The sequence below is a fragment of the Sander vitreus genome, chromosome 8 (genome assembly GCF_031162955.1).
Source record: "Sander vitreus isolate 19-12246 chromosome 8, sanVit1, whole genome shotgun sequence".
Classification (NCBI taxonomy): Eukaryota; Metazoa; Chordata; class Actinopteri; order Perciformes; family Percidae; genus Sander; species Sander vitreus.
Genome location: NC_135862.1, coordinates 34,546,478 through 34,618,566, shown reverse-complemented (window position 1 = coordinate 34,618,566; position 72,089 = coordinate 34,546,478). Strand labels below are relative to the sequence as shown.

The 72,089-nt window shown below is 41.2% G+C and overlaps 4 protein-coding genes and 1 non-coding gene across 5 annotated transcripts in view; 3 read left to right on the top strand and 2 right to left on the bottom strand.

The window, feature by feature from the left end:
• lrp5 (low density lipoprotein receptor-related protein 5) overlaps nucleotides 1-2,247 on the top strand; it is a 68,127-nt gene extending 65,880 nt beyond the window's left edge. Inside the window, exons 27-29 of the mRNA XM_078257928.1 lie at nucleotides 208-350; nucleotides 538-635; nucleotides 836-2,247. Coding sequence (XP_078114054.1) covers nucleotides 208-350; nucleotides 538-635; nucleotides 836-1,160 — 566 coding nt within the window. The 3' untranslated portion in view covers nucleotides 1,161-2,247. The remainder of the gene's footprint in view (nucleotides 1-207; nucleotides 351-537; nucleotides 636-835) is intronic.
• A 3,663-nt stretch (nucleotides 2,248-5,910) lies between these two features.
• On the bottom strand, nucleotides 5,911-5,982 carry trnap-ugg (transfer RNA proline (anticodon UGG)). The gene has a single exon. It is a non-coding gene; the product is annotated as a tRNA-Pro (tRNA).
• A 36,007-nt stretch (nucleotides 5,983-41,989) lies between these two features.
• On the top strand, nucleotides 41,990-52,470 carry LOC144522670 (G1/S-specific cyclin-D1-like). Its single transcript, XM_078257927.1, has 5 exons — nucleotides 41,990-42,579; nucleotides 45,636-45,851; nucleotides 47,031-47,190; nucleotides 48,542-48,690; nucleotides 49,428-52,470. Exons 1-5 carry the CDS (start codon nucleotides 42,376-42,378, stop codon nucleotides 49,587-49,589), a joined length of 891 nt encoding a protein of 296 aa, XP_078114053.1. The 5' UTR covers nucleotides 41,990-42,375; the 3' UTR covers nucleotides 49,590-52,470.
• Nucleotides 52,471-55,793: 3,323 nt separating this feature from the next.
• On the top strand, nucleotides 55,794-64,827 carry LOC144522669 (C-signal-like). Its single transcript, XM_078257926.1, has 7 exons — nucleotides 55,794-56,048; nucleotides 56,623-56,677; nucleotides 58,734-58,930; nucleotides 63,522-63,573; nucleotides 63,780-63,898; nucleotides 64,376-64,486; nucleotides 64,601-64,827. The coding sequence occupies exons 1-7, from the start codon at nucleotides 55,902-55,904 to the stop codon at nucleotides 64,712-64,714; spliced, it is 795 nt and encodes a 264-aa protein (XP_078114052.1). The 5' UTR covers nucleotides 55,794-55,901; the 3' UTR covers nucleotides 64,715-64,827.
• Nucleotides 64,828-67,763: 2,936 nt separating this feature from the next.
• The window catches only part of bcar1 (BCAR1 scaffold protein, Cas family member), a 47,158-nt gene continuing 42,832 nt past the window's right edge, over nucleotides 67,764-72,089 (bottom strand). Inside the window, exons 7-8 of the mRNA XM_078257925.1 lie at nucleotides 69,326-69,412; nucleotides 67,764-68,294 (exon numbers count right to left, since the gene is read on the bottom strand). Coding sequence (XP_078114051.1) covers nucleotides 67,764-68,294; nucleotides 69,326-69,412 — 618 coding nt within the window. The remainder of the gene's footprint in view (nucleotides 68,295-69,325; nucleotides 69,413-72,089) is intronic.

Here is a 72,089-nt window from a genome sequence, read left to right as displayed (position 1 = left end):
TGTTGGCGCACTCTGAAGAGGTTTATATATATATATATATATATATATATATATACACAGTATATAAATATATATGAAAATTACAAGGAAGTGTGTATTGTTTATACCATTGGCGCAGCGGGTCATGTGCTGTCTTTAGCTTTAGAGTGTCTTTGGCTATACTTATAGCATGACTCATATGATATGGTGTTTGTGAACTGTGTGCAGGTATCTCCTGTGGGAAGTCCATGATGAGTTCAGTGAGCCTGATGGGCAGCAGCAGCAGCGGAGCTCCTCTCTACGACAGGAACCATGTGACCGGAGCCTCGTCCAGCAGCTCCTCATCTACCAAGGGAGCCTTCTACCCTCAGGTACACACACACACACACATGCACACATACACACACACGCACACACACATACATATACACACACACATACACAAACACACGCACACACATACACAGACAAACACACACACACACACACACACACACACACACACAGTGTGCATGCTGTTTCCTGTCCACAGTGAAATAACACACATCTTTTCTGTAGATCCTGAACCCTCCTCCGTCCCCGGCTACTGACCGCTCTCTCTACAACACAGAGATCTTCTACTCCTCCAACAGTCCGTCCACCACCAGATCATACAGGTACACACACACACACACACACACACACACATCTCAGAGTCCATCTGTCCACTAATCGTCACTTAGTCGATAAGTCATTTTTGATGCTTTTTCATGCTGAATGATTTACTTCCAAGAAACTTCTGAGCACATCTCTGGTAAATGTGCTGCTTTTGCCTGATTCTAAACTAAACAAACTGTGTGTGTCTCCCCCCCATCAGACCCTACCACCCAGTCCGAGGCGCTGCCCCCCCCACCACCCCCTGCAGCACCGATGTCTGCGACAGCGACTACACCCCCCACCACCCGCCGGTTGGGCTGGTGTCATCGGCGGGCCGCTGGAAGGCCGCGGGCCACGCCGCTCACGGCAAACACAACAAGTACTACATGGACCTTAACTCGGACTCGGACCCCTACCCCCCGCCGCCCACCCCCCGCTCCCAGTACCTGTCGGCGGAGGAGAGCTGCCCCCCGTCCCCTTCCACCGAGCGCTCCTACTTCCACCTGTGCCCCCCGCCTCCCTCACCCTGCACCGACTCCTCGTGACCCCCCCATCAGCCCCGGAGCCCTGTGAGGAAGGACGCAGTTCACCTAATGCAGGAACTGGCTTCGTGTGGCCCATGGAACCAGGGAAAGAACTCCAAGGGCCAACTTCCAGCCCTGGGGGGCCCACACGTGTTGCGTTATATCAGCTGCTTAGGCTCAAGTGCCTTGCTCAAGGTGCCTACGTCCCACTTTGGTTATTTCATCATTCCAGTCATCTTAGAGCTGTCAGGGTGACCATCATGTGATCAGTCCTCAGTAGGGCTGGGTACCGAATTCAATACGTTGTAGGCACCGACTGAATGGCCTCCTTAATATCAAGTATCGGAAAATGCCTCGTCATTCAATGCCCAATTTCAATCCCTAAGGAGTAAATCTCATCAGCGTCAGTGAGCTAATCAGCACGCAGCATGCTTCTACCAAGATCTAACAATGTCTGTGAGTGGCTGCCTAACGTTCAACACGCAGGAAAAACTCTACGCTACACAGAGACGGTTCACGTAGTAGGAGCTGAGAAATCCATACAAAGACGTGTGACATAATGTTGTCATTTCTTTTTGTTTTATAAAATTGGTATCGAAAAAGTATCGTTTAGGAACTGGTATCGAAGTCACGGTATTGGTATCGGTACCGCTATCGGAAATTTGTCAACGATACCCAGCCCTAGTCCTCACTATGTCGCTCCGTGTGTCCCGCTCTCACACTCACCGCAGGGCGCAGCGAGGAGAAGACCAGCGCCCTCTTACATTTTCATCCCATCAAAAGAAGAAAAAGTTGCTTTGCCGGGCTACTTTTGTTCCATCTGTCCAAATATTCAGTGGGCCTAACTCCTCGTCTCACGCTGCCCCCCCAACACCCCCTCCCCCCCTCCTGAGAGAGTCACCAGTAGGCTCTGGCGTTGTGTGAAAGCTTCACTCCGCTTGTCTTCTCCCTCCCAGCGTCCTCGTTGGCAGACCAGCGGCAGGACTGTACATAGTGTTAAAATAATATGAACAAAAGTAAATCAGAGAGGAATTATTTTACTATTTTATTCACGCTGGCTGATCCACCGCTGCACACAAAACAAAGGACAGAAAGATGAGTGGATGGGTGGGTGGGTGGGTGACGGACGGCTGTGTGCATGAGCATGTGTGAATGTTTGGTGAATTTAGACTGAAATCATGGATGATGAATGAATGTATAGAAGTATGAGTGAATGAGTGGGTGGATGGGATAGGGCCAAGATCAAAGTGTGAAATCTTTTTTGTACGTTCTGAAAAGTGTGTCCCTCACATTTCAAACTGTGAGTTCTTTGTAGTTGAACGTGGCGGAGCTTTCCCCCTAATCAACCGAGAGACAAAGACTAATCTGCCAACAGTCCCTTCTTTATGCCATGAAATCGCCGTGTGACAACAACATACCAAATGATTATCAACATGTAAAGCTATTGTACATATGTGTAATGAAGTCAATGATTGAGTTGTGAGAAGCTAAAGCTTTTCATTGTGAATCTGAACCTCTTCCATCACATTTTCTTTATCCTCATCGTCCCGTTTACCAAAAGTATGTTTGCTGCTATTGTGTACATACTATATCAGTCACTACCACTTGTAATTACACACAAAGCCCGCATTTACCACTCGCATAATGACAGTAGATCATGAAGCTATTTTACAGTTAATAACAAATTATTCTTATAGCGACTTGTGTTATTCGTATTTCTGTTTGTGTGTAGATCGTTATGTACGTTTCTGTGTCTGCCACCATGTTTGGTTTGAAGGAGTCTTTTTTTGGAAATAGAAAAGCGAAAGAGTTCCAGCTGAGACATTTTATCCAGAGCTGTTCCAGGAATCAGCTGAAGGTCTCGGTATGCTTCAGATGCATAGAAAAAAAGAGAGAAAAAAAACGCTCCGGGTTGTTTGCATTTCTTTAAACCAATCACAATCGTCTTGGGTGGTGATGAGCTCTGGACTCAGCGACGGTGGCTCTGCTAAATAGTCTCAGGAAGGAACTTGTTTTGGTGGAACATTCGCACCCATAAAAGAAAAAGCCACATACAATATTAACTGAAGTTAAAGGGGCGCTATGCCATTTTGGCCATTTCTTCGCTGTTTTCTCTCTTTTTGCTGGCAGGTTTCTCTATAGAGCCCCCCCCTACAGCTTCAGAATAGATATTTGGCAGCTCCTATGTTTACTTGTGTCTGACTCCTCTCTCGATCAGTCTGCCGTTTCCTCTTTCTCTGTTCCTCCGACAATGCTTTCCTAGCTTTCTGCTTGTTTTTTGCTGACTCAGCCATGACGATAGTGTGAAAAACTCCATCTTTACCTTGTTAGCCAGTTCCTGAATGGGCATTATGTGTGCAGTGCTATGAAGCAATTATTACATCCTGAGACCTTATATCACGTAATACTTCCTGACACTGAGGCTGCCGGCTCACCGGGCGAAAGTTGCAAGGGTGGTTCTTCCGCTTACAGGCACTAGGGGGGAGCGAGACGACCACCATTCAACCCAAAAAGAGTCATATAACCATTCCAATGACTCCGAAGCTGTTCAGTTAAGGTAAATTAAGCTAAGAAAACTGCATATTGCCCCTTTAACTGTTTACACAATACAGTAACGTGAGTTATTTAAATGAGCTGATACATGGTTAAACCTCATTATCTCTTACCAGTGTATCTCTGTGTGTACTTTGTCCACAGCAGTCTCCACCACTCAGTCCCAAAACGTCCCAGTTAGAGAGGAAATGACCTAAACATGTTCTTTGTAAATCTTTACAATCATTCCCTGAAAGAACCGAGCAGGCCTGTCTTGTTGCACCATCCACATCTTCTTCACAACTTGATATTTTCAGCGTGTAGCTCGTTAGCTCGAAGGTTGTTGTTGTTTTCCCGAGGCGAAGGGATTTGAAGAACAGCAACACACAGAGAGAGGAAGGGGAGGGGCAAAGCCAGGTTGTCAGGCTTTATCCTGGAAATGTACCTCCGTTTATCCAGACTAGTGTTTGGGTGCTCTCGACACGATGACCCTGCCTTCCTCCACACCTTTACACACCTGGCCAATCACATTCAGTGGGCTTGAAAAGGGTTTTTTTGACGCTGTAACACAATCGGACAAGCACTTGGTTTGAAGCTTACTGAGGCCTTGAGTTGTGCAGTTGCTCACCTCCGGTACAGTGAACCTGGCAGTGAACCCTGCTGTGGAGTTTTTGAATGCTTCCCTACATCAGTAGCCTCGCCACTGCAAACCTAAAGGCAAAGGTTTGACTCACAGGATTAATACGGTTTGATCTTTGCCTCGTCCTAGGGGGATGAACACTTTTGATTTAAAAATAAAAAAGCAACCTAACACCCTGTTTTAGTCTGAGGCAATGTTGCAGCGTAGAGGACACAATGACTTGATTTTCTCTGGAAAAATACAGGGCTGCATTAACGACTACTTTAATTGTTGATTCATCTGTCGATTATTTTCTCGATGAATCGGTCAGTTGTTTGGTCTATAAAATGTCAGAAAATGATGAACTCCAAGTGGTTTCAATGTTTGTCTTAACAATATCAACTCTTGGGACAAACTTTACATTTGGTCCCACCAACATCTTCTGCATGTCTAAACCTTTGTATCATGGGGTGTACTGAACATCACAGCCTCTGGGGGGGCACTATGAGGGCTTTAGGTCTGCAGTGGTGCAGCGTGTTATTCCCCCTCCCCGCTCAGATAAAAGCACAGCGATTATCATTGTGTACTGTCGTGGTCTAGCTTTAGGCTTTGGACCGAATTATATTCAGCCGGCTATGTGGAGACAAACTGTGCTTTCAGGGGGCTTCCAGCACTTATTATTGTTATATTATAACATTATCAACACAGGACCTGCACTTACAAAAATAAAGGATATGTTATTATTTCCAAGGAAGTAAATGAAGAAGAAGGAAAATGTTTGGGCTGTGGACTTCTAGCAGTAGAAATCAACCCGAGATGGTTATAGTGTCAGAGAGAGTTATGACACAGTGTGCCATATAATCAGAAGAGAACACACCAAGCTTTCTGCCATCTTTGTATTACAGCTAAATGTAGCCTTTGTGCTAGAGAGCATTCTGTAGTTTACTGATAGAAAAGTATACCAGCACTTTGGGAGGTGGGGAACGTTTGGAACTCGCAGTAAGCTTGTTGCTGATGATGTAGCCGAGGTCTGGTGACTGGCTGGAGATTTCCAGAGAACACAGCTGCTGAATTTGCGTCTGTATGTGTCAGTGGGAACTCTGAGCTGCACAACTCTTTTATATTAATTAAGGGCTGTAGGCCCCGCCTCAAACCACTGTCAGTCAAACTCCTTAAAACCTGTATTTGTTGTCTCAGTTAAAAATGCTTTGTGGAATTTACACTTGTGACATTTTTTGTATCAAAAGCATTTTTATATAATAAAGGTTCTATTTTAAGGAATTTGGTTGTGTCTGTGTTACCTTTGAGTTGAAGGTCAATGAATTATATATATAATATGTGTGTATCACTTGCTGTCACCCTTCTCTCCAATTTATGTGAATATTTTATATAAAATTATAGAAAACTTAGTCCAGACCAAATACTGCTGAATAAAATACTGAATAAATAAATTGTGTTTTTGGTCAAATTATATTTTGCAAAAACATTCATTAGAATAGTATTTATATCAAAGTGGTACCGACGATAGAACCGGTCACACAGGAGCTGCATTCTCGGCTCACATGTACAAAGCGTTTTGTTGTCTCACTGCATCTAAAAGAGAAGACACAAAACAAAACTGGGCTCGTCCGGGATTTGAACCCGGGACCTCTCGCACCCAAAGCGAGAATCATACCCCTAGACCAACGAGCCACCATGACAAAGACCTAAACGAGTAGATAATTATACCTCTAAGAATGCCACTGTTCGATATGTTATGTAAGGCTGACATCTATTGGCGAAACAAGTAATTGCTAGTTCCTGTAATCCTTTTATATAGTTTGTTTTATTTTAATGCCATATTTTTCTTGTTTTTCTGTGTATGTGGCATAATGACAATAAAGATGAACCTTGAACGTGTAATATAATAATTTCAATGGGTAAATATCAAAAACAAGATTTTTTAAAGAGAATAGCTGAAATATTATCTTACGGAAAGGATTGCAAACGAAACAAAACAGGTTTTTGATCAAGATGTCGCCGTGCTATGCTCTCACTTGCTCTGTTATCGTGTACTGTATATTGTGTATGAAACTTTGTGTACATAGTCTATGGTCTGTAGTGTGTGTCCCTTCTGTTGAGGCAGACTGAACCAGAGCACAAGGATTTCATTGTGTTTCTAATACAAATGACAATAAAGTTGAACTTGAATTATGCACTTAAGGTTAACATTTTGCTGATTGGACACGCTGAAATGTCAAAACTTACCCCGCAACGCCATTTCTATCCACACATGACTTTCTAACCCTAATCCATGGCTGTATTAAGAGAACCTAACCGTGCTGTATGCTAGCTGGTACGTGTCATCTGCCCCCTGGTGGACTAATCATGCACTGCAGCCAGTAGAGCTCTGAAAACAACATCAAAGATGGCTGCCCTCATTCACCCACCTGCAGATGTTGTGCATGGAAATCTATGCTAATTTTGAAAATGTTATGGTAAGAATAGCATTTATATTGTTAATAATTCTTCAATATGAATATTTACTGGATTGAAGCAACTTATAATTACTTATCAAATGTGATAGGCCTACTGCAAGTTCTAGGCTACGTTCAGACTGCAGGCAAAAGTGGCCCAAATCTGATTTTTTTTGGGGTCCCGGGACCAGGTCAGATTTCTTCAGAAGTAGTGTGAACACTCAAATCTTGCCCAGATCTGATTTTTTCAAATCAGATTTAGATTTGTCACAATTATGCGCCGGTGGGAGTTAGCCCTAGACACAGACTGACAGAAAACTTGACTAGGCCTACACAATGGAGGACAGTGATGGAGCAAGTCAGTGGAGGGAGAGGGAGGTGTTAGACCTAATTAGTGTATGGGGCGATACAATCAATTCAATTCAATCACTCCTGGCTTCGTCTCTGATTCCACACAGACCTCTGTAGTGAATTTGCAGCCAAAAGGCCAAAATAGCCAACTTGTCTCTTGTCTCTTTCTCTTCATTCTCCTCCTCCTCAGCACCTGCTCATTAATGTTAAGGCTGTCATTACACAAACATTTTGAAATAAAAGTGAAAATGCTGACTTCCTCCATAACCTCCCTAACTGTAGTGCAGCAGCGTGCTGCGTCTGATGTCATTGGTATTGTTATTTTGGGCATGCGGGTCAGTTCAAAACCACAAACAGTTCACACTGGAATCTATATAGGCCACATTTTAAAAGGTAATGTGACCAGCCAAACAAAAAATTGGATCTGAGCAAAAAATCTGAATTAAGCATTAAGACTTGCGGTGTGAACGTAGCCTTAGAGTTGTGGGACCGCCAGTGAGCTCAGCCTTTTTTATTTATTTTTAATATCATTTTTTAAGCTAGCGCCAAGGGTTCTCTGGGTACACTGTACAACTCAGACTCCTGTAGATTCAATTCTCATTCCGGGGAAAAGGCCCTGAGCTACATCTGAAGTTTATAAAAAATCCTTTCCGGAGTTGGTCATATGTTGCACCATATGTCATGTTTCGCAACGATCGATGTCTATGTGTTTCCTTGGCTCATGAAGTGTCAATCTCACAGGAATCCATTAGAGCTTTTAATCCATGAGACGGCTGGCTCAAGGTTGGATACAGAGGACGTAACTTAAAGCTTTTAGTGCATAGCTTTTTAATATGAATTATATTACTAAATAATATTTAAATGAAAAGCCTTAAAAAAAGAAACTATACATGTTTTTTTTAAAGATTGACTTCTCCAGTAGGAACCAATGAGCCACAGTCAGAGTAGGGAAGTCAAAACCTTTGAAGACATGGAACACATCTATCTTTTACAGTTATTCTCAAACTCTTTGGCACATTTACTGAAACAAACTTACAATTGTCAAAACTCGAAGTACAATCCTCACACCAAGTGGTACATTCAGCACATCACTCTAAGTGACCTGCAAAAGGTGATCACTCCATCAAAAAATGAACTCTTGTTTCGAATGTAAATAAAATAAAAAATCCATCAACGAGTAAATAAATTTCATCAAAACAAAATGTTCCTTAGACCAAGACAGTCAAAATGCAAAGACACCTTGTTAAATGACAGTGGACTGAGAGTATGATAGTTACCCACTATGTAATATTGTCCAGTAATAATGTTGCTAACATTGTATATTTAGGCAGCTGAATAGTATTGATGTTAGCCATGGCACACACTATACTTGCTTAATGTGTTTACACACCAGCCAACCGCAAATACACAAAGGAAGCTTGTACATAAAAAGATATACAACAGCAACATTATCAGGAACTGCTGTACAAAATGTGCAAGAAAAAAAAAAAATGCTGCAAATGAATCAACCTCAAGGGTCATCCAATCTCCTCTCTGTCTGACCACAACATTTATCAACGTCACACCTGATCCCCCCCCACACAGCAATCTGCTGTGATATCCTCACCTGTCACCTGTTTGCATTTGGTTGCTCTAAATTGTGAGGAAATTGAATTGTTACTTTTACAAACAAAACCCCACAACTATTATGTATCTATATACAGTATGTGTAACAGGTTATTGTGATTGTTGGTTGCTTTATTTAGCATGTAGGGATTTACACAATGAACATGTGTATAATTTGCATTTGAGAAAAATGCAATTAAATAGCAAATGAATGCAAACTATTTTGATCTGCAAGGCTTACTCAATGCATTTTGTGCCAAAGCAATTCTAAATGTCATGTGAACAACTGACCTAATGTTCATGTACCAATTTATTGTACATTTTTTGAAAAGTTTTCAAAAATTGAAATGACTCAACATGAATCCAACAAAGTATTAGCTTATGTAAAGTAGCCTATTTGTGAGAAAAATTTTTTATGATAGTCTTACTGGCCCATAGGTAAGGTGGTCACTAAGGTAGCCATCCACAGATACAGGTAATCCTAATTCGATGTGCGTATGTATGTTTAACATTAAAAACATGATTTATAAAATCATGCCAACATTTATTATTTTAATAGCTTAGTATTCTATGCACTAAAAAGGTAATAAGGCTTTAGGTAGTCCTACATGTTATTGTAGGGCCCAGTTTAATATGCAATTTGATTTCATACAATATATGTAGTAGGGGGGTCCCTGCTCCGTTTCTCTTAGTTAAGGGTCATTGGCTTAAAAACTTTGAAGACCCCTGCCTTAGGTATTGAAATTGGGTATAAAATGAAGAGGCATTTTTCGATACTCGGTACTTTAGAGGCAATTCGGTCGGTGCCTAAAAAGTCTTGAATTGGGTGCCCAGCCCTAGTGAAGCTGTCCAGCTGGCAGACAGGTGCTGAGGGCTGAACAGAGGCAGGGAAGAGGTGGAGACCAGCCCTACAACTTCTACAACTTTTCCTTTTTGTCTTCCCCTTTATTCTCTCTGTGTGCCTGCCGCTCTGTAATTACACCAGCTGCCTGGAACCTGTGGCTCATTTTCTCTTTCTCTCTCTGCCTCCCCTGTCACCTCTGTTTCCCTCTCGTTGTCTCCTGAAATTCTTCTGTTTCCCTCTCCTCCCTCACCGCTGTAGGCAGATCACATGTGTCTCACAGAGTCGGGACATATGGTGGGAACTCTGGAAATATCTGAAACTGATCATTAGGACTTGTGAAAGTTGACGGGACAGAGGGCTGCTGGAGTTTACAGCACTCTCATGTTTCCCAGCTCACCACAGCAGCTCATTCTAGCATTCACACACTACATGCTCACGTTTCCAAAAGAAATGTTTCAATGGTAAAGAAAACCAGGGCAAATATTTTAACTTCAGTTAAAAGTACATTACTCTTAAATGTTAAACAGTAGCACAAAAAGCTGTGTGTATAGGCACAACAACTTTAAGGTAAGCCTGGATAAAGGAATGTACACTGCAAAAAAAATCCTAAATTTACGGAAAATAATTTTTACAGTAGTTTTCAGTTTTTTTAAATTGTGTACAAATACTGTATATAGTATAGAATTGTGGACATTATATGTAAATGAACAACCCAGCTGTTATTTTAAGTATTATGCCAAAACAAATCTGTAAAATAACAGTGTTTTGCTGCAAAATCTTAAATGAATATGACTGTATATATATTGTTTCAGACATTTATTTGAATTAGGGTGTTTTACAAAAATGTTCCAGTCTTTGTCAACTGTCATTTGACAGTTTTTTTTATAGTTTTTTTTTTTACACTGTAGAAACATACTAAATGCAGATGCTTCCATACACAGGGCCTGCTGACAAACAATTTAACATAGTGTACTTTTAAAGTAGCATTTAGTTTTCACTATTTCGACATGTCAAGATGTCATTTTGACAAGTTCAAATGTAAATTTAAGATATATATAAAACAATTTTGACATGTTGCAAATCTATTTTCACATGTAGAAATTACAATCCGACCAGTCAATACTGATTTACTGATATTCATTTGTCACTGGTAAGAATGGCGATAACAGATATCTAGTTAAATATTGACATGTTGAAAAAGGATTGTGACAAGTGGGAATGTAATTCCCTATTTCAGATACCAACAAATACATTTACGATATGTCCGACATAATAACAAACCATTTCAGATATGTGGCCGTCGTATCATTACTGTAAAGTAGCACAAAGCCATTGGTCGACTTTTAAATCACCATATTCATTTCTGATATATGTACGTATGTCATTGAAGATATCTGCAATGACAGTTTGACTAGTGAGAAATTAGAATTGCTACTACTACTACTACTACTACTACTACTACTACTACCATCTGCTGAGGGGGAGCATGAGATGCAGCTGAAAGCTAAGAAGTGGCGCTCGTGTTGAGGCGTTGAGACGTTTAGATGTGGAGCTGATCCTCACCGGTATCTGCCATCCACAGACTTCCCCTTCAGCTGATCCAGCTGCTGGTGACAATGTGAGGATGCATTATCAGCAGGTCGTTCATTATCAGGTGGCCTGTCTCAATTTACATTATATCACAGTATTTATAACAAAGAAATAAGAATGTGATCATATTCACTAGGGCTGGGACGATCTGCTTTTGTCCCGGTTTGATTCTTTCACGATACATGGGTGCTGATTGGATTTATATTGCGATTTTCATTTATTGTGAAGTATTGAGATTTGATAGTATATTGGGAGTTTTTTTCATTTAACAGAAACAAAACACTTCTAAGGCAAATATATCATGAGACATTTCTAAAAACTAATAGTTTTCTAAGAAGAAGTCAGTCAGTCTGACATTTATTTACTTTGTAAAGAACATAACATGGATTTTCTGCTTTTTCAGCTTTCCCTCTGTTCTACTGGAAACTGATATGATGTAGTCGTCGTCAGTGGTACCGTAGAAACATATTATATATATATATATAACATATTTAGCTCAATCATTGGTAAAAAGATAAATAAAAAATATTGATTCTAGCGAAAAGAATCGATTTTAAAAATTGTCGCAAACAAATCATACGATTTTCGATTATTTTCCCCCACCCCTAATATTCATGATGACAGAGTTGTGTTTTGTATAACAGGATGGGCCACTGTGTCAACCCTTAACGGTCCACAGAGAGCCGTCCTCTTCATGTCAGACATGGAGGACGAATCAACCTGCTGTGTGTGACATGAAGCCGTGACAGCAGACACCACTTCACCACTTCAGGGTTCAGGACTGAACCGAGGGGGGGGAGGGGGAGAAGGCTGGGATGTCAGATAACCCCCCGCCCTCAGTTCAGGCAACAGTAGACCAGGCCTCTGGCCTCATTCACACTGCCTGCATCGGCCGCCTGACGGTCCGGCAAAAACGCAGCTCCTTCCATTCATTTTTGTGACGTTTCCGTGTACAATCTGTTCATGGACAACTGACGTTTTGTTATTGACGGCGTTTATTTACTTGCGTACTCTGATGTAGACATTCAGGGGTGTCGGACTGGGGAGGGGAGAGGAATGAGTACCCAGGGCCCTCATGTGAGGAGGGCCCAAAAAGATGCTAGAATGAATAGCTGTGGATGTGGGGAGGGGCCCATAGAGAATGCCTTTCTACAGGGCCCAGAATGTTGTGCTACGCCCCTGTAGACATTCATACAGCGCATACATCGTACTACTTCTAAAACTAACCACCTACCGCGTTACTGCGCACGACTGCAGATGCGACACGTCACTGTTACACACAGGTGTTATACACAGTACACACTGTAAACACTACAATTTTGAATGGGGGGAGTGTGTGGGAGTCTACTTGTGCTACATTGGGCAGTTAAAGAACACAACAGGACGTCACACAAGTGGGCAGTTTAATTGACACTACACCCGACGCACAACCCTGGGAAAATCGCCGGATTGCTTTTTTTGGCCTGAATGCACCGTTGATAATAGACTTAAAGAGCAATCTCACACCCACAAACATCTTGAGAGGTCTCAGGCAACACGACCAAAAACTCTGTAATTTCCTATTCACTTGTGTATTCTCAGGTCAATGCATTATGTTCAAATGGCACTAAAATCATAAAGACAAACCAGGTCCTGAGGTTTAAGCCATTTCGATTTTCTTCAAATCATTGGTTCCTTGTGTTTTTCAAGACAGCCTGGGCTATCAGGGTATGTTAAAGAAAAAACTAAACGGAATTGAATCTTACAGAAATGTATTGAAATCACACAAAGAATAATAATGATACTTTTTGCTTTTGAAAATCGTTATCCCAAGTCTTGGCAGTCAGAGGAAACAGAAATAAACATTGTAACTTACATAAATAAAAAAAACTATTTAGATTATCTCCCAAAAAAGTCCAGATGCTTCTTTTTTTTTGGGCTGGATGTCTTTTTTGCCATTTTATTTTGCCTTTAAAGGCGGGAGAGAGAGGGGTGAGACATGCAGCAAAGGGCCGAAGGTCTGACTCGAACCCTGGGCCGCTGCGGGAAGGACTGAGCCTTGGTACATGCAGCACATGCTCTACCAGGTGAGCTACCAGGGTACCCTAAGTCCAGACGCCGCATTCCCTGTCTGCTACAAGACATCAGGGCCATGTTCAGCCCCCGACAAAACGTTGGCAACACGTTTAACTGAAACAAGGGTGTGTTTCTGCCTTTTTATTACTGCGAGTTCACAGACACGCCTCTGCTGATTGGGTATCACCTGTGACCCAGCCAATGAACGAGAGACACTCCCACCAAACCAGAGAAAACATATCTCAAAGCCGCTGCACACCGTTCCGAGGAAACGTTGTTCAACACGGAAACCGTAGCATAACTGTGCACACCATTTTGTGATTGAACGTGCCCCAGGAGGCCAGATCACACTCATTTCCACATCAGGGCTGCCTGAATGACCAGCTCAACAGCTCTGCTCTGAGAATATATGTATTATTTAATACATTTAAGCTGTTCTATTATTATTTTGGCTCATTCATTCCACGTTTCGTAAATGTAGCAGCGAAGTCACACAGTCAGGAGAGTGGCAGCATCTCTAACATTGTGGATGAAAACACCAAATAAGAAGAAGAGAGTCAGGAAGACAGCCTCTGATTGGTTGACACACTCACCTGACTACATTCTGGGAGTCAAGATGGGCGTGGCTACTAAACCAAACTATTGTGCAAAGTCTCCGAAAAGTCACTGCAGTTCCAGGCCGGATTACTAAACTTCTGGAAGGGTTAAGATCACACAGAAGATCTCTTTGGAAAGGCCAAGATGTTAGCCTTCATGCTAAATAAACAGAATGACACTAGCTTGAAGCGATGCGGTGATATCTTACATTATGTAACTTGAATTAATTATAGATTTATTGTAGGAAGACAATGTAAATTCCAGGCTGGATTAAAAAGCTTCTGTATGGACTACAATCCCATGGAGGACCTCGGTGAAACGGTGCATTTCAAAAGAGTAAGTCTCTGCCCTGTACTGTGGCTCTAGGCAAGACCACAAACAAGTGTTTCCCTCCCAACATGTTGAGGGTGGGAGAGAGCCAGAGACTGATACTGGATGTTAGGCTTTCAGAGATGTTAAGTGCCAAGACTAACTGGCTAACTCTGACTCTGCTGGATGTTCTGGAAAAGCTTTTTGATCTGAAGTGATGTGAAGAAGATATTTGCATTGGAATGCACAACATGCAGCGAAGTCACAGAGGTAGGAAAGTGGCAGCATCTCTAACATTGTGGATAAAAACACCAAAGAAGAAGAAGATAGTCAGGAAGACAGCCTCTGATTGGTCGACACACTCACCTGACAACATTCTGGGAGTCAAGATGGCCGTGGCTACTGAACTTTTGTAAACTTTATTGTGCAAAGTCTCTGAAAAGTAGTACAAATGACTTACAAGTTACTAGTACAAACAAACTAAATAAATATATATATTAACTAAATGTCCACTTACTAGCTTTTAATGGAACTTTCGACCACATCTCACAGAACGCAGTCAGAGTTTGTTAAAAAAAAAAAGTAAGTGGAACTTGAGTTAATTTTTAAATGTTTACACGTCTTGTCATGTCGTGAATGGTTGAATGATTATTTTCATTTTGTGGTGCATATTTTGAAGATGTTCATAGATAATATAGGTTTAAATACTAAAGCTGGCGCGACCTCTGGCTCACCCAGTAGAGTGTGTGCCCCACGTAGGGCTGTGCGATAATTCAATATGATAAATTATCGTCTTTCAGTGGAATCCTAACATGATGAAATCATATTTCGAGATATCGTGACACATAATTATGTCATCTCAATTGGTAATAACAAGCACATACTTACTAAAATTTCTAAGATAATCTAATGTCAAATATTTTAAGGGAAGATTACGGTTTTGTTTTTACCACTCAGTTAAATGTGATTAACAAACTGTGCGTTCTTAATTAAATTAGACAATCCTCAGTACTTTTTATTTGTCAAGAAGTATACAAAAAATAGGCTTTACCATGTGTTTATTGCATGTAGACTATTTATTAAATTACAAGAAAACATTCTATATCATGATATATATCGTTATTGATATATGAAATGACGTATATCAGGATAGGAGATTCAGGCCATATCACCCCACCCTAGCCCCATGTGGGCTGCAGTGGCCCGGGTTGTAATCCGACCTGCGGCCCTTTTCTGCGTGTCATCCACCCCCCCCCTCTCGCTCTCTCTCTCTCCCCCCCTTTCCTTTCCTGTCTATCCACTCTCACTATCGAATGAAGGGAAACAAGCCCCCCACCCAAAAAATAAATAAATCAGAAAGTACCCACTGAATACCTGTAAGAGCATGAACGTTTGACTACAGAGTACAACATGTTATCTACCGACAGACAGTATATAGCAGTACTGTACTGTATATTAGCACTTCTATCAACCTTCAAAGGCGCTGGTGCCAACATGCTCTGAAAACCTTTGAACCAGGCGGATGTCATACAGCTTTTTACAGTTTATGTAAGGTCACTTTGGGCAGCGGAATATCTGTGTGAGATTTTGCAGATGCATGCAGGTCGTTGAATACGTTTTCATTGAGGAAATGAACACAGGCTAACATGTTGTTGTTTTTTTCACACATGCAACAACAACATTAGCATTTAATTGGGGTCGTGTTTGTGTCCACCTGATGAATGATGGTGCCAGTGTGCCTCATACTCTGCATCTGCTCCTCTGTGAACTGTGGGAATGACCGGTGCTATACTGCTAAAACACCGCTGTTACTCTTTAACTCAGATAGGAGTTTAATGTCCACATCCAATCTCTTTTTATATTATATTGTATTATATTATTAAAGAGCGTTCATTATCTCTACACATTTGAAAATAAAAAATTATAAGGCCTCAGTGTTGCCATTTCTGTCACATGGAGAACATTTGACAGAGTACCTCTAATATAATTACAGTACAGTCCAGTAATATAATAACAAGACCAGGGAAGTGGAGAAAACAGCCAACGATGATGATGCATGCAATGCAATGATATTTGTCTGTGGTATTGTTGATTTTAAAATGATGATATTCTTACGAACTAATTACTGCCTGTCTCCGTTATGTCTTGTATGTGCTTTGAATGTGTCCTCTTGAGACTCTTCTCCTTTCTTTTGTCTCCTTCGTATTGTATTAACTGCATGGACTGATTTAATGCCATTGCCACTATCTGTGTTTGTCTGTTTGTCTGCCACTTTTCTGTATGTTTTAACCCTTTTTGCTTAGGCCTGCTGTTATTATAGATGTAATGTAACTTATTTTAACATGTTAATCATTGTATTTTAGGATGCCTATTGTCAGCTGGCCGTGGACTACAGCTGGAAATTAGCCATTGAGGCTAAAGTTGCTCCTTTTACTGTATAGTTCATTAAAGAGGACTGTTCACGACATTATAAACTAATAAACTAAACTAAACTGTAATATATATAAATAAATAAATATAACATGGGTACAATATTCCCAAGCCTTATCATAAAAGCAGATGGGCAAATAGCACAATATAGATCTCTATTGAGATGTAAAACAGGGAAAGATTTCCCCAATACATCCCACAATAAGCTGTCCTGGTTTAGTGAATGGAGCAGATGTCCACATGGCGCCCGGGGAGCAGCAGCTGCTTCACTGTGTCATCTTACTGTATCTGAAATACATAACGCAGCTGCATGTTTCCTCTTCCTCTATGGAGCACAGTAGTCATGCACACTTTATATCCCACACTAACTGAAGCAGGAACACAATGCAAAAGGGTCACACCGAAGAAACAACATACTGATGGTGTTGCTATGCTTCCACACTGACTCACATCGGTGGTAGTGAGTGTAGGGTGGCACTAGGGGAAATGGCATGGAGTCATTTAAAACGGGGCATTTATCGCATTGCTAGTATGAATGTGTCGGTATCTTATGTTTCTTGTGTATAGGTGGACATTTTAGTGAAGCTAGAAAAAGGGGAGATGTTCAAAATCATTGTCACTTTTCCTCTATTGCTATCATTGCTGGAAATAGTAATTTGTTACACATAGCATATCCCCTACCTGTATTTGCCCAGTTTTATCAGAGCTATCTCACTTGAAACAGCACACAGCAGTGATGAGAGGGGTCAGATGAACCAAACAATAAAGTTATGGCTGGAAAAATAAAAACCATGGGCTGAAAGAGAGACTAAATGTGTCATTGAGCTGAGGGAAACTGCAGACAAACATTGCACATTACACCTAGTAAAATAATCTCTTGTTGATATAAAACAATCAAATTAGTTTGTTTTAAGTGTTGTAGTAACACATTGTGATTGTTCTGGTGGGCCTTACCTTCTGCGGCTGCACCTCTGTGAGCTGTAGGAATGATAGGTGGTAATATCAAAAGTAAAAGTCTTTTCTTATCTTAGGGAAGTTCCTACGGTCATTCCCTCAAAAACGCCGCTGTTACTCTTTAACTCAGACAGGATGGCCACATCCAACCTTTGAATTATAAAAAAACCTGTCAACAGTCAGTGTCCCTGCCAGAGTTCATTATCTCTACATATTTTGAAAGGGCAAAGTGATGTTGCAGCTTACTGTAGAGCAGACGGATCCAGTCTACAAAAAATGGATGGTGTTTCTTTGACAAACAGGACATGAATAAATACAGCAGCTCCTCTTCCTCTCCGAGTGCCAGTTCTAAAAAGAAAACGTTCTCAAAACATGTAATTGTTAGTCTTATAGGCACAAAAGTGGTTGATCAACAACTGCTGGGGGATTTTTGTTACAATGATTTGATGCCACATTCAGATTCCTTGCCAATGCAAAGTGTTGCATGCTGTACTTCTCTGCAGATGAGGATGTTCCGTTGTGATGCAATCCCGCAAAATCCTTTGTGCCTTCTGTTTTCAGTACTAATCCAAAGATTATTATAAAAGTCTGAGGAGTGGTAATAAACACTATACTCACAATAATGACTCAGCGATCTGATATGACTCTGTTTCACCATCTAAGAGATAAAGCAAACTGAAATAGAAGTCTCTTTGAACTCTCTTCATATAACATCAAACAAAATGTAAATCCATCCATTAAACAACAGCTAACGACAGTGTCAGTGAGACAAGTTTAGCCTGATATTCTCCATTCTTTGTGAGTACAATCCATACCTAGCACTTATTTGTGAAGCATCATCCAACTGTCTGTTACTGTAAGTTGCTGAAATTGCAAATACATCAAAAGGTTAAAGGTTAGAAGATTTCAAAACTTTTTTGAAAACTCCCAACTTTGACGTCCAGCTGTAAATCAATTATTAGATCCATGATGTGTGAAATGCAAATAACTATAATCTGATGAACAAAGCATCATTTGACCTACTTCATTGCTCTGTGTGTGTGTGTGTGTGTGTGTGTGTGTGTGTGTGTGTGTGTGTGTGTGTGTGTATGTACACATTACACCATTGTTCAATGAAATTAGTCTGGCCTGTATTGTCCTTGTGTGATGGTATTGTTGCTGGTATTGTTTAAGCCAGTCAGTTTGTGTTGAGTTCCTGCGTATGTGGATGGCCTTTATGCTGCTGGAGGCCAGGCCATGTCAGATCGATCGAAGCGTAGGGGAAACAAAGAGACAGCACAGCTTGGCTTGAACCATGGGGTAATGGGCTGAGAAAAAAAGGAAGATGATGGGTATGAGAAAACCAGGATGCTTGAGCTGGATGGGTAGAGGCATCATAAGGGTGAGAAGTGACACAGAAAGAGAGCGCTGCTGTGACATGCTGAGGAACACAGAGACAGGATATTTAATAGGATACGCATTTTTTCATCCCCAGAAAAGAAACTAATTAGTGATTTCTAAAATGAAATACCAGCAATGAATGGAGGAAAATGGGGTTTGAAGCATGATGACTTGGATTGTAAGGATGTGTTGACGTATAAGCAACAGGTCGTCATACCGAAATGACAAAATAGATTATTTGTCAGTGCATTCTAAAATGATCCATATGGTGATCTGATGCCACTGGGGCGAGCACACACCAGTATTTGTTTTGCACACTTTTGTTAACGTTATAGGTAACAACATTTTTTTAACGTTTGTTGAAACAAATCAATTTTGTCTGTGAGTAGGAGAGGACCATCTTATCAATTTTGTATGTATGAGTCTCTCATTTAAAGACTTTATTTGTCACATGCACAACTATTACAGGGAAGCAGTCAGAAATTATCAGGCTCCCTCCAACAATGCTACAAAAAAGCATGCACCAAGTTAAAAAAAATCGAAGACATAAAACATAAAAAACTTCCGCTGTTATTTTGGTGAAAGTAACTCAAAAGTAATGCAAAAGTAGTGTAAAGCATAGTGTAATATAACTAACTCTCAAATTACAGTAACTAGTAATCTATAATGTATTACATTTTGGAAGTAACTTGCCCAATAAGAGTTTAAACGCTGTGGCAACATTTGTTTTTAAGATAGAACATATTAAAAAAAACATCCCAAAACACGTGTAATGTTTTGAATCTGCAGAAAGTTTTGAAAAATACAGCAGATTAATAAATAATAACAATATTTACATGAAAAAAAGACATTGGCATGCAGAGAAGGCACAAATTGAAATTTCACCAGAATGCAGGAAATGAAGCGTTTAATGTTCAAAATGTCCTGAGGGACGACCCAGACACCCCGCTTATAATTTATCCCCCCTAATGTTGAAACAAATGTTTTCGCTAGATAGGTTGAGAGCTCAATTAAAAAATATAGTTTTTCAGGCTTCCTCTGGCGTCCACATCTTTGGTCCCATAGAGCAGTGGTTCTCAAACTTTTTCAATATTGTACCCTCCTTTGAATTTTTTTAAGCCAAGTACCCCCTGACCTGCGCAAAACATTTTTGGTAGAACAGCCAATTAATCTGATTGGCTGTTCAAACTTGAACACGTGAGTGCAGAAAGTCTGTGTGGTGTGTTCCAGTGGTAATTTTTGACCAAGACAAAGGCAACGTCGCCACTAGTTCCTGGCTGTCAGCTTGGTGTGTCAGGGCCTTTAGAGCATGGAGCATCCCAGTCCTTCTCTGGCCGAGCCGATTAGAGACATTATCTGGCATGAAAATAATTGACTAATACAGCTCTTCTAGACTTTTTAAATGTTATTGAATTTTATTAAACCTAATAGGCTTAAATAGACGTGACCTGTCAAAGCAGTGTCAGAAGCACAGTAAACCATGTCAGTGTGACGATAAGTCAGTATGCAAAATACAAGTCGCAAATGCAAATCGCCCCACAGCCCAGATCTGTTCCTGAAGGCTTGGTCAAGACACGTTGCTACTTGTTAATGGCACAACTTTTTAAATTTTACCAAGATCAAGTCTATGAGAAAGTTGACTAATCCTATGCAATGCTGATCCACTGATCATTGATATGAATTGATTTTGCTCCAAAATGCTGGTGTGACATGGTTTTTAAAACCCATTGCTATTTAATGTAAACATTTCAATCAGTTTAAACGAATGACTATTGCTGTTGTCTTTCTGTGAGATGCGATGATGACGATGAACATGATGATGAGGATGGTGGTGGCGGTGGCAGTGGAGGGTTGCAGCCTCATCAGAAGGAGAAGTGTCTATGAGAGGGAGAAGGGAGCGCTTGGCGTTAGAGGATGCTGCAGCCTGTTGAGTCTCAGCGGGTGGCATGGCCTGCTTCATAATCAGATGATTAATGTCATATAAAATGAATGTGTCTTATCAAGCATGTGCGCCGGCATTGTGATGGAATGCCGACACACACACACACACACACACACACAAAGTCCTCCACTCAAATTTACAAGAAGGACTGAACCTGATGCTAGTTAGGTAACGTCTTCAGTACCCACCCCCATTCCATTCTTTTCTGCAGTACTCACACAGTCACATTAAAACTGTCCACTGTGTGTGTATATATATACATATATATATATATATATATATATATATATATATATATATATATATATATATATATTTACCACCAAAACAAGTTCCTTCCCAAGTCTATTTTGCAGAGGCACCGTTGCTCCGTCCGGCAATACGAGACTAATACAAGACAGACATTGTCAAGAAGTTTTGATGCACCCAAGATAGGTTGATCCTTTGAGTTATCTGGGTGTGCATTACAATACACACACAAACACACACACACACACACACACACACACACGCACACACACACACACACACAAAACATACTGTATATATATATATACAGTATGTTTTGTGTGTGTGTCTATTTTGTTATGTGTGTGTGTGTGTGTACGGAGCAACAGTGCCTCTGCAAAATAGCCTCAGGAAGGAACTTGTTTTGGTGGAACATGTGTACATTCAAAAGTAGTTTTAGTCGTGCAACAGAAAACTCAGATTGGACAGATAGTCTAGCTAGCTGTCTGGATTTACCCTGCAGAGATCTGAGGAGCAGTTAACCATAGTCCTCACAAATCCACCAGAGGTTAGAACGCCAACACAAAGAAAGAGGAAAGTAACGGACATCCGGCTGAAATGAGGGACATCCGGCGGAATTTCCGTTAGCAACAGAGCAATTAAACATGGTCGATATAGACTAGTCTTGGAGAGACTGTGGTAAGGTCAGGGGAGGTGACTGGCTCCAGTGAATGCAGACTCTGTCCCTCAAATGTGTGCTGTTTCTGTGGTCAGTGACTGTGAGGATCTGACCCTACAGAGTTCAGCATATGGCTTGACTCAAAAGAGCAGTACATCATTACACAGAAACAGGCAGAACATAATTGAACAGACTGCCACAGAGTTATATTCATAGATACAGCCATAGACAAACACACAGGGTGAGGTTGATGAGGCTATGGGTCTACTGTATGGGATCTGTGATGGTGAGACAAAGGCAGCACCTGCTGTGGGATGGATGGACGGATGGTCACTTCCCTTATTATCAGCCCAATGACAAGTTTTCTCTCTGTGTTAACAAAAGTCTCTACTTGTATCTGTTGAAAACAGAAAAATGCCTAAATGTGCTGTGTGATGGGACCAACAATGTAAAAAAAAAAAAAACATAACTAAGTTTTTATAAGCCGAATAAAAAAACTGAGCTTTTATGAAGACAAAAGTGGATGCAGACTATGACGTGAGGAATCAGCAGGAGGAATGGGAAGATGCGCTAGTGTTATGCCCAACGTTAGGTGTGCAGCAAACATTTTGTCACCAAGTCAAATATCCAAATGTCAGTTTTAGGCTAAACTATTTTGACAGTATTTAATGTGTGTTATAGTGGAATGTGGATAAATCAGAAAGCCATGCAGTGTTATGTTTGCAAGTGCCTTAGCTTGCTAAAACATGGCTAACATTAGCTTACTAACAGCTAACTTGTCCTCTCTTTAGACATAGGTTGCTAAAATAATCCCTTGACATGCTAAAATCTGATGTTTTTAGCTAGCTACACGCACTTACAGGCTACAGGCAACCTTACACCAAACGACTTTTCAAGCGATTCCTTTGTCTCCGACTAATTTCCAATATCAGAATTAGTCGTTTTGTGTAAGGTGGTCATAAAACTCAGCCCCATTCAGTCTTCTTCCCGTCTTGACGTTCTGCCAAATTTAAACGTGTTTGATATTATCCTGAGTTTTAAGTCTTGGTAGTGAAGTTAAATCATGTGAACATTGTCAACAACCGACAAAGAGGGAAAGTTGCCGATGTTCAACCCTTCTGAAGCGATTCATCCAGCAGGATTTTTACCGGCGAATAAACGCAGACCTCCGGGTACTGGAGACATTCATCTTAAACTTAAACTTAACTCAAACTTAACAAAGGGAAAAGCAGGCTACAGCTAAATTAAGACTTTACAGTAATAACAATAAAGACAAGTATTGAGTGATCGTATTTTAAATGAGCACACACAAAGTAGAACTGACGTAACAGCAACGGTTATTTTCAGGTTTTATTTTGAGGGTCTTTTAAAGTTATTACATGCTGTCTCAGCTAGCGGTTTGCCGAATTAGCTGTTAGCTAAACTAATGTTAGCTTGCCTGTTGAAGCTAATGGCAGACCGCCACAATCAGCTAGCGGTTAGCCGGATTAGCTGTTAGCTAAACTAACGTTAGCTTGCCTGTGGAGGCTAACGGCAGACCGCGACAACTACGACCCGAAGCGTAGAACAGATCGTGCAGCGTCGTAAATCCTCTTACAACAGCGCATGCGCGAACATCTTGCGCAATCGCAGAACGGATCGTGCAGGCAGCACGGATCGTGTACCGACAGAGATCTTAAATAGATAAGACACACAAGCAGAGCTTCCTGTATTACAGTAGGTTGTATTTTTCAGTAACCAATTTCTTTCATAAGATTCATGTTTAATATCATCTGTCAGACGCTTATTAATCCAATCAGACAGGTTGTTCAGAACATCAACATATACATACACTCACACTGGCATCAACACGCCACACGCACACACACACGCACGCACGCACGCACGCACGCACGCACGCACGCACACACGCACGCACACACACACACACACACAAACACACACTATTAAACAGGCAGTGAGCCTCCTGTCCAGCTATGGTTCAGTGGACAACTATAAAACTTCTCCTCCTCCAAATTACATGCCACAAGCCAGGCTGGTTGCCAGGCAGGCAGCTGGCATCAGCTGGCATCAGCTGGCATCATTGTGTTTGGCTGTGGTGAGAGGAGAAGGCTTGATAGGCTCTTTCTTCACTGTCCTCTCAGCATTCAGCTGCTCCACGAGCCCACACGTCTGTGTTAGCACAACAAAGAGCTGAGAGTGGGGCACACACAGGGGAACACTTAGACTGAAAAAAACACTACATTCATTAGCTACTGAGCCGCTCCACAGAGACTATACAGTATGGCCGAGTGACTTGCTTAAAAGGACAATTCTGCCAAAACAGTGACATAATGTGCATACCTCTTATACACAGCCAACTAGCCTTGCTTGGCTATAAAACTTAATAATAATAATAATAATAATGATAAACACCCAGGTCAACTTACATTTAATAAAAACATGATAAAACAGCAAGACAAAAAACAAGAGACACATGTGACACTAGTTAATACAACTTATAAACTGTTTATGCAAAATATGTAAGAACTTGCTTCAGTGTTAACAGTTTTTGAAAAGTTAACATGGACATAACATAATGCTCCTGTATGCTAGGAAGGGTAGGATGTTTGGATTTTATGGGGTCCGCAACCTTCAATAAGAGGAGAGTAACTGCCACTTTCCAGATTTTGAGGATGGAATTCTGGAGTTTTAATCACTCACTGCTGAGCTCTTCTCTCCCGAGCCGAATGTTTCCAGTCAGGATGCTTTCTATTGCTCCTCTGTAAAAGTTAACAAGAACTTGGGGGTCTGGGGTCTGTTTGTGTGTGCAATCAGTTTCATGGGAGAATTGTATTGAATGCTCAGCTGAAATGAACAAACAGCATTCTGATGTAGGTGTGTTGTTATTTTCAAGGTGTGTGAGGGCTGAGTGGAGGGCAGTGGACATGGCATCGTCCGTGGATCTGTTGGCTCTGTATGCAAACTGGTGAAGGTCCAGGCTGGCTGGGATGTTTTGTGTCATGTGCTGTTGAACCAGTTTCTCAAAGCACTTCATCAGAATGAGGGTGAGTGCCACAGGGCGGTAGGTTCAGGTAGTTCCACGTAAAAGTGTAACTGGCTATCAATGAAGAAACAAAAGCAGCATTCCACATTTTAACAAGCACAACTCACTTTACATGAGCTATGAAGCTGGTTGTGCATGATAACATTCATGAATACAGACCCATGCTTTACAATCTCAGGACATGTTTTCTCTTAAGAGCACACTCATTTGAGGCCTATAGCATCCACGTTTTATACATTGTTTGATTGTATTGTATCCAACTATATTAAGTTATAAATATGGAAGCACCTGCATTCGGTATGTTTCTACACTCATTTATCCAGGTGTCTCCTTTATTTTGTCACCTGTCTGACATGCCAACGCTGTGTGAGGTTAAACTGTGACTCTATATTTGTTGACTTAAATATGCACACACACTGTAGAGCATAAAGTATTTATATTTATTATTAATACAAAAGTGAAATAAACTTAGGGATTCCAAGCCACAATGACAAGAACAAAGTCAGCTACTGTATGTTAGAGTATGGTTTCACTTTACATTTTTCTCACATACTTTACAGAACATTAACTGTTCAGGCATTGAGTCAAAGCAGGTTAATGAACCGACTGGCTGTAGGCGAGGCCCACTTCTCCAGAACACATACTTCCACACCCTTCTCAAATCCTCCCCACATATCTGTGAACCTGATTGTGTACACAGATAAAAACTTCAACACTCCTGCAAGCATGTGTGTGTATGTCTCTAATTGTAAGACATGATACAGCTTGAATAAAAAATGTAAGTATTCACCGGAAAATACAGCAAGTGCATGGCAGGGTTTTATCTTCTATCATGGCAGATTTTTTGTTTTTTGTTTTAATGTGATTTCATATTTCAAAAATCCTTTACCAAGTGTGCTTGTGAATGGAAGGTTGTTGGTTTGATCCCCATATTAGAACTTAGAGCTAATTTCACAAATGTGTCTTGCAATAAATAGCACATACTCTAGTTTGGCTCTAGGGATGGCAAGGTCAGTGCATTTATAGATTTCCATTCAATTTAGTTTAGACACAATTATCCTAATAAGGCTGATCCTGCGATTTGACATTACAATTAGCATCAACATTAGCATATTGACATTATGGGTGTAATGAGCATTGCAGCTTCTAGGGGCTGCTAGCAGGTTTGTGGTGTGTCTTGTGATTGCACATATCATTTCATCCCACTTATATTGGAGTGCAAGTATTAGTTAAACCATTATAGTACTTTATGTAAGCATTCGCAGTATGATGCTAAATGTTTGTTTCCTGTCTTTAACGTTAACTAACGTTCACTGAGTATACAGTCAAGAAGAGATGATTTGTGTGCATAAAAAAAACCCGAAAAGAAATGTAAAGGAACTCCATATATGGGCTTCCTGCTACTTAAACTGTCTATCACACAAACACACCCTAGCTCTTGTGATCCAAGTGAAACAGTGCTGTTTTATGTATGGAGATTATTTCCAGTGACCTGATAACATGAGATAACACAAGTTCAGACGATACACGCCGACAGTGTTCCTGTGTGACTCATACCATCATTCTCTCAACCTTGCTTTTATCTCTGTGACTCATGGCTTATTTATTTCCAGACACATTTAACTGTGAAATTCATTAAGAAATGATTTACAGTGCAAAACAGGCCACATTCAAATCTCATTTTAATTACATTACGTTAAGAAAAACAGCATACACTAGACAGGGATAACAACAACAGATGTTACCTTTGTACTCAATTGCACTCAAATTGTACAGTAAGCTTTGTCGCACAGAATTGCGCTAGCTAACTCACTGGTTCCCAAACTTTTTCATGTGAAGGACCCGTAAACAGACATAAATTAGACCATGGACACTGCAGGTTCACAGGTTCTTATGCATGAAATTGTAGTGAAAACTTTAGTGAAAAAATGATTCCCCTTTTTGCTCAAGGACCCCCGGATCCTTTGGGAACCACTGATCTAACTAGCCGCACTAGAGACAAAGGAAAGCTGTGTATTTATTTGAAAACATTGAAGGATAGTTCCATTTTGTATCTGGGAGCACAACAACATTGCTAAAGTGAAGTCTGACAGGTTTCAGGATTTTGTGAACTGGCGCAAGCGGGAGATTGGATTAGGACCATGGTGAACACACACACACAGACAGGTTAAAGACAGGTTTGTCTTGAATTTCCAGACCTTCCTTCACAGTGCTGCGGAGCAAGGTCTGGCTAGTCCACACAGCATTCCTGGATAGGAGAAAAACGTGCCCTGGTTTATTGCCATTTCTTTAAACCAATCACAATCGTCTTGGGACAGAGCCACGGTTCCTCTGCAAAATAGTCTCAGGATGGAACTTGTTTTGGTGGAACATGTGTACGTTCAAAAGTAGTTTTAGTCGTGCAACAGAAAACTCAGATTGGACAGATAGTCTAGCTAGCTGTCTGGATTTACCCTGCAGAGATCTGAGGAGCAGTTAACCATAGTCCTCACAAATCCACCCGAGTTTAGAACGCCAACACAAAGTAAGAGGAAGGTAAGGGACATCCGGCGGAATTTCCTGGATAATGAAATGTCGTTGATATAGACTTGGACCAGGGTGAACACACGGAACACACACGTGAATGTTCCCATTCATACACCTCTAGGGACTACGAATGTCTCCTGCAAAGTTTGGGGGAATTCAGCCATTACTTTTCTAGATAACTTCAATGTCATCGTCAAAGTGTTGGTGAAGAAGAGATTTTGGCCTAATGGTGGTATTAGAGGACAGATCAAATGCTCACTAAAACATTTGGACCATTATTATCTACAGACAATTATGACAGCATCGTTATTTCTTCCTCCCTCCCTCGCCTGAGCTCCTAAGTTCGCCCCCCATCTCTGCCCGTCTTCTGCCTCCCAGCCCCCTTCATCCAACACTCCAGGTTCGCCCTCTCTTCCCACAGTCTTGTGTATGTGACCTTTAGTCCACCTATTGTTGTATAAGTGGGCCAAGAGGAACCAGTCATCTGCTTATTGAACCAGTGTTCAGGAAAATGGGGCCCTGCTTAATACCAGTTATAGACTCTGTGTGTGTGTGTGTGTGTGTGTGTGTGTGTGTGTGTGTGTGTGTGCAGGATATGAAGCATATGTTGTTCAGTGTTAATCCCATAAGGACATCCTGTTGTTTATTTGCATATGCACATGGACTGTTGCATAATGGTTTATGTAATGACATAACTACACAGTAATCTCTTATTCAACATTTAAGAACACCTGCCATCTTGAATAGGTGTCACTAGTCACTGCCAGTGCTCATTATTTATTTGGGATGAATACTGAAAATATGAACACACTGAGGGCAGTTTCCCATTGATTGATTGAGCGGCCCAGGTGAGGAGTCGGAGGGAATGTCGGGGTGCAGTGTAATGTGTTTCACTGAGACATACACGGGGCGAACGGCTAGTGAACTGCTACCATTTAGGTCTATGATCGTTTCTGTCCACAGTCTTGTAACTTTGCCTTTCTTTCTGTTTTTAAAATGTTCTTTTGCGCCAAATCAAATATTTTATGGTCATGATTAATCTTGTAGCAGGTTGGCTTGGTTCCAGGCTTAAAAGTCTTTATTTTAGCATTTAATGAAACGTCAATGGAGGTATTGAATGGTAAAAATTCCATTGCTTCGGTGCCGCTGGAAATTCTTCCAAATGTCCCTCATTTTTGTCCAGATGTCCGTCCCCTTCCTCTTTCTTAGTTGTTGGCGTTCTAACCTCTGGTGGATTTGTGAGGACTATGGTTAACTGCTCCTCAGATCTCTGCAGGGTAAATCCAGACAGCTAGCTAGACTATCTGTCCAATCTGAGTTTTCTGTTGCACGACTAAAACTACTTTTGAACGTAAGCATGTTCCACCAAAACAACTTCCTTCCTGAGACTATTTTGCAGAGGCGCCGTGGCTCCGTCCGGCGCTTAGCAGCGCTCAAGACAATTGTGATTGGTTTAAAGAAATGCCAATAAACCAGAGCATGTTTTCCTCTCATCCAGGAATGTCTATCTATCATCTTTCCAGGGAGTTTTCTCCTGCCATTGTTGTCGCTGTTTACATTCCTCCCTCGGCCGATGCGACGTAGGCTTGTGATGTCATCCACTCCATCAATGACAACCTACAGACACAACACCCTAATGCCTTTATTGGGATCTGTGGAGACATTTACCGAATGACTCTTGCCAACACCCTGACCAACATCACACAGTTTGTTGAGTGCTTTACCAGAACCAATAAAACACTGGATGATCAAGATTAAGGAGAGCAAGGACTTTGACGAGATGAAGGCCAGACTGCAGCAGAATAACACCAGAGAAGTGTGGAAATGCATGAAGAACATCACTGGATATAACCAACCAAGGAGCCAGGAGCTGGGAGTTTTCCAACCAGTTTGACACATGGGTCCCCTCACACCAGACCCCCACACTCACCCTGCAACCACCCTCCACTCCTAGCACCAGCCTTCACCCCCAAACACTGGAGTCCAATACACAATACTCACACAGCCATCTGGCCCCCCCACACCCCCAAGCATCACAACTGGCCAGGTGAGAAGAGCCCTTGACAGACTCCACTCAGGAAAGGTGTTTGTACGTCATTAAAAGTGTTTTGGTTTTGCAGTAGAAAAGACAAGGATAAGAACAAAGTGGTTGGTTTGGCATCTGGTAAACTTCCTCACCTCTGATAGAACAGAGCATAGTGGCTTCCCTAAATCCACCGGGGACTGTCTCCCACACAGTTGATAATTATGAGAAGGCCTCAAATTGATTTGAGTCCTCCTGTGGACAGAAGAAAACAAAAAGCAGGGCCCATTCACTAGGAGTGAATGGCTTGAACAGAAACTCTGTGATCAACAGAAGAGAGAAAATCTACACATGGTTATGTTAGATAAGTTCCTAAGTGCAATTGGTTCCATCAATGGGAAATGAATGTAAAAAATGAGAGGAAATGAATACATTCTTACATTGTTTGCATGTCCATACTGAGCAACCAGTCTATGTGGACTGCTTAGAGACGTCACTAACAACCCAGCAACCTCTAAGGCAGAATTACAGAGCTCTGCTGGATGGACAGTAGGCCTGTTTCACCCCTGTTTGCGATTTAATTTTTTAATGATTTCGATTTCTTATTTTTTTCATCTTCAAGGAGTCCAGATAGAGCCTGTATCAGGGCCATATGTAGTTCAATGTGTTATATGTCACTATTTTTGGTAGCCTACTGTACTTAAATGGCCAGTATGTACTTTATTTTCTTTATTCATTGAAGCCTCTATATTTACAGGCTTGTGGTGATGTGCAATGTGCTATAGGTGCCAAAAAGATCTATGTTTGATACTGCCAACTTGTTTTGTTTTGTCATGGTTCATGTGTGCAATAAACATTACACTTCGTGAGAAAAAAATCGTGGCAGAGAATGGTGATATAAATTCTAAGCTAAAAAAATCGTGATGTGCTGTTACAGGGCAAAGTTATAAAGGGAGGAACCTAACTGTTTGGCCCAGAGGGCAAAGGGGTTTTGATGGTTGTGGTGCATTGGCACGTTTGTTTGACGTGCTGTTTTACAGTCTTTTTTACCGCTGAAAACTAAGAAGAAATTGACATTTTCATGCTGCACAATGAAAGCAAATAAACATATTCTGCAACAGAAGAACAACCTGCAGCTTCTTGAACACAACACACAGCAAGGTGACATCAAGGCACCGCGTGAGCCAGGTCAGTAGCTTACAGTACTAGACGGAGCTCCTTTAATAATTACCTAACACAGTTGTTTCACGTTTGTCTGCGCTCTGTAAAGTAATACATTCCTGGAAATATACGTGCTTGGCCCACAATCCTATAAAGTCCGATGAGATCAATGATGTCTGATTGATATCAGTTTCTGTGCATCCAGAAGAGAGATGGGGCTAGCCTAGTTTAGCACAAGGACTGGAAGCATGGTGCAACTGCTAGCCTAGCTTAGCTGTCAAAAGTGGACAATTACAAGGTACAGCAACTCCAAAGCAGTTCTATTTTACATGTCCTATCTTGTTGTCCAGTGGTAGTCACCAAACCGATAATCAGTCACAGTGTACTCTTGATTTAAAGGAGTTAAATTAAATATCTTAGTGTCCCCTACGGCCTAAACAGCTGTGAACACTAAAGAGAATGAAGTTTCAGTAGATTTATACAGGAATCACATTTTCATTTCTTCATAGCCCCAGTGCTGTCAAACTCTACCACACATTCCAACCAGGAGAAAGACATGGAGAGATAGGGGAGAGGGAAAATGGAAGTGATGGGTCATGGGAGGGTGGGGAGAAGCAGAAAGAGGAAGGAGAGGAGTAAAGAGAGTGCCGTGCAGGGCTGCATGCATCTCTCTCAACTCCTAGATTCATGGCTGTCAAGGATTAGACGGAGAGAGGCAACAGGTCAGAGGTCGCCCCCCCTCCTGTTCTGACCTCCCATTTGCTGCTGGGTGGAACTGCAGCGAGGGAGAGGAAAGATTCCTTCACACACTTTATCAAAAACATCAAACCCAGGGGGAAAAACATATAACAGACACTGACAAATGAAAATCTCCAGGTTAAATATTTGCAACAACAGATGATCTACACATTAGCCTGCCTGAACATCAACACACTGATTATCAGCGTGGTCCCTATTTTACATTATCTCATGGATATACAGTACATACACTTTAAGAAATATCTGTGTATTAACAGTTGTATGACTGTATATTTGAACATAAATTATCCAGTAGAACGTGAGTCACAGTTGTATTTTAGTTTTTTACATTTGACAACTTTTGTCGGCCACACAGGGTTTTGGGAGATTTTAGAAGTCCATGTTGTCCCTTTTTTTTGACCTTTTCAAAGCTTTTTCTGAGATTTTTTGTGACTTTTTCAACATCTTTGAAGATTTTTCCGATATATTTGTTGCTTCTTTTAACTTTTGTCACTTTTCTTTCCGACATTTGGGAAGTTTTCTTTAACATTTTCAGAAGTTCATAACTGAGCAACTTTGTCTGAGAGAATTTTAAAAAACAGAAAATGTTGTGTAACTGTAGCTACACACGAAATTTCTGTTTTTAATTACGGGCAAAGTCCAGGTAATGAGCTGCCAGAACTTTTTCTGTTATTTTACGGATTCATTTCTTAGAGTGTAGGCCTGTAACAGTTATTACATAATTTGTCTAATTGTCCATTTCTTTAGATAATTGCGGTGTCTTTGTTTAACCACAATTAATTGCTAACATTAGCTAAGGTCTTAAGGCGTATGAATGGTACTTGTTGATTTTGTTTAGATGTGCCAAATTGTAATTATATAAGTGATTATTGATCAGACTATATATCTTTATTATTATTTAAATTGTTAGTTGTTGGCACTTGACCCTATACACGTTCATAGCAACAAAAATGACAAGGGATATATAGTATATGACAATAAAGATTGTGTTATTACATCATCTGGGTCACATAACTAATATAAAACCAAAAGATGTATCCTGGAATTCATTCAACAAATAAATGAATGTTTTTAAATCGTCCTTAAAGAGATAAGTAGGGTTTTCCTACCATTCAGTAAAAACTGAAGTAGTCTCTCAGATGAGAGACAAAACGTCTTTGGAGCGTGTGAATTTAACCTTTCCTTAGATAAATGTGACTTAAATGAGTGAGAAGCTTCACAGATATAATCTACTACAGTATACAATAATAGACCCACAGAGCAGACACAGAGCAGCATGATTATTTATTTGGAGTCTACTTTGTGTTTGTGACCATCTGATGAATCTCAGTCCAATAGTCACTCTCTTCTAACTCTGGTTTGGTCTCCACCAACTCCTGAGAGAAAAACTGGTCTCTTTAGCCGCTAAATGCTCTACTATGTTCAGCCCATGTGTCTGTCTGCTGTTTGCTGCTGAGCAGGTAGCGTACAGTGGCTTCATCAGAGCTTTCTCACTCGCACTAAGTTAGGAAACGCTCCTATGGGTCATATTACAGGGTAGAAATAAACAACCTATATGGTTGTTTATTTATCAGGACATGTGTTAAACATTATTAACTCATATCGGTCTCAAATGCTACTTAATGTAACATTAAGAGCATAACATTAATTCATTCTTTCTTTAACTGCCATATTTAGTCTCAAAAATCTGTCTTCAATACGTAGATCAATTTGGTGTGAAACTACAGTGTTTTTCAATGTTTAGTCTCTGAAGAGCAACGAGGTGGCGATAGAAGGAATGTGACAGGAATGTGTGGTCGACCTTCCTGAGAATCCAGTGACAGTATCTTCCCTTCTTCTGCAGGAGGAATGTAATTTGATACATAACACACACACACACACACACACACACACACACACACACACACACACACACACACACACACACACACACACACACACACACACACACATTTGGTCGACAGGAAGCACTTTTGGTTTGGTCTGAGAAAGAATTCTGTAACTGGGAAAGAACTAAAAGGAGGGGAAGGCAATTACATTTGAACTACCGGTAGTCTATAGATCAAACATTTCTCTCACTCGGTACAGAATCTGCAGTTACTGCAACTACTTCATTGTAATCATATTTTTCATGTGCATGTAAACAGGACAGCGTGTTGATGACTTTACATTAAATTGAAACAGGAAAGCATGACATATGTATGTCTATTTGATTTTCTTTTCCAAATGTATTTGACTTACCTGGAGATTTGTTTGTTCTCGTTGTCTTACAACCCAGTTCAAAAGCTCTGCCACATATTGGGCCTTTAAGATGCATATAATGGCAGTTAGTGGGTGTTGTACTAGACTGCATTATATTGAAATGTGTTTTCTAATATGATTCCCCCTCATGTTTGTAAATGGCCTGGATAAAACATTAGAAACACCTCCAGTTCAAGACCACTGCAAACTACTGCCTCAATTATGAATGAATAATAAAAGGTACAATATGTAACATTTCTGCTTGAAATGTCTAAAATGACTATACCTATGTAATATATTTAGTTAAGTTATGTAATTACATTCTCCCAAATGTTTCCAATGATGTTCAAACCTAGTGAAATCTGTCATTTTAACCAATGACACGGTGCATGTCGATGGTCGCCTGTCAGTGGTGTCATATCCCCTTTATATAACCTTTGACCCCTCTTACTTCCACTAAAACACAGGAAACACCACATGATACATCAGAGAGTAAATCATACAATGTCAAAGAATTATACTCAGTAACAGTAATACAGCAGTTTTTCATTCGTTACATGCCACTTTGCGACACATTAATACAGTAGAGACTTAATTTATTGATATTATACTTAAATATCAATAGATCCAGCTTACTACAATGTGCTATCTTGACAAGTGGCTCATGCTAATGATTGATGGCTAAACCGCACCGTAATGTTATCAGGTTACAACAACGTTATTTTAAGTATGATTGTTTTGACCACGGTTAACAGCGCCGGGCTACACTGTAAAACTTTTCACCGTAAATTGACAGTAATATACTGGCAGCAGCTTCGCCAGTAAACTACTGTTTATTTACAGTAAGCATACTGTATTTAAATGTTACGGTATTTTATTGTATTTTTCTTTATTTTCCCAAAATGCATTGGTATTAACAGTAAATACCTGTAATCTGTAACGTTTGCAGATAGTGCTGTAATATTATGATTTTGTCCCAGAATGCATTGCCATTTACAGTATGATCCTGTATAACATTAAAACAGTAAGATACTGTGAGAATTTAGCTGTAAATTTACATCAGAGGTTTACAGTGCACGATAAAATTCACCACGTAACGTTAGCTGTATGGGTTGACTGATCTAATGCGTGGATAACGTAACGGGAATTAAACATTAATACATTAACTCGTCCGTGAGCAGATTTTCATTTGCATCGGCAATGGTGTTTAACGATGAAGACAACAACTCCCACGATCCCACGCAACATCACAACGTCGTCAAAAAATCTGTTTTGATTGAGAGATGCCTAGCTGCAGAAAATGACATATTATATGTTTAAATGAATGCCTCTCTGACATTGTCTGTCAAAAGTGAACACCAATATCTTTGTAAAGGCAGAATTTATGGGCTGTTGCAGTGGATTGCAATAGATTTTACAGGTACGTTTGAATCACACTGTGACGTGTTGAACATATAAATAGGTTAATCGATGAAACTGGATCACGATAGACTTCTGATAGACCACACTGACTGCAGCAGATCAGGAGTAAGTACAGACTGGTATCCTGGCATCCAAACTCTACTTCTATATGCCTTGGGGGAGACAGAGTGGGGGCACCCATTGAGGAGTGTATTGTCTTGGGGGTTTCCTCTTGTTAGCACCCTTGGCCTCTCAGTGTGCTGTATCACACACACTCACACACACACACACACCGCCGGCCACTCCACCCCCTCCCTGGCCTGTCTTTTCGGATCACTTAACAGGACAATTACTCTATCCATCTTTTCATCATGGGCCATTGTGTTTGTACCCTCGGTTTGGAAAGCTTTTATGGGGAAAGCATCTCTTTCTCTTCTTTCAACTCTTTCTTCTTGGCTACATTCACTTTGTACCATTTATAACAGTGATGCTACTGATTTAGGTTCAGGGTCAGCAGCAGACTTGTCAAGATTTAGAGGTGTGTTAAAGGCTTGATTTAAGGATCCCTTATCTGCCATAATGTTAGCATGCATTTTGATAAAGCAGTTATTGCAGCTAAGAATATGCTGAGAAGTGCCCTTTGGTTTTCAGTTGGATGTGGTAGCAATGCGAAATGAAATTAACAAAGTCAGATTAGATATGTATTCTATCCTATTTATTATTTCGTGTATATTTTGTATGTATGCTGTGTGTCTGATATTTTTCTGCTGTAGCACTGAAATTTCCCAATTTGGGTTCAATAAAGTCAATCTAATCTAATCTAGAAGATGAATAGCAACATGTTTAGCCAAACTTAAAAACGGAGAGACACTGAAAATATATATATATATATATATATATATATATATATATATATATATATTTTATAAAAAATAAATAAAAAAAGACTGTGGGCGAAAGGGTAGACTGCGGTTAGCTCCACATTAGAAAAATAAAGAGATCTCCAACACAGTTTGAATCTTGTTTTGTAGAAATGGAATGGTTTTAGGCATAGTTAGCGCTGCAGTTACTTTGTCGACCAACAACTGTTGGGTGCAGTGACGTCTTCATACATCATCTCAAAAAACAGTTTGCTAACAAGACAAAAGGTGTTAATGTATCAAAGTCTACAGTTGAATAGAGCCCAAAAAGGAGTCTGTGTGAAAACCCTTAATTATTAGCTATACACTTGCTAACTGCTAACAACATAACCTTTTAACTCTCGCATTGCCAGACCCTCCTCCACAGCGCCGCAGATGAGGGTCTGGCTAGTCCACACAGCATTCCAGGATGGGAGAAAAAAGTGCTCTGGTTTATTGGGATTTCTTTAAACCAATCACAATCGTCTTGGGTGGCGCTAAGCACCGGACGGAGCCTCAGGAAGGAACATGTTTATGGGACAGCATTGTTGACAGCGACAACAATGGCAGGTGAAAACTCCCTGTAAAGATGATAGATAGTCTCGCATTGCCAGACCCTCCACAGCGCTGCGGAGGAAGGTCTGGCTAGTCCACACAGCATTCTGGGATAGGAGAAAAAATGTGCTCTGGTTCATTGGCATTTCTTTAAACCAATCACAATCGTCTTGGGCGGTGCTAAGCGGCGGACAGAGCCACGGTGCCTCTGCTAAATAGCCTCAGGAAGGAACTTGTTTTGGTGGAACATGTGTACGTTCAAAAGTAGTTTTAGTCGTGCAACAGAAAACTCAGATTGGACAGATAGTCTAGCTAGCTGTCTGGATTTACCCTGCAGAGATCTGAGGAGCAGTTAACCACAGTCCTCACAAATCCCCAATGTTGAATTCACCGTGTGTTACAAGTAAAGAGGAAAAAGCTAAAGTTGTTAGATAATGATTTAGCATAAAGTCAGTGTAGACTCCGTCATGAGGTTTATAAGAGCTAGGTCTTTAGATTCTTGAGGATGTTTCACCCTCTCATCGAAAAGGACAGTCAGTTCAGAGGAATCTGAGTCCAACTGCCTTTGACTTACACTAAAAAGTGTATATTTACTGGGTGATATAAGTTTTACAACACACATTTTTACCACCAATAACAATACAGTGATCACACCTCCTTAAATTAATTCACAAAACACTTGTAAAAGCACCCCTTTCTTTCACTGCTATCAATTGTTTCCTAACATGTTGCATTGAATTCTTGTTTTAAGCCCAGTGGAAACACAGCACAGTACCATCCCCCCCAGTTAAGAAAGGAGTTGGGTGCTGGTGGGGGGCTGGTTGGGGCTGATGGGGGCTGGTTTAGGGAGGGGGGGGGAGATCAGATTCTTTGAGAAGAAGCCTTGGTCCGTTCTCTGTGCTGGTGTCCAGGTTTGATAGCCGTGATACCAGGCCATTCAAGGACTTAAAAGGCACTGACGCACTTGAGAGCCACTGGGAGCGTCCTTCCTTCCCACACACACACACACACACACACACACACACACACACACACACTTTGTAGCGTGTCTGTTGTGTAGCATGTCTACTTCATTAGCAGTTAATTCTATGAACATAATGCTACTAACTGCTCTGGTCATATCAGAACGTGTATGCTTGGCCATTTCTACAGAACCTATGTGTTGATACAGTATGTTGCAGTTGTCCGTTGCAAAACAGATGTCCTCCAAATGAAATGTTAGAATACATCCTTTGTTACTGCCTTTAAAAAAGACTCCTATGAGCATTTTCTGGTCTGGCGCCCCGATCAGCAGGACGACATTATTGGTCTGTGCCTTTCCAAAACTCTTAAAATCAAGAAAGAGCAGAAAGCTAGAGGAAACTGGAATCGAACCACAAAGAGCAATGTTTTATGCATCCATCCTTCCTTTGTGACTCTATAATAACGTTACTTGACTTCCTCCTTTGCTCCAGTCATTATTAAAATGGAGGCCAGAGGGCTAGTTGAACGTAAAGATATATAATTTTGGGCCGCTTGTATTGCTGAAATTACTTATTTCATAATTTGTTTTGGGAGGACTGTCACCATTTACATGTTTCAAGTTCCCATCAGCTCTTGTTTCTTGTTGCTGTACTCTGTTCACTTTTATACCTATGCAAACAATTCTTATCAAGGAAACGTAAGACCTCCGTCTACCCAGAAGAAAACACGAGATGTTATAATCTATGATCTTCGTTTTGTTTCCAGAAACTACATGGTTATGGTCGGTCACCTTTGAGAGTAGACTTTAAATGAACTTTTAGTAGGTTGTAGGAGGCACAGTGAATATTTGTCATTGTTTGCATGTAAATCATGTAAATTTGACGACAATGGTTATTTGCACACACAACAAAAACATGTTTGTTGACAGCTTGAATTCAAAAGACCCAGCAGCAGAGGCCAAGTAACTGCTATTTTCTACCATTACTCTCCCTTTCTGTCTCTGTGAAGTCATTCTGTCAGGTCCATTTCTTTTCATTTATCTCCAGTGAAGGATGGTAAGGTTAGATTCCTCAGCACGGAGACCTCTGTGTGCTCCCTGTATAGCTGCCTCCACATTCATCTTCAGCATTAGAACCGGGTTCACACACTCCTCAGCTTTGTCTCTTTCAATCTCCACCTGCTCTGATCTTAGTTAGCATCTTTGTGAAGCTGTGAATGTATGTTTATTTAGACCATCGGTGGAATGGGATACAGAACATTTAGATGCATAGGATCAAAAGCAATCTACATTTTAAAAAGGGAAAATGAAATGTGTAAATCAGTGAAAACAACACAGAGCAGCTACAGTCAGTGGTGGAATGTAACTAAGTACATTTACTCCAGTACTGTACTTCAGTCCAAATGTTGAGGTACTTCACTTGAGTCTTTTCTTTTCATGCCACTTTCTACTTCTACATCTTGGGGGTTTTCTCCACTACATTCATCTGTCACAGCTTTAGTTACTTTACACATTAAGATTCCTGCACACAAAATACATGTAGTTTATAAAATCTGATGTTTTATTCTAAAGTAAACTAGCCAACAATATAACGGCTACAAGTCCAGCTGAGATGATCAGACCATTAAACACACAACTGGTTCCTTTACACTTTGTGAAATGGGAGGATTCTTCTTTACTTTTAATACTACTGAGTAACATTTTCACTGCAGGACTTTTACTTGTAACAGAGTATTTTTTACAGTGTGGTATTAGTACAGTCAACTGCAGACTATCAAGTAAGTAAAGATGTTTAAAAAACAAGACATAAAGTAGTGCAGAAGATAAAATGTATATCCACAAGCAAAGAATATGGTTTGTGTTTAAATATATATATATATATATATTAGGGCTGTCAAACTTTTTTTAATCACGATTAATCACTGAAGTTCTATAGTTAATCACAATTAATCAAAATTAATTAAAATTCTATTATTTTGCATTTCAAACAGTTTTTAAGTACATATTAACAATCGAAAGCCATTCTTACCAGTGGATCTTGATTGGGAATCAAATGAATGCAAAGAAAGTTACTTTATGAACTTGATTTTAAGATTTATAATTATTTATGCTGTAAACAAAAGAAAAATGTGTGAATCTGTCATTATTGCACAATTCCTCCAAGTACCTAACTAAAAAACTAAAAATCCCTGTCCTTACTAGAGTCAATCTAGTGTTTAGTAACTCCTAAATAATGTTGATAACTCACTGACGTCCAGTGATCACCGGTTAATGAGACAGCGTTTGCCATAAATAATAAGCTCCATTAAGAAAATAAAAAGCTCCATTCAGACTTATTGCTGCTGTCTTTCTCCATCATGCTGCAGCCTGCAGCAGCAGGATGTGTTAGGAGGAAGTGGCAGCTTGATTATAAGTAACGGTGCTGCAAAGGGTCAAAATAGGAGCCTGTTAGGCACGACGCAAAGCCCAGTGAAGTGTAAAATAAATTAATAAATGCCGGCATGCGATTAATAAAAATTAATCGCGTCGCGTCGGCCCTTAATCGCATCGCGATTAACACGTTAACGCTGACAGCCCTAATATATATATATATATATATATATATATATATATATATATATATATATATATATATATATATATATAAATACTAGCGGGGCTGCACTCAGCACGTCATGATATCACAACTACCCTTTGGTTGATTCTATGTTTTAAAAAACTAATACATGGCATCAGCACTCAATCATGCTCTGTTGAAAAGTAGTAGATGTATATGCATGGAAAAAATATAAAAAAATTAGAGCTGTAACAATACAGGAAATTTCCGACAGTAATATACCGTTCTTCGTAAATGTAGTTGAATAAATGGATGCCTTAATGCAAATTATTAAAAGCAACTACTGTAAAATCTTACGATAGCTCACATGTGACATTATTTTGATGTAACAATTGCATTTAAAATCATGTCAGCAAGTGTGCAGTCAGTGTGCAAGTGGTGTCTATTCCTTGATGCTTATTGCCTATAATGAACACTATTGGAACCATTATAACGCACGTGCACATAATGCACGCAGTTCTGCAGGCCAAAGCCCGCCCAGCAGCATTATTGGTCGACATGGCAGAAGGCTAGCGAAGTTGATCACTAAAGATCAGTCCCTATTGTCAGAGGGATCAATCACGATGAATCAATAGAATCTATAGACTGCTATTGTGTGCGGTGTCCAGGGTATGACCCTGGACCCGGCCACCCTGAGAAACTGAGGTTAAAGGTTGCACACACAGACAGAGAGAGACATGGCTACATAGATCTCTGTCTCCGTCTCCCCTTTCCAAGATCTATGGAAGTCAGTTCATTTGTGCTCTACAGAGTGTAGATCTAATAATGAAGATAATCATTGGTTAGCTCAACCAGCTCAAACAGTACAATCCTGCTTTTACATGAATGCATGAGTAATAACAATTTAATGATAGAATATACAATAGTACAACAGTCACAGGGCACATTTGAGAACTTTTACTTTAACTACATGTCCGTGATTATACGTAGACTTACATACTTTCACTTACATTTCAATGCAGGACTTTTACTTGTAATTGAGTACGTTTACAGTGTGATAATAGTACTTTTACTGAAGTAAAGGATCTGAATACTTCCACCACCAGTGAATGTGGGTGAAAATAACCTTTTAAATAAAGTGTATTGATGTGATCTTCAATGATTGATGAAAACTGAAAATGTGCTCTTTTTTTTCAAATTCTTTGTAAGTGCAATGACAAATAACAATAGACCTACCAGCGGTTAAATGGTAAATAAATTAAAATAATAATAACTGAATAATAATAATAACAAACAAAGAAAAAAGAATTCAGCAGCTCAGGCAATTAAAAAAATAAAATGTACATACTGTATATCAAGAGTCTTTAAGGCAGGGGTGTCAAACTCAATTTCACTACGGGCCACACTGGTAATGACGATCACAATATGGGCCAGACATGTTGACTTTATTGACATGCTTTTATTTAACAAAAAAAAAAAGTCAATTAACTTTGTATTATTGTATGTCTCATATAGCGTTCTCCCATACAGTTTGGTTGACAGAAAACCCTAAAAAAGTCAGCAAAAAAGTTTGTTAGCCATCGTAGAATTTAGCAAGTCATAAAAAACAAACATTACATTTTTAAAAGCAGCTCCTACCCAGCCGCCTCACCACAACCTGTTTCACAGCCTGAATATTAAAAAGCTCTGCTTCTGCGGGGAATTCTGAGTCTCAAAGTCTGCACGTTCTGCACGGCAGTGTCGCATAATTACAGTATGAAAAACAGTTTCCTCATGTTTTTGGTGTGATGCACAACTAGTCGGGCCAAACTTTGCTGTGAACCTAAATTGATATGCTGGCCGGATCAAAATTTGCAAGGGGCCGGATTTGGCCCCTGGGCCTTGAGTTTGACACATGTGCTTTAAGGCTTTGGGGGTTGTAGAGTGCTGAATAGTCTGTATGTACAAAAACTTTAAATAAAGGTTTTCTGTTACCGAATTTAATTTTGTGAATGTGGAATTTAGATAAAATGATAAAATGCATTTAACACAATACTGTTTTTGTACAAAAAAACAAACAGCACACCTTTGTTGTGCTCTTTTACTTTGACATTTCTGGCCGGATGTGTTGTCATGATATGCTAATTGGTGACGCGGTCCAGTGATAAAGCGGCGCAGCGACAGGGGGATGTAGGTAAACTTGTTCCACATGGCCGGTGGAAGTTAGTCCGGTAGTTGTGTCCTGTTCAACAAAGGAAAGCTGCTCAGAGTCCGTCGGACTAGGAATAAACTAACCCAGTGACACAACGGAGACAAACGAGGACACCTTTCATTTACTACATTTTACATAACCATTCCTACCTGTAACTAAAGGTGGTAATGGTCTCCCACGAGTAAAAATAAAGGTGGAAGACGGTTTTGTCTACAAAATGTGGAGCGGCTAATCATGTGTTATTGTTAGCTAAATCGAAGCTAGTTTGAAGGTTTGTCACCACAGTGGCAAGAAGCCTATAGCTGAAACAGACACAGAGTGCTGCAGGCAGCCGGGTAACGTTAAATGGATCCCCAGTTGTGGTGCTGTGAGGGGGACAGGCCTGCCATCCGGAGGGCCTACCGGGACTCCAACCTGTTGAATGAGCGGGTCCTGCACGCTCTGTTGCGGGCAGAAGACAAGTACCTCCCCTCTCCCAACTACTTCAAATGCGTCCAGAGAGAAGTAGCTCCGTACATGAGGCGGATAGTGGCTACCTGGATGTTGGAGGTGAGTTAAAGCCATGCAGTAAATGATGTTACTTGTTGTACGCAGAGAATCGCGTTCACAAAACTGACATTTTCAAAGTTGCTCAGCTTATCTGCAAAGTTAACTTATGTGCTTGGTACAGGAAGGTCTTGGTCAGTTATTTAGAGCCGCTGAACTCGGCTTCCAAGCTGCATTATATATTGTAACTTCTCCAACTTGAGGAGCAGATTCAGACTGCTCACTGCTCACCTACTGTATGTATGTATGTATGTATGTTTTCTTTAAAGGGGGACGGAATTGATGTCGAATTAGTTACAGGTTACTGTAGTGCAGTCTTGTCGATAAGCAGTATTTTAGTTTTTTTCAGTGGTGAGGTTTTTAAATGTTGTTAAACTGGAGAGTTGCTATCAAATACATAATAATGGTTCACTATGGCCATGGTACTGGTTCACAATGTATATTTTCTAAGTACGTGTAGCCTGTTTAAAAAGGCCCACATAACGCTGCCGTGTGTCGATGCTAACTTTACATCAGTTAATGGAGTTGAAACGTAATCATGGCTCCAAAAAACGCCTCTTCACTTTACTAGTGTTAAAGTCATGCGCTCACATGTCAGTTTAATTAACCGCGTGGAAAGAAAAGTCCCAATCCACAGAGAATACATACCAGTCCATACAAGTCATGGTTAAACGACTTAAAAATATTACATTTAGGAAAAATGTCGCGAGCTGCAATCTATGCAGACCACGCGATGCCTTTGTGTTGGTTTGAGGAACTTTCGAGTTCTGAAGTTGTCTTAAGGCTCCCTGTCCTTTACATAGACCTACATTTCTTCACCTGTAGATCATACAGGTACTGGGACACCTTCTGTACTATGAGCGTAACTATTTTGTTAATTGCAGTTTTTCTTGTGTTTGTTAATGAAGTTTGAGCCTAGGTGGTGATGCAATGACAAAACCAGACCACTAATCTGAGATAACACTGTTTATCGTGCTTCTGACTTTGTTCATTTCGTTTTCATTGCTACCACATAGGGCTGCACGATATGAGGGAAATATCTAATTGCAATTATTTTGACTGATATTGCGATTGCAATATGATTCAAGATATTGAAGGGAATGATCATGTTTGTATCATTATTCTCATTTTCATTGACTAATATTAAATCGTAAAAAATTAAAATGATTATAGTGTGGGTTTTTTTAATTTATTTTTTTTTTTTTGCGAGGATCTGTACCAAACAAAGATGTTTTCTGTAGGTTAGGATGTGTAGGCCAGGACGTCTCTTCTTAGCATATGCTTAGCTTCAGCAACTGCTTTTATCAAAATACATGTTAACATTTTGGCAAATAAGGGATACCATTTTTCCCCTCATAGCCTAAGTTGGGAAGTGCCTGGTAGAAAACAAGTCGCATTTCAAATCCATAAAGCAAGCCTTTAACACCCCTTTAAGTCTGGAGTCTGCTGCTCACCCTGAATAAAAACATCTGTTTGGGTTTATCTTAAGTTAGTCTCCTCACCAGTGTTTTTGCTGAAATATTTTCAGTTCATAACATGAACCCAAGAAAAGAAACATATCCTCATATTAGTGAAACTTCAGCCAGCGATGTTTGGTTGGAGTTGGTAATCGGTAATATCTTTTTGATTAATAATTTTCTTTCAGTCAAGGAAATAGTTATGGTAATTTAGTTTCAAATTTCTTAATGTCGTGGCATAAATAACAAACTATGCCGTATTCTGCCCAGTTAACATCAGTGTTTACTGCTGACACCACGTCTTATGATTCACGATCCTTGCCACTACATTCTATTTTTTTTTTTTTTTTTTTTAAACAGATATCCGTGGATATAAAATGGATTTTTAATTTTTGCAGTATACTAATAGAAACTGAATCCTTACGACAGGATTCCTTAAATGTTGTGACCTCTTCTGCATGCAGTATGTGCAGTAAACATGGATTACAGTATATACACAGTGATGCACAGAGCCTGAGCTAGAGCTGGGCCATATGGAGAAAATCAAATATCACCATATTTTGGACCAAATGCATCGATATTGTTGGGTTGACTATTGGTGCTTTCACAAAATGATATCTAGTCTCATATATTGATATCGGGGTTTCTCCCAGAAAAGTTGTTCAGCCCGGTTCCAATGACGTCCCGGCTGGTGCCAGTCCCAGACTGATGGCAGCGTTAATGTAGAGCCCAATACTTTCTGGATAACAGAATCATGGACGGAATCATAAAATTGAGGATTTAAAAAAGCTATAAGACAGCTTTCATAGGGCCCTACATTAAGTCGCTAAAAGCGAACTGGAGAACTACAGTAACGCCCTGCTGTTACTGTAGTTTTAAAACCTCTTACAAACAAACCTCATTACAAATAATTCTCATTTGCTTAGGCCCGGTGGGGGGCAACTTAGGCCCGGTGGGCCCCCAGGCTTGCAATACACTGGGGGAACCCATTGCCCACCCCTAGCCTGAGCACTGTGCCTGTGTTTCTGCCGAAACAGATACTAGAGATGTCCAGATACAGGTACCAGTATCGTAAAAGCCTCAGATTCTGCCTAAAATGCTGGTATCGGTGAGTACAGGAGTTTATGCACCGATCTGGTATCGCATAATTCAGCCCTGAAGAAAATCTACTTTTGAAGTAGTTTATTTCTGTTCTTTCTCCATTTTGACTTGCTGTCAATCTGGATAATAAGAGTGGTGTTCATGTTTAACAACCACGATAGAAATAATATCACATCCATACAGGGTTAGTAGTATACAGTTGTTAAAACATAATCAAAATATATGACCCACTGGTATCAGATCGGTACTCGGTATCGGCCGATACGCAAGTTCAGGTATCGCAATCAGGAAGCAAATAAGGGTATCTGCCATCTCTAACTGATACCAGGGCTTTTTTCTTCAGATTTCAAATCTGTATACTTCACTTATTGGCATGGTTTCATAGGGTAAGGTGACTTTTGGCCAGGGATTGCTGTGGCACTGACCTGGTGGTGGCAACTTATATTGATATTGAAACGGTATTTAATGGCAGTGTTGTCGTCGTCTGGTGTGTCTGTGCAGGTGTGTGAGGAGCAGAAATGTGAGGAGGAAGTGTTCCCTCTGGCTATGAACTACATAGACCGCTTCCTGTCGGTGGAACCCACCAAGAAGAGCCACCTGCAGGTCCTGGGAGCCGCCTGCATGTTCCTGGCTTCCAAACTGAAGGAAACGATCCCGCTCACCGCTGAGAAGCTCTGCATCTACACCGACAACTCCATCACCCCGACTCAGCTGCTGGTAGGTCGCCGTCGCGTTACAACACTGTTAGTCTTACGTCTGGCCCTCACTGAGAGACTTCTCCAACCGAGACCCCTCGCATAACCACATGCATTAATACATTTAACAGTGTTGCACCACACGGTAGGAAACTCTTGCAAGATTATCTTTTAGAACCATCACCACCTAGAGCTGGAACACTTCCACATGTTGCTGTACAATTAACTGTCTCAGAAATAATTGCGATTAACAATATAATTATCTCTTTCAGTCAAATAAAAAAAAAAAATTTACTTTTTTAAACAAATTAAAGTTTTGAATGAATTCCAGGATACATCTTTTGGTTATATATCACTGTTATGTGACCCTGATGATGTAACTGAAACACACAGCCTATGAAGTAAACCACGCCTCTTTATTATCATAACTCTTTATTATCATAGAACATTTTTTTTAACATAATACATTTCTATGTCATTTTTGTTGCTATGAACGTGTATAGGATCAAGTGCCAACAACTAACAATTTAAATAATATAAAAATACGGTTCGACCAGTAATCACTTATGTAATTACAATTTGGCACATCTAAACAAAATCAATAATTACCAGTCATACGCCTTAAGACATTTGCTAATGTTAGCAAATAATTGCGGTTAAACAAAGAAACGGCGGTTATGTAAAAAATGTACAATTGTGTAATAAATGTTCCAGGCCTATCACCACCATGTCAAACCATTTGTGCATTAGTGGGGATACAAAAATCCAAGGTCATCATTATAAAACATTTTTGCCCAAGTATGGCAATGGCCTGCATTTTTGTCTGTCTGCACGCTTTTGTTCAGATCAAGATATCTGGGCAGATTGGTTTGGATTTTATGGTCCCCAGAGGATGACTTTTAATAGTGTTGGTAACCTCTGGGCCGTGTCTTGTAGCCCCAACACAAGGTCTACAACACTTGGCCAGGTCTAAGTATCTTGGAAAAAATGGTGCCATTGTCATGACGTTCACTGTGGACAGTCATGGTCCCCAGAAGAGGATTCCTAATGGTTCTGATGATCCTTTGACCTTTCCTGCAGGGCCACATTAAAGCCACAAATCCCCACAAGCAGACAAAAAGCCTTTGTTAATCCCTGCATCTGTCTGTTTAGATCCCCCTTGAACCTGTCCTTCTGTCCCCCTCTCTCTCTGTCCACACAGCAAATGGAGCTGGTGATTCTGAACAAGCTGAAGTGGGACCTGGCTTCAGTTACTGCTTTGGACTTCATTGAGCACTTCCTGTCGCAGCTGCCGGTTGTGAGAGATCACCGGCCCATCCTCAGGAAGCACGCTCAGACCTTTGTGGCTCTGTGTGCCACAGGTATGCATGCAACTACATTAAAGCTAAAGTCTCTTTATACAAGAGGGGGGGGTTCACAAAGACAGTGACTCTTCAACTGAGGCCATCCTGATGTGTTGTGCAGTATGCTGCACACTGTAGCAGTCTGACACATCAGCACCAACAGAGTTAGTTAAAACATTAAATATGAGGACACGTGGAATAATTAAATCATTTTCTATTTGCTTCAGATTGACATAATGAAGTTGTCATTCATAGTTGAACGTTGGAGGATGGCAGTACAGACATGGCATTTAATCAGCACTCATTTTGTTATTTCAAATGTATCTCCATTTATCTAATCTATTTAAAATGTAACACTTATTGATGTCGATTGATTTAGCATTTTCACAATTTGCAACGTTATGCTCATGTACAAAATATGTTCTATTTTCATTGAACAAATAGAACATGGATATAAGAGGCACCACTAAAAAAAAGAATGGTAGTTACATTTTTAAAAATGCAGTTTTCTGCTGAGATCTAGAGAGAGAGAGAGAGAGAGTCGTGATATGTGGCAGCCTTTTGCAGTGTGTTCATTGCTCCAGTTGATATTGGGCTGACGATAAAAACACTATATATTGTGCAGCCCTACTTCTATGGCTGGGTGATATGGAGAAAATCTGATGTCACAATATTCTCGAATTAATGAATCATTGCATCGCGGTGTGGACGGTTCTGCATTGATGCAGTGAAAGTCAATCGATTATTACCTAATGATGTTACTTGGTGATTTTGTGTTTGCTGCTCTTTTTAGTTTCTGCCTTTTGTCTGCTGTGTTCAGACTTCATATATATCTGACTGCTTGAATTGTTTTGATGAAAACCATGTGAGAAATGTATATTAAATTTGAGGAGATGGCGCATCGGGATTTCGAATCGTATGGAATCGCCGACAGGATAGTCGTAATCAAATTGAATCGTGAGACCAGTGAAGATTCACAACCCTACCGATTACCTCAATGTCAATATTGTAGGGTTGACAATTGGTGCTTTAACAATATATTTTCACTATTAGATTTGAGAGAAGTCTGGTAGTTACATCACTTCACTGTAATGCAGCCTTTAAAACCACGAAAAGACAACACTAAAGCCATATTACAATATCCAAAATCTAAGACGATATCTAGTCTCATATCACGATATTGATATAATACCGATCTATTGCCCAGCCCTACTGTCGGTGGATCATGTTGTAGTCATACAGAGGGGGACAGTACAGGGACATTTCAGCAGTGTGAGTGTTTTGGTTGTAATTTGATTCTCTTTTTATTGTCACTCGCTGTTTTGAAACGTGCCATATTAACATGAAGTTCCGTTGTGATGCTGTGCAGATGTTAAATTCATCGCCAGCCCTCCGTCCATGGTGGCAGCAGGCAGCATGGTGGCGGCGGTGGAGGGCCTGCAGATGAGAATGGTGGGCACGACCATGATGTCTAAGAAACTGACGGAGCAGCTGGCCCAGATCATCAGGAGCGACCCGGTGGGTACATCTGGCCAGGACATGATTAATGCACACACAAGGAGTACGTTTACATGCACGTAATATTCTGGTTCTTGCCCTTATTCCAAAAGAGACAGTACTCCGGCTAAGCTGTTTCCATAGCTTATGAAAATGAATAGTCCACTAATATTCCTGTTAAGGTGTAGCCGTGGAAGTTTTCCACCGGTGGCAGACCTTTTTTTAACCGTGCGTACACAGCCTCCCTAATTCATTCCTTCAACCAGCTTCTTGAAAAGGTCGGCGTTGCGATGTTTGCGCATATCCAAAAACCTGTTGATATCCAAGTCTTTCATAATGTTCAAAAGTAGCTGTGTTTCTTTTCTTTTGAGCATGCATCTCTACTGCAGCCGGACTCACTTGAACTGTTGGCTGGCTGGTTTGTGTTCAGCAACCATAGCAACACACAGCGATGACTCAAGCCATATACTGTTGCGTACATAGAAATAAAGTTGATTGATTTTATTTCTATGGATGCATATTCCGAATGCGCTGTATACATCGCCAAAGAATATCTCTAAATGCCGAAGTACTCCGGCATATCCCACACGTCTTAATCGGAAAATACTCAATTCAGAAAAAGGCATTATTTGGAATATGCTGACCTGAATCAAATTCGGAATATTAGTGTGCATGTAAACAAACTCACTGACACTCTCTTAACTAAGATCCTCTGATTCTCTCTCTCTCTCTCTCTCTCTCTCTCTCTCTCTCTCTAGGACTGTCTGAGGGCGTGTCAGGAACAAATCGAGTCGCTGCTGGAAACCAGTCTCCGACAGGCACAACAACCGCAACACTCGGTTACCATGGAGACTAAGAGCATCAGTGAGGAGCAGGACGTCTCGACGACGCCCACAGATGTCCGGGACATAAACATCTGACAGTTGCCAGTCGCGCTGCTGGAGGAGGACAAGAGAAGCACCCACGTGGACGCTCGTCTTTGACCAGTACAGAGGCACACGTGTGGTGTGTACTCTGGAGCGCTCACGAGAATCTGGACCCAACAACGTGTCCGGACTGTTCATATGAAGTCCAGGCTGAACTGTGGCTGGGGACACCGTCACGTCCAGAACGTTGACAACCTTTTTAAAACTGTTAAGTGTTGCTTCTTATTGGTGAGCAGCAGTTGGATGCACCCACCAACGAGTTGTTTCAAGGCCTAGAAGGCCCGTCTGAACCCACCCCTCCTCCCAAAATTGAAACTGTAGGCCCAGAGACTCGGTGGCGGTTCTAGACCATTTGAAATGGAGGGGCCAGGCTGGGGCACAAGGGTTGCATACATAATAATACACAACAATAAACACAAGAACACTCATTCAGTGTTAACCTACATTTTATTTATCACTGCACATGAACAATATCCTCTTTTTGGGTTAAAGATGTATGAAAATATTTGCTATAGTTAGGCTTAATATTAAATGGGCACTGCCCCCCCCCCCCCTCCCCCCCAGAACCGCCACTGCAGAGACTGAAACTGGTGTGTTTAGATGTTCCTGTACCTGTATTTATCAAACGTCCCAATTGCACCAAATTGTAGTAGTCGTTTGCTAAAAGTGAACAATGAGATTTATCAAGTGGCCCACTTCTTCTGAAGTGTTGGAGTGGACTTGAACACTTCAAACTGATCAAATGGAAAAATGTGGAAAAAAAAAAAAAGCTCCTTTTTAAAGGAGCAGTGCAGGATTTAGCATCTAGTGGTGAGGTCGCAGATGTCAACCAGCCCTTCGCTCCCTTTGAAAGCGCGAGGGATATGCTAAAATGTAGTTACCGCACGAGTCTGGTCGCATCTCGATACTAAGGGTTGCAACGCATCACTGAACTCATGGTTAGGATCGGATCACGGTTTTCAGTTGTAGATCGCATCAATTTTTTTTTTTTTTTTTTTTTTAAAATGCATGGCTTTTCCAGTTCTTCCGCTACTCCAGTAGACATCAGCTGCTTTTAATATGCTCCGTTCACATGAACAGAAAATTGCGTTGCCTGCATCTTTTCTCGGCAACCCTCCATATAGATGTATCAGCCTACTTTAAGTAACGGCGACAGCACACATGTATTTCACACTATTATGGTTTAACTTTGCAATTAATCTGCGGTTCACATGCATTCTGAACCGTGAGTGTTGAACCGTATGGACCACGGATCAACTATGGTCTGTTACACCACTACTCGTTACCTATAAAGCGAGTCGTGTAATTGGCCTCATATTTAGTCACTACACCGTCTCGTAGCAGGCTTCAGAGAACCGCCTGTGTTGAGTTTTAGCCTCTGCCACCTACGGCACCTTCAGGTTACGGTGTTTGGTTTGTAGAAACATGGCGGGCTCATTCTAAGCTAACAAACACAATTCAGGTGGTTGGTTATACACTAATGACAACATAATTATGAATATTGTATTCCATTTCTGCCAATGGACTCCTCCCAATCCTACACACTGTTCTTATATATGTGCATCAGTCTATGTTTTACCTTCACATTACATATTACCCTTTACTGCATTATACAGTCATTTTAAAAACCTGACAGAAGGTGTGTGCCCAGTTTAAGAGCCCTTTCTTGATTGAGCATTTTAGAGTCTTAATATGATATATAATGTAGCTAGTATTCTTAAGTTTGAAATTTAGGAGTAAAAGTGAAGGAGATTTTCATTTTTGACTTTTATCAGTTTGCTAAACACAGGGCCTGCTCAATATGTAAACTAAGAACACCGATACACAAAATGGTAAAAAAAAAAAAACCCGTAATACTGGGTTTACAGTATGAGCTGTAATGTTTTGCTTTAAGATGTGATGGACTTGGAACTGTCAAAACGGAACAGTGGTATCCACATATCATTATCTGTGAGGTTCCTGAATTTGGAGCCAACACAGGATTTGGCTCATATATACCTTTAGTACTGTATATGGAAACCAACCGTCATGAGATCTAATCACTTAACGCAGCGTGATCGTCTGATGTGATGCATTGTAGTGCACGTCTTACACCACTAGAGGGAAGTCAGTTACTTGGGATGTTGTAGCCACCAAACAACCGTCTCAATTTTTGGATCATCTACGGAGCTAACCGGCGTCCAACTGCAGTATCGTCAGATCGAGAGCAAGGGTCTCTGACAGGAATTTCATTACCGGTGTGCATCAGAAGCAAAAGAGCCACAGTAACTATCTAAAGCAATACAATGGATTTTACAGGTTTGAGAGTTATGGAAGACTGTAATGATAGAAACTTTTTTCATTCCACTTTAAGCAAAAAGTCAAAAAAATGCAACAATGTTTCTGTATCTTTTATCAGCGTCTTGTCTCTAGTCACTAGATCAGTGCTGACCCGTTGTCAGACTGGTAAAAACAACTTCTACACACGCAGAAAGTCTTAAAAGGAAAAAGGGATCATGCTGAAGATTATATGAGGTGTTCCACTTTATTCTACTCCTTTTTTATATTTATTATTTCATGTCACTTGACTTTACCGCTAAAAGTTGAGTTTTTCTAAAACAGAGTCTGTTTCTGGATTCAGCTGCTCTTTTAACATTACCAGCAATGGTCTTTGAAGGTACTAAAATTTTGCTTTTTGAAGAGATAAGCCACAACAAATTGATGTACCTACATAGTGGTATGATGAACTTTTTATTTTAATTTTTAGGGTATTGCCCTCAGGACATAAGCTTGTATCAGGTTAAGCCCTAACTTGGTGTTTCAGCTGCTGTCTTAGGATGGAGTGTAACAATATGTATTAAAGGAAAATGATATTAAAGTCTATTGGTGATGTTTCTATCATTTCAAATTCATTTCAAACATTGTGCATCAGTGTCTGCCTGCTGAGCGAGCACTTCGCCAGGTCAAATGTAAGAAAAGGTAAAGTTTGGGGTGCCTGGGTAGCTCACCTGGTAGAGTGTGCCCCATGTACAGGGGTAAAGTCCTTCTCCCTTTTCGTGTCTAAGCTGTCCTGTCAATAAAGGCCTAAAATGGCAACAAAAAAATCAGAAAAGACGATTAAACTCGACTGAGCCAGCAGGATATCAGCGCAGGCTTGAATTTTTCCTTCAATCGGGCTTCAACAGGAGTAAATGAGACAGAACAATAGCAGGGCTGGGTTAATCTGGCACAAAGTGAGAAGAATTGAGCACCCTGGAAGCACTGGATGACGAGAAATCAATGTACCATATACAACCCACTGAAATTTAAATATGATCAAACTTAATTTTTTAAATTCAGATCAGTCATCTGGAAAGGCGCTGTCTTAGCCAATCAAATATAACCCTCTTCTGCCCACCTCAGGGTCCTGGAGGCATAAGAAAAGTCAGAGTATAGTATGTTGAAAAATATTGATAAAGTCATAGTATGTCAAAAAAAGCAAAATAAGTCAGTATATTGTGTCGATAAAAGTTATTGTATAGTATGTCGAAAAAAGCGAAATAAAAATCATAGTATAGCATCGAAAAAATTCATAGTATAGTATGTCGAAAAAATCATGGTATAGTAGCTCAAAAAAGTGAAATAAAAGTCATAATATAGTAAGTCAACAATATAATAATAATATAGTAAGTCAACAAAAGCAAAATAAAAGTCATAGTATGTCGAAAAAGTCATAGTATAGTATGTCGAAAAAAGTCATATAATATCTCAAAAAAAGCGAAATAAAAGTCATAATATAGTATGTTGACAAAAGTCTATGTATAGTATGGTGGAATAAGTCATAAAAACTCATAGTATAGTATGTGGGAAAGAAAGTCAAAAGTCATAATATATGTCAAAAAAGTCACAGTAAAAGTCACATATAGAATAAGAAACTTCATTCATCCGGCAAGAAGATATTAAATGTTTTCACTCCGTTGTAAGTAACAGACAGGCCTGAAATATACACATGGACAGGACATGCACAAATGGACAGGCGCAGTTGGGGGTTCGCTGCCTTTCTCAAGGGCACGTTGGCAGTGCCCAGTAGGTGATCTAGCACCTCTCCAGCTATCAGTCCACACTCCGTTCTTGGTCCACACAGGGACTGGATCTGGTGACTCTGGTTCCAGAGCTACGTCCCTACGGACTGAGCTTCTGTCACCCTCAAATCATAGTATAGTATGTTGAATGAAAGTCATGAAAAGGTCTTAGTTCACTATGTAAAAAAATAAGTCTAGTATAGTATGTCAAAAAAGTGAAAAAAGTCATAGTATAGTTTGTCGAAAAAAGTATAGTATAGTATGTTGAATAAAAGTTGGTAGTTAGAGCAGAGCATTTATTTCAGGTGCATCTCTGCAGCGAGAAAGAAAAAACGTATTAACAACAAATCAAAACATGGACATAAATTGTGTGCATTAAGGACAGTCAAACAACATTAAAGTAAATCAACTCACAGGTCACACACAACATGGTCGATGTGGAAAATGAAGAGGAGGACTGTACATATAGCCTCTAACCCTCCACTCCTTCCCATGCAGGAGTGTTTGATTTAACCACCCTGCCTCAGCTGTAGTCAGGTGGCCTCTGTTTGGGGACTTTTAATACCACTGATACCGAATCTCCCGTGACCCGTCAAACTCAACTGAAAAGTTGGCAAATTGTTGTTAAATTAAAGCCTGTTTAACAAATCATAATCCATTTAGATGCAGTTTGATGTAGTTCAAAACTGCAAAATAATCACAAGGCTAATGATTTAGATTAGATCAAATTTAGACATCCAAACAATAGAATTTCATTTTGCATGTGTGGACTAGGTTTATCAGCACTAGATTACTTGTGTTTACAGACCCAGTGGTGGAATGCAACTAAGTACATTTACTCCAGTTCTGTACTTGAGTCCAAATGTTGAGGTACTTGTACTTTACTTGAGTCTTTTCTTTTCATGTCACTTTCAACTTCTACTCTGCTACATTTCAGAGAGAAATATTGTACTTTTTACTCCACTACATTCATCTGACAGCTTTAGTTACTAGTTACTTTACACATTAAGATTCCTGCACACAAAACACATGTAGTTTATAAAATCTGATTTTGTTTTGTTATAAATGAAACTAGCCAACAATATAACGGCCTACAAGTCCAGCTGAGATGATGAGACCATTAAATACACAACTGGATCCTTTCCACTTTCTGAAATAAATTCTTTATTTTTAATACTTTAATTACATTTTCCTGATGATACTTACTTAAGTAACATTTTCAATGCAGGATTTTTACTGTAACAGAGTATTTTTACAGTGTGGTATTAGTACTTTTACTTAAGTAAAGGATCTGAATACTTCTTCCACCGCTGGCTAGACCTCATGTTAATTATCTGCATTGTAAAGGTGACTCCATATTCCTCCGCTTTATCATACAGAGGTTAAGCTGCCTTTCCTTGAATGCAATCCATGCAACTCTTTATTCTACATCTACAACACATTTAGAAAACCTTTAATTGGCACAATAAAAAACAAGTATAATGTAACACCAAGAACGACCTTAGGTTCCCTTAGTTCGTACCAAAGAGCCGTTGTAAAGAATGGGATCGTTCACAAAGATAACATCACTACTGCTCTTTGCTAGCGTTGTGCAAGGCTTCAGGGCATTCTGTCTGTCTGTCTGTCTGTCCGTAAACAGGAAGAGGCTTTAGAGTTTAGTTTCTGGGAGTGTGGTAACTTCATGTTTCTGCAGCTGCGGTTAACCATACACTTTCCACATATTCCCATTCTTGGCATCATCACAAGTTTACTAATTATCTCCGAGAAGAATATCAAAGTCCCCTCCTGGTGATGTATGGTGAATGGAATCTTGCACACCTTGAATTACAAGATTTCTGAAGCGTTGCTTAACTAAACACGCACAAATGGCCAAGCAAATGTCAATGTTATGACAGAGGTTGGCAGCTTTTGGTTTGATTCAATCCCTTTTGAAAGTCAGACAGAAATAAAGTACTGGAGGCTAAAGTCACTGAAAGTTAAACAGGGACTAGTGCTGGCTGGCTGATAAGAAGCCTGGATATACAGTATAATGGGAAGTAAGGCAAAGTTGGTCCAAAGGTATCTATATGTGCAACAGATGACAAAGTGCATACTGTACACAAGGGTGGAAGGCTTCCTCCTGCCTTCTTGAGTACACACCTATATCAAGTGCATGACGCACGTACGCACTAGCATTACAGCAACACTCTCATTTACTGTATGTTCAGTCACTGTTGCGGGAGAGTAGTCAGACAGCTGCTGGGGTGTGAAAGTTGATCAACAAAACATGTCAATGAAACTGGAAGGCAACATTTTAGTGACTGGGACAAACAGAGGCATTGGTTTGGAGCTGGTCAAACAGCTGGCAGATGGAACAGGAGGGGAGGCTCACATATATGCCTGCTGCAGAACGCCGGACGGAACCAGGGCTGAAGTAAGACACACACACACACACACACACACACACACACAAGCGTTGAAACTAATTCATGGCTTCTCCATGTGGTGTGGACCCTGGACCCATGCACATGAGCGTAACTTTCTAATATGCCCAAGCACCATTATCTCTCTCTATGGGGTTGAAGGTTGGGTTTCTCTAAATACTGGCTCAAAAAATTACTTGTCCAAGTGCTGAGAGATTATTTTTTCACTTATACTATAGCAATACGTTTCTTAAAATTCAAAAATATTATATCACATTAATTTCTACTTATCGTATAGCACATACACAAAGTTGTTTTTGTCCTAGCACTTAATGAAGGTTATGCAATACTTACTCTAAATGATAAATTGGCAATTTGTTTCATGGCTGCACCTTCTATAAAACTGAAATTATTCTCTATGTTTTATCATTTTCTAAGACCTGTACACATACTGTATGCACTTGCTTGTATATCGTTGATCTTGTAGTATGTATTCTTGCATTAGATTAGTATATTCTAAAAAAAATACACTTTGTATAAATGTCTGTTCTGTATTTTCTATGTCTCCTCATCTGTTCCCTCCAGGCCCTGAGAGACCTCACCACTCAATATCCTGGGAAGATCACTATAATCAAACTAGGTAAACACAACACTTCCTCATGTCAGTGTAGATACTTATATATACAGTACACTTACAGAATTGAAACATTACAAAGCCCGGGAGGTGAATACTTGTTTGTGCTCTCGATTTAGGATTAGGGGAAAAATGCTTTGGCTTGTTTGTATTTCTTTAAACCAATCACAACCATCTTGGGCGGTGCTTAGCGGATTTAAGTCTGTCTTAGCTGCATTTACGCTAAGCTTTTCGATCAAATAGCTTTGCAGTTCACCCAAAACACATCAAGCGTCGCTTCATGTGTTTTGGGTGAACTGCAAAGCTAAAAATGTTGCCTTCCAGTTTCATTGACATGTTTTGTTGATCAACTTTCACACCCCAGCAGCTGTCTGACTACTCTCCCGCAACAGTGACTGAACATACAGTAAGTGAGAGCACAGTGTTGCTGTAATGCTAGTGCGTGCGTGCACCATGCACTTGATGGGGCAGATTGGAAAGCTATCTGATTTTTAAGAAAAAGGAAGTGTAAATGCATTCAAGGAGCATTCAGTACGGATTGGAATCTGATTGCTCAAACCACCTACGGAGGTGGCAAATGGGTTTCCATCAAGTCTGCAGAGAAACATGGAATACAGAAAAAAGATCATTCTGTACTGTGATTACCAATTCAGTTAGACAGTGTGAAATCAAAGCAGTTATGTGGACATCCAGTCTGCGGTTGTGGCCTTTGTAGTCCAGCCAGACAGCATGCTCTGCAGTTTGAACATGAAGCACTGGGTGCTCACTTCTTAGCAGCAAACACTGAAAAGCCAAGCCTGTGTTTACCCAGCGCATCAGCACATCCACCTAGCCTTCTGTTTGCATGACACAACTAGAAAAGTGCAGATCTCCCCCAGGCGTGTCTCCCTCTCTTCTCTCAAACAGAGAAGAGTTGAATCTCACTTAATCTTTCAGTCAAGATGGCAGCGAAGATAACAAAAGCGGGCAATATTATATGAGCTAATTTAAAGTTCACTTCACACAGAATAAGATAAACTAGTACACGTTCATGGTTCACGACTAAAACTACTTTTGAACGTAAACATGTTCCACCAAAACAAGTTCCTTCCTGAGGCTATTTAGCAGAGGCACCGTTGCTCCGTCCGGTGCATGACGATTGTGATTCCATCCATCCATCTTCATCCGCTTATCCGGGGTCGGGTCGCGGGGGTAGCAGCTCCAGCAGGGGACCCCAAACTTCCCTTTCCCGGGCCACATTAACCAGCTCCGACTGGGGGATCCCGAGGCGTTCCCAGGCCAGGTTAGAGATATAATCCCTCCACCTAGTCCTGGGTCTCCCCCGAGGCCTCCTCCCAGCTGGACGTGCCTGGAACACCTCCCTAGGGAGGCGCCCAGGGGGCATCCTTACCAGATGCCCGAACCACCTCAACTGGCTCCTTTCGACGCAAAGGAGCAGCGGCTCTACTCCGAGCTCCTCACGGATAACTGAGCTTCTCACCCTATCTCTAAGGGAGACGCCAGCTACGATTGTGATTGGTTTAAAGAAATGCCAATAAACCAGAGCACGTTTTTCTCCCATCCAGGAATGCTGTGTGGACTAGCCAGACCTTCCTTTACAGTGCTGTGGAGGAGGGTCTGGCAATGCGGGACTAGGTGGTGGATAGCTGTATGACGCATCTACCTGATGAAAGTTCACCCAACTCTCCCTCCCTCTTCCTCTCTTTCACTAATCATGCTTGTGTCTTTGACCTCAAACAAGTTGGTTTTGTTCCCTAACCACCATACCTTACCCAAGGTGTGCTCACCACAGTTACCTTCAGTTTGTAGGCACAATAGAGGACATGTGACAAACCTGAACGATATGTCGAAACAAAAGAGTTATTATTACATTTATTTAGCTGATGCTTCTGATAAAAGCAGCTAACAGTAAGTGCATCCATGTGGGAACAAGCCAAACATTTTAAGAATCAGGTGAATACTGTGCGTGTGTGTGTGTGCGCGTGTATGTGTATGTATGTGTGTGTGTGTGTGTGTGTGTGTGTGTGTGTGTGTGTGCGTCTTTGTGTGTGTGTGTGTGCAGACATGTCAGACGAGGACAGTATCTCGGCTGCGGTCCGGGCTGTGAAGGAGCAGATCGGGGAAGGTGGGCTGAACCTTGTCATCAACAACGCTGCTATCAACAAACCGCAGACACCGGCACCGTTATCTGCCACCGGGAAAGAGGACATGATGGAGGTGTACGAAACCAATGTGGTCGGACCATTTCTCCTTGCAAAGGTTGGTTTGTCTTCTCTGTGCTCAGTGTGCACACTCAGACACACGCTACGTCAGCATGTTCTGGGGTCTCATTTATAAACCTGTGTGTAGGATCTTTACTATAAGTGTACGTACGCCCCAAAGCCCAAAATGGCGTACGCCAAAAAAAAGTCAGATTTATAAAACCGTGTGTACGCACACCTGTAAGCAATGTTCCTTTTATTAATCACAGATTACATACAATTGTGCGTATGTGAATCAGCCTCTTATCCAGCCATGTACACGCCAATTTTTAACCATAAATAGTCAATGCAAAGCACTTCGTGAATGCTGATCAGTTTATGAATGACACTGGCAGGTGTTACACCGAATCATGATGATTGGCGCAGAAAAAGCAAAAAACTTCTCAGACGTTCAGGAATTGCTGCAAATTGAATTCTAATTTCTGCCTGTTCTTGCACAGTGTAGGGAAACCTGATCTATAACTACATGCATAACACATCCAAAACGGCAGGCATTACAGCACTCAGGGACAGCTTCGATATACTAGACCTATATGCTAAGATTTAACAGAACTATATATTATATCCAAACAAGCCTTAGTGATAAAGTTGAAGATTATATAATATTTATTTAAAAAAATACTTAGCTGTCTGACATTTCCCTCTGGAAACAGCCGGTTGCCCCCAGAGTGGCGAGGACCTGTATTTGGACCGGGATGGCACGGTTCCGGCACGTTGCCGTGAGACCGGGTTGCTCTACTGGACCTGGTTCAGTACATAGATCCAAGAGCTCAGCTTTAGGGAATCTAAGTCAGCATGTTAGCCAGTCATCGTCGTGGTGCCTGAAGTCTCTTTCTCTCCTGATTCTTCCATTGGGGTTAGTCCTCCTTAGGGCCAGCAGTGCCATCATGCAGCATTACGCACGGGTTCACTGCAGTATTTATATGTTTACAACAATTTGTGATTGTTAACACCTTGCCAACACAGCATCAACTAGTGGTATCCCCCCCCCCCCCGAGATACAATTTGAAGACGTGTAGTGTAATAGGCAAACACACTTTTCTTCATGCAGGTTTGGTCACGAACAGTATTAAAGTCGGACTGATAACGAGGACATTAAGGGTAACGATTGCGCGAGAGCTTAACAGCTGTATTTCCAGACTTTGACATTTGATGATAAAGGCACAGTATTAAAGACAGATATGTAGTTATTTATACTGTGTTCTGCAGTTATCTAATGCTAGGGTATTTGATGCTATCCTGTATTCCATGCAGTCGGGCTATCTCCTCCTCCTGCGCTCCGTAGCGGACAATGTGACGGCGAGACAGCGCCGATTAAACATTAAGAACACATTTTTATTTAAGATTTGAGTTCGAGGTCTTTATAGAACAATTATCACTCAGTACAAGCGCAAATAACACTGCTGGATTTAATATTCATGGTAACGTGGATGATATGGAGTGAAATAATGTGCATGAGGCATCAATACTTGGAAATATTACGAATCGTTATTTCCATTTACTTTCTTACTTACTTACTTTCGTCGCCAATTCCTATTTTGTCTCCAAAATGTGCGTACGCATGGGTCAGAGTTTGCGTGGAGGACCGCACATTCTCCAGTCAAGTTAGTTTTTTTTTTTTTAAATCACAACCTTTGCGTGGGAAGTGGCGTACGCACATTTTCAGCCCCGTTTTGTTCGTACGCCACGTTTATAGATGAGACCTGGGGCCTCATTTATAAAACTGTGCGTAGATTCTATTCTGAAAAATTTTGTGCGCCAAAAAGTCTGAATTTTCGTATGCAAAAACAAAATTCTGATTTATAACACCTTCCGGCGCACACCGGTACGTACTCTTCTCGTTATAAATACGGGCGTGCGTTACCATATGCTGTCCTGCACGAGCCTCAGGCTCCTCCCTAGGTCGTCCCATATTTGTCCTAAAGGACCATGTTAATCAATCAATGTATATTCCAGCCTTGAAAGGAGCCCTTGATCACCAGTCACGAAACGGAAAAATGGGGAAAAAAACACGATTCAGTGATTGTGAGCTCGAGGTGCTCCTAACAGAGGTAGAACATCGGAACACAATCCTGTTTGGAGCCCTTAACCCTTGTAAGGTGTTCATATTTTTGTTACACAGCCTTAATACTTAACAGATTTAGCTCAATTACCAATGATACATACATCATTTATGGTTCATATTTGCCATTTAACCCTGTGAGATCACATTTACGATCAAATGATCATTTTCGTTTTTTGTGAGGAAAACAAGGAAGTTCAATTATTAAAAAGGTAAAAAATACATGATATTATACATTATTGGTGCTTTTTTCTTAGAACTTAATCAGAACAGGTGAAAGTGCTAGAAATGTAACACTTTTGTAACTTTGTGTGGGAATAGCAGGTGCAGAAAGACAACATTCCCACAGACACCTACAATCAGACACGCCCACATACAGACGCACAGACAGACAGACAGACAGACAGACAGACAGACACACACACACACACACACACACACACACACACACACACATACACACCTACAATCAGACACGCCCACATACAGACGCACAGACAGACAGACACACACACACACACACACACACACACACACACACACACATACACACCCACAATCAGACACGCCCACATACAGACGCACAGACAGACAGACACACACACACACACACACACACACACACACACACACACACACACACAGCAGGCCCAGTTAGGAAGAGGACACAGTTAAGTTTCATAGCACCTACAATTATTACACTCAGGTCCAGTAGACCCGAACACCTCATATGTAGTAGTTATGTGTAGGGGGGGGTGTACCGTGTGCAGTCATTGAAAATAAGTTATTTGTTATGTTATTCACAGAAAATGAGCCAAGGCCAATGCGTTTGAGTTAGAATAAATAATAAATAGCATAAGTTGTCTTTATTATTAAAATGTTGAGTGTACTCACATCAACAGATTCTCACTCCCATCTCGTAAAATACGGACGTTTGGTCAGGTGCCTTTGTCGTTCTTATTGACGCTAAAAGTCTCCATTAGCGTCCGCTGCATGGTGTGGGCGGATCCCCTGCCTCTCCCCGTTGCTGGCAGCCCCTCGCCGGGCGCCGCGACCGGCTCTGGGTCGGCTTGGAAAGAACGGGATTGTTGGGTTCAGGAAAACAAAAACTGGGTTGGGTTCGGAAAACGGGGGTACCATCGGAGTTCACTAAAACGCAGTCTACAAAACCTTGGGAGCATTACAAACGATCACACGCGCGGTCAAAACTGGGCACATTTTTACGCATGAGATTTCTTTATAAATCCCGACTTTTGCGAGAAATGTTGAGACGGCAAATTTCAACCTGCTTTACGCAACTTTTTCTTGCGTAACAGGTTTTATAATTGAGGCCGCAGGTGATGAAAAGCTGGAACTGCTGCGTTTTCTTGCAACATCTGACCACAACACTGCCTATACACACATGTCTGGTGTTGGCAATCATCATGTATGTACGTCACTGACTGATTACACATATTAATGTGATTTTAAAAGAAATTATTTTTAAAGAAAAGAAACTTTCAAGGAATGAGATAAAATGACATGATCATCGCATGTGTCTTGGATATATTTACATATATTCACACATATATCTTGATTCGATCTAAGAGCCTGATTCGACTGCCAATCTCACAGTCGAATCATCGCAGTCTGAAAATGTGCTTATGAAACAAAGGATCATTCCATCCAGCCTATATGAGGGTGCTGAATGTCTGATTTTACATAGAACTGCTTGGTTTTCCCCCAATAAATCATTATATATAGCCTATTTACATCTGACACTCCAGATTCTGTATCTTCCTGATTTTTTATCTATATTCCTCATAGTTTTGTTTTATTCTACACTGGCATTTTCACTATTCATTTTACAATTTTAGCAAAGAGACAAAACAAAGACCCAATTCATGTCTGTTATTGTCATGCAATCTGTATCTGTTCATCTTGCATGGATAAGGATGTATATACGGTCTATAATATCAGCCAATAATAATACTGTTAATAACAAAGAAGTAAGGTACTTTCCTGGCTGGAAATTCCACCGGATGTCCTTCTTTTCGGCCGGATGTCCGTTACCTTCCTCTTTCTTTGTGTTGGCGTTCTAACCTCTGGTGGATTTGTGAGGACTATGGTTAACTGCTCCTCAGATCTCTGCAGGGTAAATCCAGACAGCTAGCTAGACTATCTGTCCAATTGGAGTTTTCTGTTGCACAACTAAAACTACTTTTGAACGTACACATGTTCCACCAAAACAAGTTCCTTCCTGAGGCTATTTAGCAGAGGAACCGTGGCTCTGTCCGGCGCATGACGATTGTGATTGGTTTAAAGAAAGGCCAATAAACCAGAGCATGTTTTTCTCCCATCCAGGAACACTGTGTGGACTAGCCAGACCTTCCTCCGCAGCTCTGTGGAGGAAGGTCTGGACATGTTAGATTAGCTACAGCCTGACAGGCATTGTTCAAACATTCAGACCACATCAGCTCCCTTACCTGCTGTCTGTCCGACATGTATGGTTGCACTCAGGTTAATAATGTATTTTATATCTCCTCAGATGTTTCTTCCACTCCTCCAGAGAGCAGCAGAGATGAAGTCAGCTGGAGAGGGTAATGAAGTGGAAACAGCTTGACTCACTGTGGTTTACACACAAACACTCATATATACTATATATATATATATATATATATATATATATATATATATATATATATATATATATATATGACATGCTGCAAATTCCTAGTATTACATTATAGTTAGTATTATAATTATTATTCCTTTGTCATGATGCAAGTCTCATTGTCTCTCTCAGGTGATAAAATGTCCTGCAGGAGGTCGGCCGTCATCAACATCTCCACGCTCATCTCCTCCATCGAGAAATGTCCAGAAACCTTTGCTATAGCACAGATGTACCCTTACAGGACCAGCAAGGTACCAGCGACTGACACTGAATCTACAATTTGATATTTGAAAAAGAAACTATTTAAATTAATAGCATAGCAATAGAGATAGGAATAATGGTCTGTCTCCCCTTGGCTGACCCGCATGGCCCAGACATCCTGGGTTTTAGTCCGCCAGCTGTCATGGTTGTAGGGTAACACTATTACTATTACACTAAATAATGTTTTAATACAATATTTAGCAGGAAAATGGTTGAATTTGAAGTCATTAACACAGGATATCATCTGCTTCAATTAAAGTGTTTGTACATTTTTAAATTGCTGAATGTTTGTGCAACATAGCTCCTGTCCTTTGTGATAGAGCGATGCACACACACACAGACATAGTTTTATTGCCTGTCCCAAGCAGTGACAGAAAGTTTCCTTCGACAGGCTCATTAAAAACACACACACATTTGCAAACATACCCCCAGCAGCTTTACAGTGTCTGTTGTGCTGTTGGTCTCAGGCAGCACTGAACATGCTGACTCGCTGTCAAGCTGAGGACTTCAAGAGTCACAACATCCTGGTGACAGCCATCCACCCTGGCTGGGTGCGCACCCAGATGGGCGGAGAACAGGTGAGGTGATGTAGCGGGGAGAAAAAGCTGCAACAGTGGCCTCTTGAATGCCCCTATGGTAGATAAAATATGAATCAGTGACTTCCCTCTGTTTGTGTGTCTCATCTCCCCCAGGCTCCTTTGACCCCCCTGGAGAGCGTGCAAGGCATGCTCATTACCATGTCCTCACTCAGCAACAAAGACTGTGGGATGCTTCTGGACTGGCAGGGCAACACAATCCCATGGTAGTCGTCACCGTGGCAACCACGCCAGGCCTATACCAGACCAGTTATTTTTGCACAAAAATAAATAAAGAAAGTCTGGCATCTGGGAGTCAAATTAAAAGCTTTTTTTTGGTTAAATGCTGTCTCTTGATTTCAAGGCTCAGTTGTTCAGCCTGTTTCCTCTCTAACTGAATCAGTGACTACTATATGCAGAACCAGCTGCACTTCACTAAGATGGGGAATTCAGTTGAGATGTAAGAAAAAATAAACTGATGTAGCAGAAGCAGATATATCCTCACAGGCCCCAGAACGTAATGCAAGCTTTCTGCTGAAAATCTGTAGTCACAAGCAGCGACTACTGAACTGCTTTACTAAAAGGAAAATACAACTTGCTGCTGCAAAATAGTCTCAGGAAGGAACTTGTTTTGGTGGAACATGTTTACGTTCCAAAGTAGTTTTAGTCGTGCAACAGAAAACTCAGATTGGACAGATAGTCTAGCTAGCTGTCTGGATTTACCCTGCAGAGATCTGAGGAGCAGTTAACCATAGTCATCAGAAATCCACCAGAGGTTAGAACGCCGACACAGAGAAAGAGGAAGGTGATGGACAGTGGGTGGAATATCCGGCGGCAACAGAGCAATCCTGGAAGTGGAACGTTGTGGATATAGACTAGGTTAGGACAGTCCTCCCCAAAGTTAGGGTCGGGACCCCAAATGGGTTGCTGACCTGTTTTTATTGAGTAAAAAATGCATAACAATGCAATGATACGCAAATTCATTTTCCTAATTAAAATGGAAGAAGAGTGTTGGTTTGTGCTTTGCTGGTCTGTTCAGTTCAGTTTATGCTGTGTACAAAAAGATGAATACTTGCTGTTCAGCGGTGGATTCATCGTTCTGGACTTATTGTGCAAAGTCTCCGAAAAGAGAGTGCAGTTTCAGGCCGGATGACACAGCTTCTGGAAGGCCTACGATCACACACAGGACCTCTTTGGAGAGGCCCAGATGTTACCTTTTCATGCTAAACAATCAGAACAACACTGGCTTGAAACGATGCAGAGATATTAAACATTACGTAGCTCGATTTATGGATTCATTATTATAGATCCACTGTACAAAGACAGTTTCAGGGTTAGGAAATGTGGACGCCTGTGCAAACGCCCTGCAACACGTCTTCAGGTGATTCCTGTTCAACTCACATTTCAGCATCGTTCTTGAATCTTTCTTTTAAGATAATTTTTTGGGGCATTTTAGGCCTTTATTTCCACAAGACAGATGAAGACATAGAAGGGGAACGACATGCAGCAAAGGGCCACAGGTCAGAGGCAAACCCACGGCCTCTGCATCAAGGAGTAAACCTCCATATATGTGCACGTGTTCTACCAACTGAGCTAACCCGGCCACACACTGCTCTGGAATATTTCAAAGAATATCACAGTGTCAGAGAAAAGAAGAAAGAAGGTTTAATTTCATTTCTAGTGTTTAACCTTTTACACTCCTTTTCTCTAATACATGCGTCTTACAAAACAACCTACATATAGTTTTCCCAAAAAAGCCACTGAGAGGGCACTGAATCATCTTTAATAACTGTACAGTTATGCATGGACATCTCTTGTTGCCTGCACTGGTGGATTGAAAGCATTGGCGGTAACATACTGCTCCAACACACAGGCAACATGGCAGCATGAGGAAGAGTCGGGCTGTCATCCGGTGAGGTTTAAAGATGGCTGTGTGCTCCAGTGCTTTTTGGAAAGTGTGCCTTTTGTCAGGGATGGAGAAGAGCATAGATGTACAACAACATACAGTCATACATATCATCTGGAATTTACACATCCATAACAATAATGATACACGGATCAAGAATCAGAGCCAGAATTATACGGTATAGCAATAATAATAATAATAATAATAATAATAATAACAATTATTGATAATGTCTAAAAACTACACTCACGTTTTCACCTTTTCTTTCTCTCAAAAAACAAACAAACATATATTTATATTTATATACTGGAAGTCTTTTTTCTTTCCGGTTTTCTGACTAAATAGGTAACTTAAATATTTACAATGATTATTTTACAACCATTGGCCCAGCCCACTGAAGATAAAATGTTCCTTTTAGTCTTGTCGAGAATAAAAAGCGCGCAGAGGAAGGAGGGATAAGGGAAGGATGGTCCCAGTGGAAGGTGAGGTAGGGGGGGAGCAGAGGATGGATGACAGGGGGGGACAGGGTTTCCTGCAGCACTCAGAGCTCCACGGGGCTCCAGGTACCCCCCACCAGGCTGCAGGGGCGCACAGGGTCACCCATCCCTTCTTACAGGCAGGACGTACTGCCCCGTGCTCCTCAGGCCCCCAGAATGTGCGCCGGGCTTTGAAGCCAATTTGACATAGCAGGTAAACGCTGGAATTGCAACTTCTGTGTCCGACACGTGATGCCATGGAGCCCAAAAAGACATTTTTTCCCCCATGGACTTACATGGAGACAGAGACGTTTGTAAATCAGTGGAGAGAAAGACACAACCATCGCGAAATGACTCGTTTCACTATAAGAATTTGATCCATTCGGCCCCAATTACATTTGGAAAAGCCGCACGATTAAATCATTTAAAGCAACACTAGAGAACTTGTTCAGCTTCGTTCCCTCTGCAGGTTGGAAGCTGAATTGTCCATTACATTACATTGTCCAGTTCATTCGAACTACAGATCCGCTACTCGATCTGGCAAACTTGCATGATGTAATGTAATGGACAATTCCACTTCCAACCTGTAGGGGGACCGAAGCGGGAGAAGTTCTCTAGTGTTGCTTTAATCGCCATTCAAATTAGAGCTAAACCGGAAGTAGCCGGCTCGGCCAGCAGAGGTCTGCAGTGTGCCTGCTCTGGGCCGCACAGTGAGGACCATCCAGGTCATTTTAGACCCGGAAGGGGAACTTTTTTGGCTTCATGCTCCACTGAGCAACTCTCATAGGAATGAACGGGGCCCCGCCTCGAACACTGTATCCAGTTGATACATCCATGGTGTTCCTGGGACATCTCAGTTTGTGTCACTGTTTGGTTCCCCCCCACCCCCACACCCTCCCTACATCACCAGCAGCTGTCCCAGCACCATCCTGAAGTGCTGCGTGCAGCCTGCCAGCTCCCTAACCCTCTCAGTCATCTCCCGCGCCGCGCCGGGGGAGGGGTACTGCAGCGCCGCCGTCTTGGTGCTGATCACGATGTCTTTGAGTTTCTCGCAGAGCGCGTTGCTGCTCTGTGCCACGCGGCCCCGTACCTCCGGCGACTTGGCCTGGCGCGACAGCGTGTCGCCGATGAACACCAGCTTGTGTGCGCTGAGGATGACGAACTTGCTGTGCGCCACGAAGATCTTGGGCGGCTGGTTGGAGCTGACGGCGGTGAAGAAGGCGTCGATGGCGTTAGTCACCGTGGTGACGTTCTGCTCGCACTGTTCCTGGTAGAAGAGGAGCAGCTGGCGGTCACCGTGGCACAGCTTGGAGGAGGCGGGGCCTCCAGAGCCGTTGGGGGCCTGCTGGTTGGCCACGGGGACCCAGCCGGTCATGTCGTTGTTGATTGGCCGGCTGACTTCCTGCTCTAGCCGCTCAAACTGTTTAATCTGGAAGGAGAGGAGGAGGAAGAAGACAGTTAATACTAATACAAAAAATTAAAAACAGTACTTCGGATTCTGTATGAAATATAAATAGTACAACAAGGTGCACATCTTAACAGCTGGAAAAAGTAAACAGGCAATTATGTCAACAAGTCAGAATATTGCCATATTCACCATATGAATTGATGTTAAAAATAATACCCGTATAATCGTGAATGCCATGATGTGGCACTGGCACACCCCTCATGTGCATCTGTCACTATTTCTTGCCATTTAAAGAGCAGTGGTTCCCAAACATGTGAAAGACCCCTAAACTGACACAAATCAGACTACAGAGCCCCATCTGCTAAGACCCCTGGTCCATCCCATCTCTTAATTCCTGCAAGCAACCATACCTTACAAGATGAAACATCTTTTACATATAAAATGCACTTGCCATCCTATCTCACTGCCTCTTCTTGCAATTCTTTTATTTACATATCGATTAATTAAAATGTTATGCCCTGAATGTATGTGATGTCTTAGTTTGTTTTGTATTATTAAACTGATCTTCACTGATTGAAGAGTTCTCCAAATCTCGTTGTATGTTACCACATACAATGACAATAAAGGCTAAACACTTCTTCTGTGCAGGTGCGTTGGAAAATATCACAGACTTGGAGAAAAGGAAAGTCCCGCACACCGCTCCTGCTGCAGCATCACCATTTATGATTTTTTTTTAACGTTTCGGTCCCTCTGGACCTTCGTCAACTGTACTTGAAACATTAGTTTTCTTTAATAAATGGTGATGCTTCCAGGATGTTTTATTACAGAAAGTGTATGAAACCCCTGACCAAAATAGTCTTGTTGGATTCCCCTTGTTGTTGGGGACCCCCGTCACACACTTTGGGAACCACTGTTAAAGTATACACAGTAAAATGAATGAACTGCAGATTGTGGTGTAGACCTGCTCTGTATGAAAAGTGTCATTAGATAACTTCTGTATATATAAATATATATATATATATATATAAAAACTTGACTTGACAGACAGGTACCTGTTGATGTTCCAGTTGTGTCTTGTGTCTGTTGATGTTGCCCTTCTCCAGCAGCTGTTTTTGGTTCTTCTCAAACTCTTCTTTTCCCTGAAGGATCAGCACACAGACACAGTTGTTACACCACTCCTACACACACATCTATTTAAAGTGCTCATATTATGCTCATTTTCAGGTTCATAATTGTTCATAAAAGTGTGTTGAGCTCTCTGTTTTAGCTACAGAGTGAGGCATCTCACATGTCACACATGTGCAGTACCTAGGTAAGGACTACTAGCCAGTCAGAAGCAGAGTATGAGGGCGTGCCCTGACAGTACCTAGGTAAGGACTACTAGCCAGTCAGAAGCAGAGTATGAGGGCGTGACCCTGACAGTAGCTAGGTAAGGACTACTAGCCAGTCAGAAGCAGAGTATGAGGGCGTGACCTGACAGTAGCTAGGTAAGGACTACTAGCCAGTCAGAAGCAGAGTATGAGGGCGTGCCCTGACAGTACCTAGGTAAGGACTACTAGCCAGTCAGAAGCAGAGTATGAGGGCGTGACCTGACAGTAGCTAGGTAAGGACTACTAGCCAGTCAGAAGCAGAGTATGAGGGCGTGTCCTGACAGTACCTAGGTAAGGACTACTAGCCAGTCAGAAGCAGAGTATGAGGGCGTGACCTGACAGTAGCTAGGTAAGGACTACTAGCCAGTCAGAAGCAGAGTATGAGGGCGTGCCCTGACAGTACCTAGGTAAGGACTACTAGCCAGTCAGAAGCAGAGTATGAGGGCCCTGACAGTACCTAGGTAAGGACTACTAGCCAGTCAGAAGCAGAGTATGAGGGCGTGCCCTGACAGTACCTAGGTAAGGACTACTAGCCAGTCAGAAGCAGAGTATGAGGGCCCTGACAGTACCTAGGTAAGGACTACTAGCCAGTCAGAAGCAGAGTATGAGGGCGTGCCCTGACAGTACCTAGGTAAGGACTACTAGCCAGTCAGAAGCAGAGTATGAGGGTGTGCCCTGACAGTACCTAGGTAAGGACTACTAGCCAGTCAGAAGCAGAGTATGAGGGCCCTGACAGTACCTAGGTAAGGACTACTAGCCAGTCAGAAGCAGAGTATGAGGGCGTGCCCTGACAGTAGCTAGGTAAGGACTACTAGCCAGTCAGAAGCAGAGTATGAGGGCGTGCCCTGACAGTACCTAGGTAAGGACTACTAGCCAGTCAGAAGCAGAGTATGAGGGCGTGCCATGCTAGCAGCTAGGCGAGCATTATAACGTGTGTTACAAAGTGACCACGTTTGTCTCTGAAGTAAAGGCTGGACTACAATAGAGCTGTTTGGAGCAGTTTGTGAACAGTGTTTTCTGTTGGAGATGGTAAGTCCCTTTGGGGGGACTTTGGGCTTTTTCACTTTGTAAACCTATAACGTGCACAAAAAGATATATAACACAATAAAGGAAAGGGAAAAAGCCAAAAAGCATAATATGAGCACTTTAAAACAGCAGGATCACAAGCAGCACACAGTCTCTGTCTCCCTCTAGTGGTGACAAACTAGAATTAGAGTCCCCCCCACTCCACAGCTTAAGAACTACCTTATCTAAGGTGTGTCATATTTTTCTCACAAGCCAATCAGAGCAGACTGGGCTTTAAAGAGACAGGCGCTAAATGGAAATGCCGCCCCTCCCTAAAAAAAAGTGCTGCCCTAGTGTGTTACAGTGTTTGTTCCAGAAGCAATTGCAGCAATTGACGAAAATGCCAATAGGGCACCGGTTCCGACGTAAACGGTAGTAATGAGACCGAATAAGAAGGACATTTTCAGTGCCTCATTTCCGAGCCTGACTTTTTTCAGACGTTAGCTAGTAGCTAGATTAAACACAATAGTTAAAATGCTGACAGCTAACTTTATAGGGCGTAAAGTGTGACTGTATTTCCCTGTAGAGGATTCCAACATCGGGACGTAACAGTCTGACTGCAGCTGCAGAAAAAACAACACAGACAGGTGCGTTCACTTGAAACTCGCCTCGCCAGCCTCGTGGTACATTCATGTCTCATCTTTTCTTTAATAGAACATTTTGCACAGAACATAGAACATCTTTTGAACAGATAATGGATCACTATAAAATAGAACTATATAAATGACTCCTGGTGTGGGAAATTCACACACATATAAAGTGCAAAGTTAGAACCATTTCCTTCTTTTCACATCAGATATCCAACTAAAGAAATGTGATTTTGGTTTTTGGTGTCGTCCCTCCACGCCCTACTGTGTCCTTGCAGGTGTTGCATATTGCAAACTTGTTATCTTCTGCACACACGCTGAAGAATTTCCAAACAGCTGACATCTTGCAGGTTAATTCACGACATTCCTACATGTGCGAGAATAGCGCGGACACGCGCTTCACACCGCGAGCGGGTACGCACGACACACAGCGGAAAAGTTGAGAGAAAGGAAAAAGAGACGGTGCTGTGGCGTCCGTGTGTGCGTGCGTCCTTGAAAACTGTAACACGTATAACTTATGTTGTCAGTTAATTGTAGCATTGACCGGCATGATATCGCATATGTCAGACTGACCTGCCGGTCGCTGGTCATGGCCGAGCACGTGAAAACCGGCCAATCCCGTCACCGGCCGGTCTATCGGTGCATCTCTAGGTCGTTTTGTGCTAATTTTTTCTTTTTTAAATAATTTTTTTTTTTTTTATCTTTCAGGCACCGGCACTGTTTTAAAAGTATCGTTTTAGCATCGGTATTGGAAAAAACCCAAACGATACCCAACCCTACTCGGACGGATGTGT

Bases quoted from the DNA above. Each gene is read 5' to 3' on its own strand.
- LOC144522670 (XM_078257927.1), top strand. From the start codon at position 42,376: ATGGATCCCCAGTTGTGGTGCTGTGAGGGGGACAGGCCTGCCATCCGG. The intron at 45,852-47,030 runs GTAGGTCGCCGT...CTGTCCACACAG, and splicing joins TCACCCCGACTCAGCTGCTG to CAAATGGAGCTGGTGATTCT. The intron at 47,191-48,541 runs GTATGCATGCAA...GATGCTGTGCAG, and splicing joins TGTGGCTCTGTGTGCCACAG to ATGTTAAATTCATCGCCAGC.
- LOC144522669 (XM_078257926.1), top strand. From the start codon at position 55,902: ATGTCAATGAAACTGGAAGGCAACATTTTAGTGACTGGGACAAACAGA. The intron at 58,931-63,521 runs GTTGGTTTGTCT...ATATCTCCTCAG, and splicing joins GACCATTTCTCCTTGCAAAG to ATGTTTCTTCCACTCCTCCA. The intron at 64,487-64,600 runs GTGAGGTGATGT...CATCTCCCCCAG, and splicing joins CCCAGATGGGCGGAGAACAG to GCTCCTTTGACCCCCCTGGA.